Here is a 72,089-nt window from a genome sequence, read left to right as displayed (position 1 = left end):
AGGTGAGAGTAGGCCCTTGTACCCTACAGCTTGATACAGATCTGCTACGGATTAACTCCGTGGGGACACAGGTGAGCGTAGTCCCTCGTACCCTACAGCTTGATACAGATCTGCTACAGATTAACTCCATGGGAACACTGGTGAGCGTAGTCCCTCGTACCCTACAGCTTGATACAGATCTGATACGGATTAACTCCGTGGGGACACAAGTGAGCGTAGTCCCTCGTACCCTACAGCTTGATACAGGTCTGCTACGGATTATGTCCGTGGAACACAGGTGAGCGTAGTCCCTAGTACCCAGTAGCTTGATACAGATCTTCTTGCATACCGACCCCGTGGGGACACAGGTGAGAGTAGGCCCTCAGTACGCGATAGCTTGATACAGATCTGCTTGCATACCGACTACGTGGGGACACATGAGAGCGTAGTCCCTCGTACCCTACAGCTTGATACAGATCTCCTACAGATTAACTCCGTGGGGACACAAGTGAGCGTAGTCCCTAGTACCCAATAGCTTGATACAGATCTGGTTGCATACCGACTCCTTTGGGACACAGGTGAGCATAGACCCTCGTACCCTACAGCTTCATACAGATCTGCTCGCCTACCGACTCCGTGGGGACACAGGTGAGCATAGTCCCTCGTACCCTATAGCTTGATACTGATCTGCTACGGTTTAACTCAGTAGGGACACATGTGAGCGTTGTCCCTCGTACCCTACAGTTTGATTCAGATCTGCTTCCATACCGACTCCATGGGGACACAGGTGAGCATAGTCCCTCGTACCCTACAGCTTGATACAGATCTGCTATGGATTAACTCCGTGGGGACACTGGTGAGCGTAGTCCCTCGTACCCTACAGCTTGATACATATCTGCTTGCATACCGACTCCGTGGGGACACAGGTGAGCATAGTCCCTCGTACCCTACAGCTTGATACAGATCTGCTTGCATACCAACTCCGTGGGGACACAGGTGAGCATAGTCCCTCGTACCCTACAGCTTGATACAAATCTGCTTGCATACCGACTCCGTGGGGACACAGGTGAGCATAGTCCCTCGTACCCTACAGTTTGATACAGATCTGCTTGCATACCGACTCCGTGGGGACACAGGTGAGCATAGTCCCTCGTACCCTACAGCTTGATACAGATCTGCTTGCATACCGACTCCTTAGGGACACAGGTGAGCATAGTCCCTCGTACCCTACAGCTTGATACATATCTGCTTGCATACCGACTCCGTGGGGACACAGGTGAGCATAGTCCCTCGTACCCTACAGCTTGATACAGATCTGCTTGCATACCGACTCCGTGGGGACACAGGTGAGCATAGTCCCTCGTACCCTACAGCTTGATACAAATCTGCTTGCATACCGACTCCGTGGGGACACAGGTGAGCATAGTCCCTCGTACCCTACAGTTTGATACAGATCTGCTTGCATACCGACTCCGTGGGGACATAGGTGAGCATAGTCCCTCGTACCCTACAGCTTGATACAGATCTGCTTGCATACCGACTCCGTGGGGACACAGGTGAGCATAGTCCCTCGTACCCTACAGCTTGATACAGATCTGCTTGCATACCGACTCCGTGGGGACACAGGTGAGCATAGTCCCTCGTACCCTACAGCTTGATACAGATCTGGTTGCATACCGACTCCGTGGGGACACAGGTGAGCATAGTCCCTCGTACCCTACAGCTTGATACAGATCTGCTTGCATACCGACTCCGTGGGGACACAGGTGAGCATAGTCCCTCGTACCCTACAGCTTGATACAGATCTGCTTGCATACCGACTCCTTGGGGACACAGGTGAGCATAGTCCCTCGTACCCTACAGCTTGATACATATCTGCTTGCATACCGACTCCGTGGGGACACAGGTGAGCATAGTCCCTCGTACCCTACAGCTTGATACAGATCTGCTTGCATACCGACTCCGTGGGGACACAGGTGAGCATAGTCCCTCGTACCCTACAGCTTGATACAAATCTGCTTGCATACCGACTCCGTGGGGACACAGGTGAGCATAGTCCCTCGTACCCTACAGTTTGATACAGATCTGCTTGCATACCGACTCCGTGGGGACATAGGTGAGCATAGTCCCTCGTACCCTACAGCTTGATACAGATCTGCTTGCATACCGACTCCGTGGGGACACAGGTGAGCATAGTCCCTCGTACCCTACAGCTTGATACAGATCTGCTTGCATACCGACTCCGTGGGGACACAGGTGAGCATAGTCCCTCGTACCCTACAGCTTGATACAGATCTGCTTGCATACCGACTCCGTGGGGACACAGGTGAGCATAGTCCCTCGTACCCTACAGCTTGATACAGATCTGCTTGCATACCGACTCCGTGGGGACACAGGTGAGCATAGTCCCTCGTACCCTACAGCTTGATACAGATCTGCTTGCATACCGACTCCGTGGGGACACAGGTGAGCATAGTCCCTCGTACCTTACAGCTTGATACAGATCTGCTTGCATACCGACTCCGTGAGGACACATGTGAGCATAGTCCCTCGTACCCTACAGCTTGATACAGATCTGCTTGCATACCGACTCTGGGGGACACAGGTGAGCATAGTCCCTCGTACCCTACAGCTTGATACAGATCTGCTTGCATACCGACTTCGTGGGGACACAGGTGAGAGTAGGCCCTCAGTACCCTACAGCTTGATACAGATCTGCTTGCAGGCCGACTTCAAGGAGACCCAGGTTATAGAACAGGTCCATGGTACCCAACAGCTTGATACAGATCTGCTATAAGGTATGAGTACCATTTTGAAACTGTTGAGTGCCCAAATCGCAACATTAGCCGCAAGTCATGCCAAGTTTGCGCCACTAGCCTGTCAATTTGTTTGTGCCACAAACGCTAGATATTGCGCCATGTATGTGCCGTTCTCCGAGGCACTTTCTTTGTACCTTCATATATCATGACACTATTTCGCGATACAATGATGAAATATATAGCGACAAATGTTGGAATGCATTCTTAAGAAAAACATTGTAGTTCCAAACCTCAAAGCTTCACATCCACTAGAACTGCTGCTTGTATCGATTTGAACGTATTCATACACCTAGGAAGAGTATGTATTGGTATTGTTGAGACTTAAATGTTCACTGACACATGCCAAGATGTCTCTATTATTAATGTTTCGTTTTACATGTTCAATCTATCTCCGTAGCAGAAGTACCGTAAGTCCCCATGGTCCCTAGTACGATGGCCTGACTTTGGTTGCTGGCGATCTTTAGCGATCTGTAGTTTTTTATAATGAATTGTTGAATGATAGGTTATTCTTTTAATTCTTCTCCACTAGTTTTACTTCTAAACTGTGATATTCTAGTTATCATACTGTCCATCGATGACAGGTTTTTATTCGTCTATATTTAAGTATTATTAATGTTCTCGTCATGATATGGCTGAAATATTGCCGATGTGACGTTAAATGTTAACCCAGTCACTCAATCTATCTTTGTCTATGTTAATATTTAGTCTTAATGTTTGAGGTGAAATATATTAATTATGATTTAGAGAAGGACGTCGAAAAGAAGAAAAAAAAATTCAAATCAATATTTTCATGTTTGAAGCAATACTTCTGTTAAAAGTTTAGATAACAAGCGTCACGTGATAATCTTTTTGCTTAAGTATTGTTTAATGCCAGATCTATGGCTTATTTATCAGAAAGTCACTGATGTTCAAACACCAAGTTACTTGTATAATACAAATTATGCAATGTAATCGTGATCTAGAATGTTTAATAACAGGTGACGAACATAAATGATATTTCACATATTAATATGTTAATAAATATGGCATTAATACTTCGGTTTAACTATCTAATGTCTTTGAATACATGCACACGTAATTTAAATAGCTAGTTTAGTGTTAATAGTCTGTCAAGTTTAGTTTTGCTGATGTGATTAATCATTATATTGACTATTAAGGTAAACGAAATGTGCTACTGATAGCATAAATAGAAAATAAAACGGGTGCTACTTGACGTCATAGTCATCGATCAATTTCACAGTTAGTGGAGAACGCAATCTAATCTCTTAATAGAAAACAATATATAGAAATTCGGGAACACAATAACTCTCAATTTAATGTTGGAATCAGTGTGAAATATTAATGCCTACTTCTCTCCATAAGCGTCAAACATCCCTGGTGCGATCAGTGGAAGAATCCATTTCAACTGAACAGGAAACTGTGGAGGAGTGTGGAGCAGTGCACATGAAGTCCACGCTATCGTGCATTCGTCAATAGCAATGATGATGATGATGTTTTAACGATAATGGTGAGTTAACTGTTAAGAGCGACACATGGACTGTAGTTGTTCACATAACTGGCCGACCTGCAAACTTGCCGCCCCTGTTATTGTAATCGGCTGCGCGGACGATAAAGAAGATCACCCTGTGCCACGACATTGTACATGCTACAGACAGAGCAGTAGCTTGGAGAAGATTATGCAGGAAGAACTATTTACATTCCCTGCAGTGTTGGTATCAAAGATTTCAAGCTGTTGACACCTTGTTCTTCAACAATGATACCTCGAGTGTATTTGTTTTGTTTTAGCATGGCGTGGGTCTCAGTGTACATGATAGAGGAGATCAAGGACATGTCTGTTTTCAGTAAATATGCCCAAGAACAGCAATGTCCTCGCGACACCACTCTTGCTGAATTCGAGCCATACGGAAGTTTGCAGTGTCTCACTAAATGCTTGCAGTTTGCTAGTTGTAGTCATGTGAGATTTAACTCCAAGACGCTGACTTGCAGGCTCGGCAGAAAATCAAAGAATGTGCCGGGTGGTAAACCAAAGGATTCACAGAGTGACGAAGACTGGATTTGTTGGAAGAAAACAAGTTCAGTAAGTACACGTACGGTATTGTAATCTGAACCTAGAGAGACGCTTATATTGATAGATATAATTGATTGGGATGATCAATGATACCCTTCTTTACCTGTGAAGATTGGGCCTACACTAGGTGCGGATATTTGCAGTGCGGAGATGCATCCCTCAGGTGTGCCAGTTTTTCAGCATTAGTCTCATGCTTGGTTGTTCAATGTTCAGTTTTATGTCTGTTTTAGTGACATGCCAGCACTGTTACGATGGTAGACTCTGGAAAAGGGCTTTACACAATGTACACATTTGGGAATACAAAGAGTTATTATTAAGAAAATACCTTCAAATATGTTTGCTAGTGCAGTTTCAGTGAGTTGTTATGCAAGTAAATAATCTTAATTGTTGAAAGAAGCATGCATTTGGTGCACGAAGTAAACAACGGTGTGTTGAAAACACAACTTATCCACAGTGACAAACAAATATTCACAAGACTAAACAAGCTTGATAACTTCAGCTGTCCAACAGTACACTTTTACATTAATGCATAGGGCTCGGGTGTTTGTGTCATAGACATGGACATATGGTCACTGGTCACTGGTCACTGGTTAACGTGTCACAACTCACTTTATAATTGCGTTTCGCGACAGGGACAAGTTTGACCGAACTTGATCCTTATGTCTGTCTGCACCACATCCGAGCTCGTGGGTTTCACTAACGTAGGATACCCGTGAAGATCCAGGTTAGAATAGGTCCTATGCTTATCATAATATGTGCAGCGACTAACAGGATCGAGTTGCCAGGCTCGGTGCCTTGGTTTAATGCATCGTATCGTAAAGCAATTGCATAGATCGATGCTCATGATGTCAATCACTGGATTGTCTGGCTAAGATTTAATTTCAGACCGCCGTCTTACGGCTGGAATATTACTGAGTGCGACGTTAAACAACTAAACAAACACAAATGTAGGTAACGTTTCCGACCTGCACCACTTTGAGCATTACTTCCATATGCATCTGACAGTTGATACACATATAATAAAAATCTTGCTCCAAGCGGAAGGTAACCAATTCTGTCATTTTACAGGTTCCCTGTACCGAGCGTCAGCAACGTTGCAGATGTGTGCAGTCTCGAGGTGGTGAAACAAAGTGTGTTCATGACGGTACGTGCTAAATATGAATTTCTGTGCACAGAACGTTCGTCTACATATGCTTCGCGTAAATGTTTTACAAATGGTACAGCGTGCCAAGCCTTGATATGTTCTGGCTGGTTATTAAATCAGACGTTATGTCACTAATTGATATGGTACAGATAAATCGATGACTTCACATATCTAGAGCGTATTAACCCTGTATTTTTCCGTATCGTAAACAAAATATGCTAGGAAAAAAATGAATTATGTGATTCTTTAGCAAACATATTACATACTTGTTTACTCTAAAAGTCTTTCACCAAGACCGTATGCATAGCTTTCCCTTCATGTCAATATTTCAGCAGTTCAAGTTTTTTCTACCAAGATTACCGAGAGCGTCACACACCTCTTGCCTTTGCTGTTTTATTAAGGTTACAACAATCAAGGCCCCAGTAAAGTGTCCAAAAGGTTTTATGGTAGAATTGGGACGACATTTCCAAATTTTACGCATCAGTGACATGAATGATGTCTGATGCAATTCCCTATTTAGACTTGTACCATATGTTCCCGTGATTTTCAGGTGAACAACTCAAAGAGCGTCATACAATTCCTACTCAATACGTTGTTTCATCGGGGTTGCAACAGTAACCTAAATCCTCAGTAAAGCTTCCAAAATGTTTTATTGTGCACATGTGGAGAACATTTTCAAATGTGACAATTATGACTTATGCCCTATCCTCCCGTGTTTTATGGTAGGTGAACATTTTTACTAGATTTTTAATGCTCATGGAATGGGGTTTGTCACTATATATTGTTATAGGAAAAAGTACTGATTTTTTATATTTATTTACAATTACTTCCACGTCACCTTGTCAGGATTCCGGGTTAGAATTAAATGTCAGCAGTAACCTTTGCTAGTTTTGGGAGAAAACATCGCGTTTCGAGTGGTCAGACTCGGTGACTTGGTTGATTGCGTGTCATCAATTCCAATTGAGTGGATCGATGTTCATGATGTCAATTACCGGATTGACTGGTTCAGACTCGATTATTTACAGAGCGCCGTCACATAACCTTGATATTGCTGAGTGAGGCGTTAATCAATCAATCAATCAATCAATCAATTACAGTATTAATCACTTGTTTGTCTGATCAAGTCTTGATGAGTCACAGGCTCTCGTCATATATCTGGAATATGGCTCAATGCGGCGTTAAACAACAAATGTACATTCCCTTGCATGTAGTTTGCCTCAGATAAAAACACACCATTTAATCTGAAAGAAACGTACATGCTACTGAAACGTAATGTTACAATGATAAATATTGTTCTGTTCTTCGGTGTTTCGTTTACCAGCACTTATATTTTCTTTCCAGACCTACAAGGCAAACTACAAAGGAAAGGCAGAATGACGACACAACGAATTACTCAAGTACTCAACATAACACCAGAAGGTAATTTGTTGAGCTTAAACCCCAAGAAAATCAAGTGAAAATACTTAACTATTTTATACATGTAACGAGTTTGAATGTCACAAATGTCCGAAGATTATGAGTCGAAAGTTGGTGTGGTTGGTTGGTTTGTAGTTTTACGCCGCACTCAACAATACTCCAGCTATTCGTCAATGAGACATTGTTCCAACTCCTGAACGGTGGTTCAGGCCATTGTTAGTTTTCTCAACTGTCAGACGAGATGGTCCCATATGTGTTCAATCGGATTCATGTCTGGGGAATGTGCAGGCCTGGGTAAGACATGAGTGTTGACGTTATTCAGAAAGTTCGATGTAATCCTTGCAGTATGTGGCGTAGAATTAACATCCTGAAAGAGAACACCATATGGCCGTTGATGAATAAATGGCTGCACTAGTGGTTGCAGAACTTCGTCCCTATTGACCTTTTTCACACTTTCGCCATCTTGGATCGAAAACGAGGCTTGGAGAGCATAGCTCCATGCAATGTGAGTCTCATCAGCTGATAGGGAACAGACAGCATGTTGTGCATTTCTCTGATGGACATTTCAACAAACAAAAAAATGGTATCCTCTGTATCTAATACAGAAGATATTTCACATTTAATCCTGAGGTCCAACTAAAATATGCCTGTAATACACTGGAATTAGCATTTTGCTGTCAGGATCCCGGAAGTGAATCGAAAGGTGCATTTCGAGATACGTATTTCAGAAATAGATTATTTTATCATAACCTCGTCGGCATATAGGTACAATGTGTCAGTACATTCAATGACAGAAGTTTTGTATCGTAAATGAACCGCATAACATGAAACACGTCAGTGTACTTTTGCAAATTTGCTGAGTCAATGGGTGGCTTGGCGAACTCGAGATCGTCGATCATGTTTATTTCACGTTTCACAGTGGTGTTTGCTGCACAACGCACTATCGTTTTGCCATGAGTCCAGTTGACAAAAGACACTTTTTCTGCTATGATTTTCATCTTAACATATTACGATGTAAATGAAATTAGTTCACAAAAATAATTCGTGTGTCAAAATAAATATTCAGACGGGGTGATAACTCTATTCAGTGTGTACAATGACAGATGATACTTTACTTGTTCTTCAAACATCACTTACTTAACTGATTATTGCCGATTGTGATTGCAACGTGCACGACAAAAGTAATAATGTGTGAACTGTTTAAAATAAGTTAAAAGGAAACTAAAAATTGATAAATATAAATAATGCATGAAATTGAAGAAATATAAGAATTGATACAACCACCAACTTCTTGAACACCCTCACCTAATCCTGTATGATGATAGGTAATTGTATATCAAAAGGAAGCTACTGATACTTTTATCCTGAATAGTTTGAAAATGTCTTGATCAGATATGAGTACAGATAAAATAACAAAAGATAAAAAGGAATCAACTTCAATCGGTAATCAAGCCAAAAAAATATATATGTATCGGTACAATTATGTTGATGGAACAATCTGGATTTCTCATATTAAACAAAGAAAAACAAACCGAAATTTTCATGTCTTTATTTCTCACAATATAAGATTTCAAAACTTAACATGGACCGGGTGTCTTTGTCAGTCAAAAGCTCCTAATTAAATTCCAGGAGAAAATAATTTTCTTGCTTGTAAACAAATGGTACAATGTGCTTTTTAAGTGTCTGATAAATATTGGCCATGTTGTTTTGTGAGTGAATAAGGCTTTTCACTTCCTCGTCCTATTTAAATGAAATGTGACAGGAAGCACATTTGTTGATTGAATGAATATGGCTTTTCACTTCCTCGTCCTTTGACAGGACGCACATTGTAACCAGTGTGTTACTGTCAGCAGAAAGCTCCTCCAGACATCCATCACTGGATACTAGTACTTCATTGTGTTGACTCACTGGCCTGAAATGAATAACTCAATAATATTGTAATAATATTTCTACTTCAATAAAAAAATGTATAAACAATGCATATTTACCTTTTCTCAAAATATTGCTTATTTAGAAAACAACATTCTTCTGAAATAGAGAAATTTAAGGAAAATTAATCACAGTGTGTAACATTACATGCTACTTTAGAAAATCTTGAAGGCATCAATTCATCTGATATGTCTAAAACTCAAACAGTATATTCTGTGTAAACAGTAAACTGAACAGATGCATCAATGTCACACAGAAATTCACTCTTGTTTTAATGAAACACGTTTTGATATTTGTATTACCGGTATGTATTTAATCATGAAATACTTTGTTTAGCCTGACCATGCTGAAAACATACTTTCGCTAGAGTGAAATAAATAAGATTTTTATTAAAATCAGATGAAATATCACGTTTTGTCACACCTACAGTCAGTCTGCCTCATTGACACTATGATTTTCTGAATAAGGTCATGAAGATCACAAAGAAAATATAAGACTTGAATTTATTTCGTCAAATGAAATGTTTATCTCTTCTTGTGGTTTACTAAAGTTGATATCTTGACTTGACAATATTAACTTTGTCAGATCACAAGATGAGATAAATTCATGCTATCGTCTTTTTTTGACAAGGAAAACAAATTTCTTCTATGTATTTATATTTTTTATATTTCTCGTTTTGATTGAATTATAAAAATGATCAAAATTATCACACAACTTGACTTGATTGAAATAAACTAAAGTTCTAAAGATTATTAACAATAGTAAAATATTACATCATAACAATATAATTATTGCAAAATGACACAGTAAGCACAACTACATTCTTACATATAAATTGATTTGATTAATAATCAATAATACAATAAATAATTTTGTTATAAAACTTTTAAACATGTTTGTGGACAAAAACCAGATGGGTTTCACAATTAAACAAAGGGAATAAATGAGTATTGATTGCAATACGCATGGGAATTAAAAATAATTCTGTTTATACTTTAAGTTTATTGTAATGTCAATATCAATTTATGCATTTGGAATATTTGAATACAAACTGTTAAAGAGTTATCTGTTTCTGTAAATAATATAAAGATCACATGTAGATTGAACATTTACTGGCCATTAATTAGTTGGGTTTTTGTTTATTTCATGACATGATTAATTTGGTACAGTAAGTAACATATAATTTTGGTAGAAATATTGTTTACAAAATTGCAGATCAAACTGTACTTTACTTCAAATATGTAATATTTCAGTTGAAATATTACACCTCATGCTATCTAATCTGTAAACATTGACAATCAAAATAACAACTGTTCACAATCACAACAGCACAAGTAGATCTAGAGGGCTAATATTTTATTGGAATGCATTTTAGTCCATTACAATTTTATCAAATACTCAACTGATGCAAAATTCTGATTATCAACATATCAATTTAGTTGGTTTCTGACATAAACTAGTGTCCAAAAGAAACGATACCACCTGTTTGCAACGACATAAAAGAAAAACTAAACAATGCAGAAGTTTAGGATTGGTGTTATGCTTTTGAGAAATCCTTTCACAACATCTGTACAAAAATTTCATTTCAATAAAATCTGTACAACCAATATGACAAGCCTTTAAAGATGGGTGGGGTCGAAAAATGAACATTTCGTTAGAGCACTGATCACAGAAACAACGGGTAATGTCACACCACATGTCTCAAAGTCAAGTCAGTAGCGGGTATGTCCACTGTGAGCATCAATACATGCCAGAACACGCCTACGGACTGATGACGTCAAACGTCTGATGACGTTGGGAGTGATGCGTTGCCATTCCTCGAGGAGACATCGTTCCAAGTCCTGGACGTTGACTGGAGTCACACGGCGACGTCGGATTTGCCGATCGAGGTGGTCCCATAAGTGCTCGATGGGATTCATGTCCGGTGAACATGCAGGCCATGGCAAAACCTGTATGTTGGCGTTGGCAAGGAAGTTCTGTGTCAATCTTGCTGTGTGTGGCCTTGCATTGTCATGTTGGAAAAGGAGTCCACGAGGCTGTTGCTGAATAAAGGGCACCACAACAGGCCGTAGGATGTCATCAAGATAACGCTGTGCACTCAGGTTTCGACGAATTACGACAAGCATCGTTTTGACGTCACCACATATGCCACCCCAAATCATTAACCCTCCACCTCCAAACGGCCGTACCTGTTGGATACAGTTAGGCGCCAAACGTTCACCAAATCGTCGGTATACAAGCTGCCGTCCATCGTTTCTGAAGATGAGGAATCTGCTCTCATCAGAGAACATAACACGTGCCCAGTCCCGCCGTTGCCAACGTGGAACTCGCCTGGCCCAGATCAGTCTGTTGTTCCGGTGTCGAGGCGTCATGAGCGGTCCGCGGTAGGGATGACGTGGCCGGATACCATACTGCCGTAGTCTCCTGTAGACGGTCTGTTGACTGATCCTGTGTCCCAGTGCTGTAGCCGCCGTGGACGTCGCTGTTACGGTGCGGTTCCTCAGGTGTAATACCCGGATGTAACGATCTTCACGGGGCGTGGTTACTCGTGGTCTTCCACTCCTGGGCCTGTCTGACGTCTGACCTGTCTGACGTCTGACCTGTCTGACGTAACCGCTGCATCAACCTGGTGATAGTGATGCGTGCGCAGCCCAACCTTCTGGCGACGTCGACGTGTGACGCTCCTTGTTGGACCATTCCAACGGCTCTCTCTCTCTCGATGGCTGTCAAACGTGGCATATCTTGTGTTCTTTTTGTTGCTGTGATATCAACGTGTCTGATCAGCCGTTTTATACAGTTTTTCTGCACGTGCAGAACATGCTAGAGAGGGAAATGTCACTTTCACGAAATTTACGTTTTTTCCCGGAAGTGATCACGTGTTCCCGGTATTTTTTATCGACTATGCTGTGTTTGGGATGTGCAATACGAATTGGCATGTTTTCATACTTGACAATTCACTTAGTAAAAAACAAATTTGAAAATAAGTTGGTATCATTTCTTTTGGACACTAGTTTATATCTAGATATGGTCAAAAGGTCAATATTTCGACTTCAAATACAACCCGCAAAGTTAATTAAACTCACAATAAATAGTTTGGCTTAATGGTGTGTAAACAATGAATTATTCTTTACAAGATCTCAGTAGCATTTGTATTAAGTATGTTCAGCTTCCATAAACTGCACTGGGAGTTACCAGGTGGTCATGGATATTTTAAATTGAAATCACAACAGACTCAAATTTATATCGGTAAGGACACCAGATAACAGTAGAATAGTTTGTCAGTGATAAGAATAAGAATAACGTTCAATACTTACGATAAATGTACCGGGATGGTTAAATTGTCAAAGTTTGTCCCGATTGCGTGCCTTGTTGACATCTCCATGTGTTTCATGTGCTATCGAGCCTTCACCTTCTGCTCTCCAAGCCTCGCTTTCAAACCAGAAGTAGCGAAGTGTGAAAAAGGTCAATATTGCTGGGCAGTCAGGTTTCCCCGAGTAACAACCAGCCTCGTTGTCAGATCACTGCACATGCCAGCCCAGATCATAACGCTATCGCCCCGATATGCTCGAACATGTTGGACACATATTTTCGCTAAACGTTCACCTTGTCGTCTGCATATACGAGCCCTACCGTCATTTTTGTACAGACAAAATGTGCTTTCATCAGAAAACATCAGTCGACTCCAGTCACACACTTGCCAAACTCGAACTTGCTAGGCCCATATCAACCGGTTATGTCGATTTTGATGCGTTGGCATTGCTCGAGCTCGAATTCCATATTTCCTAAATCGTCGGTATACAGTCTGTAGGCTGACTCGATGTCCAAGGGCTGTCGCTGCCATTGACATCGCTGTGGTTTCTTAAATGAGTTGCCTAGATGTGGCGGTCTTAGTCATTGTCATAGTCACGGGTGGTCGACCGCTTCGTGGCCTGTCCAATGTCCGACCAGTCTGTCGTAAACGTTGCATTAAATTGCTGATGGTAACATGGAACAGCGGAGTCTTCTGGCAATATCGGCGTTGGAGGCGCGTTGTTGAGACATTCAGATCGCCCTCTCTCTCTAATTTGCTTGTTAAACGGGGCATTATGTTGTGTGCTTTTTGCAACTGTGTTCGTAACGAGTCGCGTTAGCCGTTTTATACAGACAGTTTGCATGTGCATTTCATGTTACATCACCAAATCTCATTTCTGGCAAATTCACGTTTATTTCACAAATTAAGAATAAAAATCGCTTTTATCGATCGAATACGTTTGGTTTGGCAGTTGGGACATATTTAAGTAACATATCGTGAAACATTTTTATTTTATAAGAAAACATATATGTATATTCTCTATTATTTCGTCATGGTAGAATGGGTAACAGTTAGTTTGCTTTTTGAATTATCAAACAATAATCAGAGCTACAATGTGAAGATACATAGCATATGTATGTGCTTCTGAAATACTGTTTGTTACAGGAATTCAAATTATTTTTTTATTAAATGTCTCTTTAAATTTGGAAAACTATTGTATTTCGAATTTCCATTTTTATCACGGCGTGGTGCAGGTCATAGGCGTCTACAAACGAGCACTGGTTCAGCAGACCTAGAAAACTAATCCGGGTGAATGTCACGTTCGTACCTGGCAAATCTCAGGGGTTGATACGCTGGATAGCTAATTGCAGCACCTAAGATGACAATCCTGTCCCCAAACGTGACCACCGACTTCTCTACCTCTACTACTAACACCACCCACCGCCCACCCAATCCAACCTAAACCTGACTCTGATCTTACCCCTGTTAGAAAAAAACAATTTGACAGTGTTACTGCATGTTCCTATATGTTTTGAGAACATTAAACATATTACATTACAGATTTGAAAGACAATTGGATCACAAAAGAATTTCAACGACGACCTGCCTACAACATACGCTCGTTGACTTGGAGCCCTTCATTTGCTAATGATTTCTACAGTCTGAGTCAAAATGGGAGAAAAAGCGTCATTGAACTTTTCAGGCTGAAAGGAAATTCACTGATGAAACAGGCGAAATGGGCTAACATCTTTATTGGTAAAGAAAGGGTTAATTGGGGCACTATTGACACAGGGATGTGTTGGACAAATGATGATATGTCCTGCATACATGTATTTGGAAAGCTACCGAATTTCTCCACTTTGGTGGTATATTTGCATTCTTACCGGGAAGTCAAGATTTCACATCTTCTTGAGTTGGAAAGGAAAGTGGAAATGAGAAAGTACGTATAACTGCATTCTTGCTTATTTTAGTTGTCGATACACAGATAGCACTACTGGAAATAGCACATCCTGACTCAAGTTTAACTCTATAATGTAATTGTTCACTAATTCTAATGTATGCCCTTGTAAAATATGTAGCTACATGAAACTTGTTAGGGACAAATTACATTATGTCTTGTACAAAATTGCTCATCTCTTCAAGATTAAGACTTACACAATGGGCTCAAACGAATAAAATAACGTGTGAATGAGGGAATCCTTGACCCAACCAACTCCCATTTATTGTGGGATAACAGCTCAAGTGGACGTATGGCATATATATTTTGTCCTCTGGTAAAGTCAAAGTGGAGCGCCGAGCATTGACAGCACAAGGTTCAGTATCATCTTATCTTATTTTATTCTAGTTCAAATCCACTGTCAGTCTGAGAGAAAAAAGTCACCCTGCACAAACAAATGACGATTGCATTGAATATAAATAAATATCAATAAACAATTTGAGAAAGTAGCAGCAATGACCATTACATCTGTAGGGTCCACAAATGCAGTAGACATCGCATTTAAAGTTAATGGGGAAAGTTTAAATGGACATTACAATGACATGAGTGCTTAACAAACACCTATTACCATGGCCATTACATCTAAAGTGTTTAAAGCCTTGATCTTGGCATTGGTCTACTTCAGAAACTGAAAACACAAATGAAACAAACCCATTTTGCACCAGCAAGCTGTAATCCAGCGTCTGGCTGCTCTAAATTAAAGTTGTGCAGTTGTTCCACAGGTAGGGCCACGAATAACACATCCATTATATGTCATAATTGTTTGATCAGAGATCTCAGAATAGTTGACAGGTTAGGAAACAAATCCACATAAGGCCAATGTGTTAACTGAAGACATTTGCCACTGAACATGGTGATCATTGATAGAGTTACACCTTTATGTTCAAATGTGGATTTACTGTGCAAACAAACTTGCAACTTGTTTATATAGGTAAATGTCCACTTGGTGTGCAGCAAGAAAGGAAAACCTATCATTTTCAAAATGTGTAAGATATTTTGTGCCTCTGAATTTCAAAAAGCAAATATTTCTTTTCCTTTATTTTGGTTCAATAATACAAAAACATCATGTTTTCGAGTTAAGGTAGAGAGTTTGCAACCTTAATGAATCCAAATATTTCCTTTGTGGACTTTTAAAAACGAAAAATGCAAATTACAAGTCACTACTTTTACTTGTTGTAAAGTAAGGAATTTTTTTAAATTGTTATTAGAACTGGGCTTTTTAGTGTTAATATCATTTTCTGTGAAAAAGTCGTACACAGAAAACTCAAAAGAAACCAAATTGAAGAAAATATAACAAAAATCATGGTAAGTTTCGGTTTATCATTTACATTTTGATAAAAAAAATTAAGCTATGACACAAGTCTTCTTTTGCTAAAACATTGTTTGTTCTGGCTGATTTCTGTCAGAACATACAATTACATGCTTATTTATTAGATAATAACAGATAAAACAAAAAACAAAAGGAAAATAAAAATATTTATCATATAATGGGTAGGTTTCTCGGGAGGATAAAGCCACCGGATAAAAACGATATCCGTTGGGGTCATATGCGGATGGAGATGCAAATATCAAAGGTCAAGTAGGGACTACTTTCACTGTTTATAAACAAACATGGCGTCGCCCTTGTCATTCGGCGATCGAGTCAGAATTAACCATCGGGAATCTGGATAAACTACAGAGATAATTGTTATCATTATCAAAAGGACTGTCTTATATACTGAAAATCAGTGTCTAACTGTGACGTAGCGAAGGCATTTTATAAGTTTTGGCAACTTTGGAGAAACAATTTTGCGATGGCACGAGGCCTAGCGAAGCGGGATCAGTTGCCATATCTGTGCTTGTAGACCTCTGCGGCTTGAAACCTTCTCCACAAATGAAAATAGTTGGATTTGGCCGAAATATGTTTGAATTGTTACCTTGTTTCGTTTTGTCGCTGTGTGTACATCTGACTACACTGCTTAACGTTATGACAGGACAGACCGACTGTCAACAACGTCTGACTGTGGCCGTGACGTCTCGTAGACTAGGTTTAGAGTAGCTTCCCTTTGACAAAGGGCAGTTACTCTAGCGGACAGACCGATGGATTGCCGTGAAAGGCAATTAAAAACAATTGTTGTTTTGCGAATATGTTGCTTCGCCACTGTATAAGAAACAGATTTCAGTTGGAACTTTATTGGCTACTGTCACTGTCCGACTGACACATCACTTACCCTGTGACGTAATAAATATTTATGCGCGCATTCCAGGAAAACTCGCAATGTTTAGGTAATGTTTATGAGAGAGGGAAAGCGATTTTGAAGCACAGAATTAAAGAATTACATTATATGATAAAGAGGTTATCACGCTTGTGTGTTTGGGGATGGTAAATATCCTGTATTAGGAATAAACACTATGTATTTAGCTCGCCAAGGCTCGCTAAATACAATTTTTATTCCTAATGCAGGATATTTACCATCCCCAAACACACTCACGTGATAACCTCTATTTACTATAATTTAGGCCGATAACAGTAGTGACATTACATGTAATGGTTGTTACAAGCATAACAGTGGTGACTTTTGGATGAAACATGAAATTTAATATGACTTCAACATTCCATCTTTCAACGCAACAAATGATGTTATCAAACACAAACACATCATATAAAGTGAATAGGCTTTAATTTGAATAAAAACAACCTGTCTAACATGTTGGTTTTCCAACGAAAAACATTTTCAAAACAAACACTGTTGTAGAAAAATGCTGAGACATGGGTAACTCACAGAAAAAACATAAACATTATTGACATGGCATTTTCCATCTCCCCCTTCATCCAGAGCTGAAGATATCTCTTGAACATCCTGCATCATGGATTGACCAGGATTCACTGTTGTTATAGGTGCTTCCAAACTGTCCAGAGGTAAGGGGGTCTTTTGAACATCCTGCATCACGGATTGACTGGGATTCACTGTTTTCATAGGTGCTTCCAAACTGTCCAGAGGTGAAGATGTCTTTTGAACATCCTGCATCATGGATTGACTGAGAGTCACTGTTTTCATAGGTGCTTCCAAACTGTCCAGTGGTGAAGATGTCTCTTGAACATCCTGCATCATTGATCTGTTGGAACTCACTGGTGTCATAGGTGCTTCCAAACTGTCCAGGGGTAAAGCTGTCTCTTGAACATCCTGCATCATGGATTTACCGGGATTCACTGGTGTCATAGGTGTTTCAAAACTTTTTAGAGGCGAAGATGTCTCTTGAACATCCCACATTATGGATTTGTTGGAATTCACTGGTGTCATAGGTGCTTCCAAACTGTGAAGAGGTGAAGATGTCTCTTGAACATCCTACACCATGGATTGACCAAGATTCACTGTTGTTATAGGTGCTTCCAAACTGTCCAGAGGTAAGGGGGTCTTTTGAATATCCTGCATCACGGATTGACTGGGATTCACTGTTTTCATAGGTGCTTCCAAACTGTCCAGAGGTGAAGATGTCTTTTGAACATCCTGCATCATGGATTGACTGAGATTCACTGTTTTCATAGGTGCTTTCAAACTGTCCAGAGGAAAAGATGTCTCTTGAACATCCTGCATCATAGATTTGTTGGAATTCACTGGTGTCATAGGTGCTTCCAAACTGTGAAGAGGTAAAGATGTCTCTAGAACATCCTACATCATGGATTTACCGGGATTCACTGTTGTCATAGGTGCTTCCAAACTGTCCAGAGGTAAAGATGTCTCTTGAACATCCTGCATCATGGATTGACTGGGATTCACTGTTGTCATAAGTGCTTCCAAACTGTCCAGAGGTAAAGATGTCTTTTGAAAATCCTGCACACGGATTGACTGGGATTCACTGTTGTCATAGGTGTCTCCAAACTGTCCAGAGGTGAAGATGTCTCTTGAACACTGCATCATGGACTGACCAAGATTCACTATTGTCATAGGTGCTTCTAAACTGTCCAGAGGTAAAGATGTCTTTTGAACATCCTGCATCACGGATTGACTGGGATTCACTGTTGTCATAGGTGCTTCCAAACTGTCCAGGTGTAAAGATGTCTTTTGAACATCCTGCATCATTTTTTGATGGGATTCACTGTTGTCATAGGTGTTTCCAAACTGTCTCTAATCACTGGTGTCATAGGTGCAAAACTGTTCAGAGATAAATATGCTTCTGGAGTGCCATCTCTTCTTTTGCCTGTGGCACCCTTGGGCGTTCACACCGCATTCATACCCATCTTTGATTCTTTGCACTGAAAAAGCCAAATATATGATTGAAAACATTTCACAACCCTAGTCACTACAGTTGCAAAAACATGTGTTAACTGAATGGAGAAACTGTGTTGAAAATTACATCAAAGCCATCAGAGTCTTCTGAAATATTGCAAGGAAAACATAAACAATAGTCAAAGACGTCAAACGGAATAAATTGGGTTTCAAGATACATTATCACTAATCTTACAGTACTCTGTCACTATTGAAAACATAAACCTATTTGTAACCAGTCAGTCAAAACCCTTATAACCCTCTGTCACTACTGTTACAGAACCGCTTAATTCATAATATTGGAGAAAATATGTCTACCAATATTTCAGTTCAAGTCAGTTTCGTAAATAGATATGTTTTAAAAACATATTAAAAATAAGAAACACTAACATATTCTTTCAAATTGTAAAATCCCAAGTCACTACTGTTACAATTAAGTGTCATCACTGTTACAACATATGCACTTCGAGTAAAACTATTGGTAATTCAATGAAATCGGTTTCAGTTTTTGTGAAACAGTTCTTAATGAGAAATGCACTATGAAAGTAATTATCTGCAATTGTAAAACTTAATCTCCAAAACCATTTTCTTACAACATTAAATCAGTTGTCACTACTGTTATATTTTGTGTCTCCACTGTTACAAAGCAACTAAAACGTATGAGATTAGAACAATTATGTCAATCGGTTCAAACAAATCTGTCAAGCAATGTCAAGCTTACATATATTTTTGTTTCAAAACAGCTATGAAAATAAGCTAACACTTTTATCAATGGACTTTTGACAAAATTTGTTACAATCGCTAAATCTCTAGTCACTACTGTTACAAGTAAGTGTCCCTACTGTTACAAGTATTTAAAATACTCATTACTGTTGCAATCACAGATGCAAATTTGGTAATTTTGAAAATAAATTCATGAAACGTAAATGAAACAACATATATTAGTTTCAGTGGTTATGTAAGTAAAGCAGAATCTGTATGGGATCCATTTCAGTCACAACTGTTACCATCCTTCGTCACTACTGTTCCATATACTTGCCGTATTGTCTGTTTTCTTGCCATGCATGTGTGCATGTTTTAGAACTTTCAATCAAAATCGTTGTGTTCATTATGATTATTATCTGTACAAACAGCCATGAATTATTCTAAGAATTTTCCTACAGAATACTAGTTCAACTGACGATATGTCCTCACTGAAAAAATTTCTGTCCCAAATGTTACATTATAACACACATGACACTGTTACAGTAGTAGTAGTGGTTTATTTCAGTAAATCAGGCCACAGGCCCATTTTACAATATATATATTCAAGCATTCAAACATGTTGCGCCACAAGTGCATGTAGTAATATCAATACTAATCCGCACAAGGGTATCTGAGACCATATACATATGGTGGTAGAATTAGTAGTTTATATAATGGACAACTGCTTGCTCCTCATTTTAAGAGCAAAGAATGTAAACTTGGCAAGATTATTGATTGTGAAAGCATAACTGGTGGGAAATAAAACCTTACATTTATGCTCTGATGGAAATGTATAATAATAACTTGGCAGAAAGTTTCTTCTAAGATCGTCATAAAACGGACAAACTAAACAAACATGGTATTCTGTTTATACACTTGGAATGATACAAAATGGACAAAGTCTTTCACACTTTGGAATACCTAACTTTCTACCCTGTGATACCATAAGATCACTGCTCGACGTGCGAAACTGTGAGAGGATAATCCTAAATGCAGCAATTTTCACAACACTTAAATAATTTTCATATTCATTTGATAGCTTAATTGTTTTATACAAATATAATGAAGATAATTTGTCAAAAGATTCAAAGAGACACTGGTTATCAATATCAATACATCTTGTTCTAAAAGCGGATATAAATGAATGGATACAAGAAACTGATTGTCCATTCCAAATTTCACCATATCCAAAGGAAAATAACAGATTTTTAACTTTCAGTGCCCAGCAATCTAGACCCTTTTCTGCCCGGTCATACTGGTACACATACGTGTGATATAATATACTGTTTTCGTTCTGAGTTAATAAACGCAGCCAGTACTTAATAATTTTCAGATGTTGGTTTACTTTTAACGAGTATCTCCCAAGTTCAGCTCTTGCTACAATATTAGGAACAGTTCTTCTCAGTTTCAAAATAAGCTTGCAGAATTTATCATGAACATTTACAATATCTTTAGAGGGATGAAATCCACTTATCTCTGAGCCATATAATACTATGGGCAGTACTTTCACATCAAAAATACGAAGTAACATTTTCAGGGGAAGTTTGTGAAAATTGTACATATGTGATTGTAACAATAATATTACCTTCCAAGCTTGTTGGGATAATATCTTTTGAGTTTTATACCAGGAACCCGAGCTAGAAAAATGTACTCCAAGATATTTATAACTGGGGACTATCTCAAGAGGGCTGCCATTAAGAAAAAACTTTTCATAGCTTTTAAGCCTACCTGCCTTACGAAAAATAATGATTTTACTCTTGGTAGAATTAACTCTTAATTGCCACTTATTGCAATAATCCACCAACTTATCTAAACGTTTTTGTAACCCGAGAACAGTGCTATCAAATAGGATAATGTCATCTGCAAATAAGAGTATGAAAAGATCCAGCAAGTATATATTAACACAGTTTTGCTTATCCACACTCAAAAACTGTACTATATCATTTACAAAAAATAAAAATAGGAAAGGTGACAACTGGCAACCTTGTCGTACACCAAAAGGACAGTCAAAGAAGGGAGTACATCTATTGTTTACCAAAACACATGACTTCACATTTTGATACATATTATTCAAAAGTCTAAACATTTTCCCCTTTACATTACCAATCCACAATTTATAAAATAAAGATGGTCTATGAACAGAGTCGAAGGCTGCTTTCAAATCTATGAAAGCACAATAAAGTCTACCTTTATATAATGATAAGTATGTCTGTATGATAGTATCAATTACAAAAACATTATCTACCGTTTGAAAACCTTTTCTAAACCCTGACTGTTCAGGAATAATAAAATTTTGATTTTCAGCCCATTTAGAAAGTCTAGTGCACAGAATTTTAGAAAAGATTTTACCTGAGACTTTGAGTAAAGTGATTGGTCTGAAGTTTCCTGGATTATTACACGGCCCTTTTTTATGGATAGGAATAATGACACCAACTGTCCACTGAGTAGGATAAACACCAGTTGACAAAATCATATTATACAGTTCTTTCAGCATATCTAGACACTGCATGGGAGCATTCTTAAAAAATTCTATTGGGAAGCCACTGTACCCCGGGGCTTTTCCACAGTGCATACTGGAGATTGCATCCTGTATATCAGACATAGTAATGTCATAGTCAGGTTCATTATCAATATCAGTAGTTGCATCAATGAGATTGTCAGTTATACCTGAAATGAAATCATTTACATGAACATAAAAATCAAGTAAGTTAGGATCATGGTTTGTTCCACTAAACAGTTCTTTAAAATGTTCAATCCACACAAGTGGTGTAATGTTTATTAATTGTGATTTTGTTTTTGGTCTCAATAACCACCAAAAAAGTTTCACATTATTAGATTGGAGTGATTGTTCCAGTTAGTTTACAAACACATGTGTCGAGACAGCTGACTTGCGCGAGCAGAGTTCCTTGTAGTGTTTACGTGCAGAAATGTAGGTCAGCCGGTCGCATGCCTCGTTGCTTGCATGAAATGCCCGCAGCAATTGACGAGCTGTCAATCTTGCCAGCAAACATTCCTCATCGAACCAGTCACAATGTTTTTGTCCAGTTCTAGCTCCGGTTTTCTAAATTTAACACAGCAATTTTCAAGAGTGTTCTGAAAACAGTTAAAAACATTATCTACATCATTGTTAATGATTTGATTGTTGAAATTCTTCTTAGTAGAATCCTTGAGATTATTCCATGAATTTACGTATTCACTGTAAAAACGATCAGACCAAACATACCTCTGACGCTCAGTGAGATTTTCACGGTAACAGTCGGGCATACTGTTTAAAGCTAATGAGTAGGTTATAGGTAAATGAGTACATTCAACTTCATCTGACACATCAAACTTTGTAATAAGCTGAAAAAGGTTTGGGTTGCACAACACATAATCGACAACACTCTGGCCTTCATTGGCAAAACAAGTTATTTTACCAACACTGCTATCTGAGCAAAATCGACCATTACAAATCCGGAGTCCTGTCGAATGACAGAAGTTTCACAATGAGAGTCCACGTTTATTGACAACACTGTCTTGAGATCTGCGTGGTAGGTTATCGTCTTGAATATAATCCATTTCATAATCGATGGGCAGGTAGGTAATATCATCGTTTTCAATAAAATCTGGGCGTGTACCATCACCGGTGCGAGCATTGAAATCTCCATGAATAACTATCTCACAGTTTGGAAAGTCTGATTTTAAGCTTAAAATATCGCTTTCCAAAATATCAAATAAATCCACCTCGGAGTGTAGACTAGACCCCTCCGGAGAGAAATACACAGTGCAGATAAATAAAAGCGTTTGTCCTCCGTTATACTTTATCCACAGAGTGTTGCTGGATGTTGATTTAAGTCTTTAACAAGAGTGAGTATACCTCCCGAGTTTCGTATTGCCCCTTCGGTGTTTTTGTCTCAATTGGCTAAACTGTTGATATCCAGGAAAGCTGAAGACATCATCATAGTTCGCCCATGTCTCCACAAGAGATATGATATGAAATCTGTTAATAAAGTCCATTATACAATTATTAGTCATTTTCTTTTCAATCCTTCAACATTCCAAATAACTATGTCAATAGCACCAGGGCTTTGTTTACAGCCTTGGCCACACCCCTAGCTCTCAGTGTTTGTGTAGTTAGAACGAGGTTTCCATGGTAAGGTTTTCACTGCATAGAGTTCATTTTCATTTGGATTCAATTTATACAGTTTATTGTCAATTTGAATTTTGTCAAAATGTAAGGTTGCATATTTACCATCTTCCCGTGCTTTGTCCTGGAATGGTTTTAACTTCCGTCTGATTTGTCGAATCCTCTCCGTGAAATCCTGTGAGATGTTTACATCCTGGTTCCGCAGTTTAGAAGTTGATCTCAGAATACGTGCCTTGGTTTGATAGTCTTTGAATGACACCAGTACCGGGCGATTACCGCGGGACTTTGTAGACATGCGTCGAGCACTGTATATATCAACTGATTCCTCGATTCCAAGAACATCATGGATTACTTCACGCACTTTTTCTTCAGTGGTACCCGTGGCCTCGTTACGTTCGTCAAGAATATTGTGAAAGATCAGATTATTCATCCTTACTTTATTTTCCATGAAATCAATCTTCTCATTCAGTTGTTCCGTAGTCTTTCTAAGTTCCACATTTTCTTCTGAAAGTCGAGATACATCTTCTTCTAAGGCTGTCATTTTTTCTGTTAAGTCCTTAAAGTTTTTATTTATATCTTTTCGTAAGTCTTGTATTTCTCTGCACATATCTGACTGTAAATTTCTGATCAAATCTGCAATATTTTCGTCTACCTTTTTCACGTTGTCCAGTGTGCTTTGACGTGTACACGGAGTTTTCGGTGGGCCCGGGTTTTTCTCTACATCGCTGCTGACTAAGATTAGAAGTAACGAAGTAAAGGGACAGAGTTTCAATCCTGTCCTCGCGCCTCCAAGCATGTATCGCACGTGCGTTAACATGGCGTGCCGTCGTCTGGTTCGCTTCAACATGAACGACACATAAGTTGTCACAAAACAACCTATCCTAGCCCTGTCAACGTTCAAATCACACGTCATTGCTTACTTCTTTCGTTTGGAGGCTTCATGAAAAACTTTCCACCACTTGAGAGTCACAAATAAGCTTCTAATTTCACAGATTTGCGGAGCTCTCCGAGCATGCGACTTGTCTAGATACCCGCTAGGTGGTTTAAAAAATTTGTTATACTTAATCTAAGATCATCTTTATGGATATATGCAAAAATGTCTGACAAAAACTAATTTTGGTTTAAAATTGAATATGATGAAGTTGGGCAATATGGCTTGTGGCAAGCAAAAATGGGCAAAATTGTACCCTTCAAAGTAATTTTTTGGAGCTTAACTATAATTTATAGCTATTTTGTAAATCGTAGTATGTGCAGACTATATAAGAGTGTGTGAGTGAGTGAGTGAGTATGGTTTTACGCCGCTTTTAGCAATATTTCAGCAATATCACGGCGGGGGACACCAGAAATGGGCTTCACACATTGTACCCATGTCGGGAATCGAACCCGGGTCTTCGGCGTGACGAGCGAACGCTTTAACCACTAGGCTACCCGACCGCCCCGACTATATAAGATACAAATTAAGATTGAAACACATTTTTAGAATAACTAATTAATAATTAATGAGATACATATAACAAAAAATCTTACAAAGTTTGGAAATGACTAATTAGATATATAAATATATTTCGTTTTTTTACAGAAATATTCGCTCGATTTCTACATGTATTTTTGCCTGCATTGGGGACGTCGGAATGGCTATATTTGTCCGTTCTACCAGCAGTTCAGTAACATATAAGTTCCTCATTCAAGATGTTGGAGGTGAAGTGACAATGGATGAGATGAAGGCTGTACAAGGACTGGAGAAACCTGATAACATGAAATGGAATAGTGATGGTACATATCTCTTTGCCATGTCTCCTCAAAAGATGTATTTCATACGGTATTACAATGATGAGGAACAAGTGATCACTGAAGTACAACACAAATGGGAGGGATGGTTTGCCCCTGTGTGGGCGAACACATGCATTCTGGTCTATGACAATAATTTCATGCGTGATGCGGCGCGCACATGGTTCCTTAGATTGTAATTGAAATGGTGGAATGACTGTAGCGGGCACATTTTCACGATACATATTATGATATCAACAAATAAATAAAATAACACATCAAGTGAGTGAGTATGGTTTTACGCCGTTTCAGCAATATTCCAGCAATATCACGGCAGAAATGGGCTTCACACATTGTACCCATGTTGGGAATCGAACCCTGGTCTTCGGCGTGACGAGCGAACGCTTTAACCACTAGGCTACCCGACCGCCCCAATAACACATCAAAGCAAGGGATTCAGTGTCTCACTTATCAAATATTTTAGGACCCTTCAAGTGACATATTTTGATTATAGAGACTACCACTCAGTGACGTGAACTACTGCATAATATGCTACAGCACTTTGTCATTTCTAAACTTGTGTGGGTCGTTTGTTTATTCATATACTCATGTATTACATTCACTATACAGTATATCGCGTACATGGTACATTATATCAAGTGCGTTATACAATATGTCATTTGGGGTGTGCGCCTGTCGATCTCGACGCAAGGAAGTGGCACACATGTACCACCTCTCTCTCCCCTGAGGGGGATGGTGTAAATCCTGCCGGGGAACCATGTAGGTAGCAGAAATACCGTAAGTCCCCATGGTCCCAAGTATGGTGGCCTAACTTTGGTTGCTGGTGATCTATAGTTCATTTTTATATTATATCGTGACATTTAGTGATATCTTTTTATGATTACATGCTAGTTTTAACGATTTATCTGTGATATTATAGTTATTTTACTGTCCATTGATGGCAGGTTTTGATCAGTTGATAATATATAATAACTTCTCGTCACGATATGGCAGAAATATTGCCGATGTGACGTTAAATCTGAACTCACTCACTCTCCCCCTCAGGCAAACACATCATGGGTGTTACGAGGTCACATATCAAGCATATGTGACGATCACGGTGAGATTCACGGTCTTCAGCAACTCATTCTTGAGTGACTGAGTGAGTTAAGATTTAACGGCAGTATTTCAGCCATATCGTGACGAGAAGTACATTAATATTACATATGCTTAGACAAAATAAAAAGCTGTCAACGATGGACAGTACAATAACTAGATTATGACAGATGCGATTTAAAACGAGTTGATAATATTTAAAAGCAAAAAGTATTAGTTAACAACACAATATAAAATGGGCTAGAGATCGTCAATCACTGAAGGGTGATCACAATACTAGGACCATGGTACCTTTGCTTCCTGCATGGACCCCGGCAGGATTTATATCACTCTACAGTCGCTGGCGATAGTTTAAGAGTTAAGCCTCTGGTTGAAATGACGAATGTACTACGTTTAAAAACCTGGCATGCATAAAAATACTTCGAATGATGTGGAACTTACATACCCTCTTAAGGGGACAATTATTTTACGCTGCTTCACCCCACCAACATCCCTCGAGAGTACCGCCACTAACAATCTAAGTTAGTAATTAGCACTGCTAATTTTTAAAACAATACAGTAAATTCATCAAAACATAGAATTAGATGAGAATTAACTTTACTAAAAGATCCTTGACTGTTTTTACCCTGAAATATTTATCCCTTGTGATGGAAAAATCATTACAGCCAAGCAGCACATGCTTGACCGTGATTCTTTCATCACAAGGGATACAAAACGGAGGATCCTCACCTTTTAACAAACACTCAAGTGTATATCTCGAATGACCAATACGACATCGTCGCATAATGACCTCTTCAAGTCAGGACTGACAGCCCAAGTAGGTGGAACCGATATTTGGTTTAATTTCATGTAATTTATTGATACCTACTTGGGTGTCGAACCTCTTTTGCATAGTATCACGGACGAAGATCTGATTACAGGTTTATATTCAGTGTATGGCCATGGGATAAGAAGTACTGTCACAGATTTGTTGAGTGCTGCTTTTGCAGCAGCATCGTCCATTGTGTTACCAATTATATCAATATGGCTTGGTAACCAAGAAAAGATGATCTCATATTGGACAGTAGCAAGTTTGTTATGTAATTCAATAATTTCGTGTAAAAGTGGATGTTCATATGAAATATTCTTCATGGCTTGATATATTTGAGAATTGTTAATATTGCCTGTGATTCTGCTGTAAAAATTGAACTTTCATTCGGTAATCTGGATGATATGGTTCTGGATCCAATGACTGTAGGGCAAGCAACTGCGTCACCATCCTTGGGACCATCGGTTAAGAGGGACTTGTAAGTATTGTATGATCTTCTTAATTGATTATATTCTTGCTGATACCACAACAATCATCCATGAATAGAGATCAATCAATGGAATCGTTTAAAACCTTAGACAGGATATTTATTTTTAACTAAACAGCGTGACAGACAAAATACTGCCTTGTTGGACACTCTGATCCTGAGTATAATGGTCAGACAGGGTAGATCGCACACGAACTTGAAATTGTCTGTCTGATTAAAAACGGGATACAAATTGAGGCAAACAGCCTCACAATCCGAAATCATGTAAATCTGTTTAAATACCGTATTTCCACGTTATGTCGTATACACATCATATTGTTTGTTAATGAAGGCATTTTTTACAAATAATTCTAAACGAACTAGATGATCAATGGTACTCCTGTTTTCACGGAAAACACATCTTATATTTGTTATTAAATTATTGGTTTCTACGTACCATATAAATCATTATTGATCATGCGCTCCACGGTTTTGCAAACGCAACTGGTCAAGGAAATAGGTCGATAATTTGAGGGATCAGTATGATCTCATCCAGGGTTCGGTATTGGAACAGCTATGGCATCACGCCACGAAGAATTTGCCGGATGTCCTTATCTCATCAAAGATCAGAAGGAGGGTTTCCAAACATGGTTCTGGCAGGTGTTTCAGGAGGTGATGGTGGATGTTATCACCACCTGAAGCAGTATCATGAGCTGGCCCAAGGGCAGTTTGCAGTTCATGTATGGAAAAATATTCATTGTAATCTTCTCCATTATCTGAAAATTAAGAGTTTTCTTTTCTTGCTGTTTTTGAAATATTGGGACATAGTTCGATGAGTAAAATGTGCAGGGAGTGTTTTTTACCATGTTTATTTAAAATATCTTTAGTATCTGTTAACAGTTCATCCCCATTTGTAAGATGGTGGATGCTGGATTTGGAGCCTTTTCCTTTTATTTTCTGAATCATGTTCCAAACCTTGGACATTGGAGTTCGTGCATTTAATTTTGAGACATAGTTTTGCCACGATAGGCGTTTATTTTGTTTAAACGTGCGCCTTGCTTTAGCATTTAAAATCTTTAATTTATTCAAATTATGCACCATAGGATTGCGACGGATATATCGTTCTGCTTTTTTCCTTGCCTTTCTAGCTTGTTTGCAGTTATCGTTAAACTACGGCTTTTGGATGTGTGAATTTGCAGAGGTCTTTGGAATACATTCATCAGCAATTTTGTGAAGTTCCTCCGAAAAAGATTGCATAGGATCAGGAATATTTTCAGTCGCAAGTATTTCAAATAAGTGCCAGTTGGCCTTAGTAAAGTTCCATCTTGTGGAAGGAGGGATATCACAGGGGGTAATAGGTTTTAATGTAGTCGGAAAATGATCACTTCCACAAAGGTCATCATGGACCGACCATTCAATTCATTAAGTAAGTCTGGGTCTGTTAGTGATAGATCTAAAGAGGAGTATGTTCCTGTACCAGGATGTAGATTAGTGTTAGAACCATCATTGTAGATACACAAATCGTTGTTGGAAATGAACTCTTCAATGATCTTACCCTTAGAGCTTGTGTGAACACTCCCCCAAAGAGGATTATTCCTCTAAATTTGACAAGGAGATATGTACACATATGTCTGTTGTGACATAATCGTAGTCTGGACCAGACACTCCAGTGATTGACACCATGAGCATCGATCGACGCAATTGGCATACAATGACATGCATCAACCAAATCAGCGAGCCTGACCACCCGATCCCGTTAGTCACCTCTTACGACAAGCATCGTCACCTCTTACGGCAAGCATGGGTTGTTGAAGACCTATTCGGTAAATTTAATCACACATCCTATCAGAACAATGTAATGGAGAAATGTAACTACAAAAGAAAACAAAATATTTGACACTTCTCTATGAATGACTTGTTGAGGACCATGGTAGAGCTATAAATCATATTTTCGTACAGATTAAATCAATAACATTTTTCATCAATCCTTTAGTTTATCACAGACACTGGCAAAAATAATAAAGGCGACAAAAACCTTTCCATAGTCAAGTGATGTTGTGGCTTGAGGAGAGACATGGGTTGTAGCTGGCTACAAATTGTGTACATCAGCTGAATGTGGCCGCACACGCTTGCATATTTAAAATTATCCTCACAATATATTTACATCATTAATTCATTTACATAGTGTGATAACACACCAGCTAAATGTGAAAGGAGAGCTATCTCACCTGGGGATGGTAATCACGGTTAAGCTGGGTTCCAGCCTAAATTGCTGTCGCTAAAGATTATACATAAAGGTCAGGTGTGAGAGATATCATTATCTTTCTCATCTGTGTCGACGTTAGTGCTGGTCATCGTGGGCCCCCACTGTACCTTATTTAACTGGACCTGGATATCTCTCATATATAGATTAGCAAGATGATGAAAAGTGTGTAGTCAAGACCCTAACCTCTTAAATGTTTGCTTGGTATTCTGAGTGTCCATATGACAACGAATAAATGACTGAATGAATTTCTTTATTTCCTCCAGAGTTGATGCCAAGATTTTACAATAGCAAATACATTACTTACCATACGTCAATTAGATTACTTGACCATATACAATGAACTCATGTTACACAGTGCTATGAATCGTTGTCAAGCATATTTATGAGAAATGATTATGGAGAAGACCAAACACTTCTTTGTAGCTGTCATGTTAAAAAGTCATGTTCACAATGCCTACAACCATTTCCTTGCTTAAAATATGATTATAACGTTATATGTGTGTTCTTTTTTTATATTTTTACTTTTGCTTTTTGTTTGTTGTTTAACGCCGCGCTCAGCAATATTCCAGCTATATGACGGCGGTCTGTAAATAATCGAGTCTGGACCAGACAATACAGTGATTGACATCATGAACATCGATCCACGCTTCTCGTAAGAGGTGACTAGCGGGATCGGGTGGTCAGGCTCTCTGGCTTGGTCGATGCATGTCATCGATCCAAGTTGCGAGGATCGATGCTAATGATATCAATCACTGGATTGTGTGGGCCAGACTCGATTATTTACAGACCGCCGTCATATAGCTGGAATATTGCTGAGTGCGGCGTTAAACAACAAACCAAACCAAAACATCTGGAGTGTTTCATCAGCATCATGCCTTGTCTGGACATGGAATCTAGAGAGGTTATCGCACGGTGCCATCATATCTACGACTTTGCATACGTGGCGATACCGTGACCTCCGATATCTCCACTCGTCTGATGGCTCGACAATCTTCAGTTCCGCCACGTTAACGGAAGTCATGAAAACAGAGAAAACTTATGTAAGAGTCTGTATTAAAAACCGGTTCGTACAAGCAACTGCCGGCAAACTGCGGGAATCCGTCGCACAGGAGTGTGCATGATACCACTAATGATTGTCGCAGGGACTACATCTGGCGGAACAACATTTTACGCTGATGATGATTAAAAAACATGGACAAAACTAAATTATTTACAGACCGCCGTCATATAGCTGGAATATTGCTGAGTGCGGTGTTAAACAACAAACCAACCAACCATGCTTCTAAGTTGTATCATAAGCGTCTCACCGTTTCCATCTATATGTTGTTGCTATTATTGATTTACATAAGAATGAACACAGATGTGACTGAGTATGACTGAACAGCGGCTTTTTAGGCTGCAGACGAGCCGGAAGGGAATTTATGAATGTCAACTTCTTCATTATGAGGAGCACAACGTTTCGTAGTATATGCTTACTCCTTCATCAGGTTAATGAATACAATGAGGCAGATAGCATATCTATGTACAACAAAGGTAATAAGGTAACAAAAGGTGGAACCGTAACAAGGTAAGCCACCAGATAATTGGCGCCGATAGGTGATAAGCTATTAGAAATGGAAACCAACACTTGAGGATGTGTTCCGAAATAGCGGATTTCAGGTCTAGTTTGTTGACAGATGTTCCTCATAATAAAGAAGTTAACATCCATAAATTCTCTTCCTTATGAATGTTACCAGATCACAAAACAAAATATACAAGGTCCCTGTTAACCTAATCTTTTAAAAGCCTTACAGAAATCTACATTATAAGCAATATACACGACACTTGCATTTAGATAAGTACTTGTGTACGATGCTTTGTGAAGTAAACATATAGTCTATGGTAGAATACCCTTTACGGAAATCACCTTGGCACTCAGGATACGTATTCATAAGCTCAACAAAATCTTTTTAACAAAATCACGGCTGTGAATATCTTCCCACAAACATCCATTAGGCATATTCCAAGAAAATTATTATTAACATGTTTTTAACCCTTTTTGTGTAGTGGATGATTTATGCTTCTTAACCACTGATCTGCGAAATTAACTGACTTAAACATATTGTTGACTAATACAAGTAAATAAGATGAAAGAGCATCACTGTTATAGTCGAACATTTCTTGCTGCCAACATTTCATGACCAGAACCTTTTCTAATTTTAATATCACTTATAGATTTTCAATCTCTTCCATACTGAAGTGTTTACAAGCATCATCCTTATAAACATCACAGCTGTCTGATATATCATCTTGAGAACAAATATAGTCATTTAAGAAAGTAACCAAATTGTCATCAAGGACATCATCTTGAATGTTTAAAACAGATCTAAAGTATTCAACCCATGACGCACGATCAATGGAGGGCGCAGTATATATAAAGTTGTTATTAAAAGTCTTTACAAAAGTCCAAAATGCCTTTGCATTATAATATTACAGAGTAATAAAATATCATTCGTGATATCTTTACGATGACGACACATCCCTCTGAATTTATTTCGGAACTTATGAAACTGTCTCAAATGTCCAAAGTCACATGTGAGTCTAGTTATTTATATTTGTCACTTTTCAACTTACTGCAGTCTTTATTAAACTGTGCAACACTCTTGGAGAACGTATTGTTATTTATACTCGGTATCATACCACAGCTCTATACTGTCAATAAGAGTATGGGCCACAAGTGATGTACTATTTGATGAGACGTTATCACACTCCTCCAGATCAAGCATATTTAACTCACTTTCTAAAACCTGTTTAAATGTCTCTGCTTTTGCTGGACGTCCGTTTCCTGACAGAAAGAATGTCATAAGACTCAGACACAGTTACATCTTTCTCATAGCGTTTTTGTTGACATGCGATCGGGAAATGATTCTACCCTGGTTTCAACGCTGAAATTGAAAATGGAATTAAATAAATCAGTTGAACACACCATGTAGTCAACAAAACTAGCGCCTCTGTTTACAAAACATGTAAAATCACCATCAGAGTCACCCCGAGATCTACCGCTTAATATGTGGATTCCGTGGTGAAATGGCATAGTCCATGAGATGACCAGTTCGAGCATTAACGTTCCCACTAATAATGATATCTGCATCCCAATACTGTGATTAAAATTCGGTTTATTTTATTTTATCAAGATTTATTCAAGATTTTATCAGATTTATCAAGATGCTGTATACCTTTAATATCACGGTTCTCACTCGCAACAGAAGAGTGTTCCGGATGTTGTACACAAAGCGGAGAACGATAGCCCTGTCCAATCCAATGAATTGTGAGTTAAACACAACAAATATACAGTCACTGTATGACACATATAAAAGAACAAATGTATCAAAAAAGCTGTGAGGAGACATTTGTGTTTATGAGTAAAACACATTCCAGTATATTCACAGTACCACAACTCCGTCTTGGCTGGAATGTCCGCCACCTTACATACTTAGAATTATCGTCACAACATCAGTAATTCATTTGAGTACCATTTATGACATACGAGCTGAATGTGTGAGGTGAGAGAGCTATCAAGCCTGGGGTGGTAATCATTGTTCATCAGGGTTCCGATCAAAATGGCTGTCACTAAAGATACTACATAGTGAGTGAGTTATTATTTAACGTCACATGGGCAATATTTCAGCCATATCGTGACGAGAAATTACATTTATGATACATTTATGATACATATATTTAAACTGAATAAAAAGCTGTCAACGAAGGACAGTAGAATAACTAGAATATCACAGACTTGATTTAAAACTAGTTGAGAATATTAAAAGGCAGTAAGCATTAATGAACATCACAATTTAAAAATGGGCTAGAAATCGTCAGCAACTGAAGGGAGATCACCATACTGGGGACCATGGGGACTTACAGTACTTTTGCTTCCTGCATGGACCCTGGCAGGATTTATATCATCCCTTCAGTCACTGGCGACAGAGTACCAGTTAAGCCTTAGATTAAAATAACGAAGATACTACGTTTAAAAGCCTAGTGTGCAGAAAAATACTTCGAATGATTTGGGACTTACATACCCTCTTAGGGGGACAATAATTTTACGCTACTTCAACCCCCCTCAAGGGTACAGCCACTAACAATCTAAGTTATGAATTTCGCACTACCAATTTGTAAAACAATACATTGAACACATCAAAATTTATGAAAAAGCTCTATTTCCTTTAAAAAACATAATATTAAACGAGAATTAACATCATTAAAAAGGTCCTTAATTGTTTTTACATTGAAATATTTATCCCTTGCGATGGAAAAATCAACACAGTCAAGCAGGACATGCTTGACCGTGATTCTTTCATCACAAGGGATACAAAACGGAGGATCCTCACCTTGTAATAAATATTCGTGCGTATATCTGCTGTGGCCAATACGACATCGTCGCATAATGACCTCTTCAAATCTGGACTGACAGCCCAAGTAGGTGTAACCGATATTTGGTTTAATTTCATGTAATTTATTGATACCTACTTGGGCGTCCCACTTCTGTTGCATAAGATCTCGGATGTAAGATCGAATCAAGGGTTTAAAATCAGTGTATGGGATCAGAAGTGGTGTCACAGATTTGTTGAGGGCTGCTTTTGCAGCAGCATCGGCCATTGTGTTACCTTTGATACCAACATGGCTTGGTAACCAACAAAAGACGATGTCATATTGGCCAGTAGCAAGATCATTAAATAACTCAAGAATTTGGATTAAAAGTGGATGTTTTGAAGACATATTTTTAATTGCCTGAAGACATGAAAGAGAATCTGAAAACAGTATGAATTGTTTATGTTTAGATTGATTACTGATATATTTAAGTGCTGTAAAAATGGCGTTTGCTTCTGCAGTGAATATGGAACTGTTATCAGGTAAACGGGAAGAGATTGTTCTGGATCCAATGACAGTGGCACTAGCAACTGTGCCACCATCCTTGGATCCATCGGTAAATATAGATTTATAAGTGTCATAATTGTTTCTAAGTTGGTGGTATTCTTGTTGGTATATTAATTGGTTAGTATCTGATTTCTTAAGTTTGGTTAATGTCAGGTCTACCTCTGGCTTTACCATTTGCCAAGGAGGAGAGGAGAAAAGTTGAGTAGGAGCTATATCTTGGAGTTTAATATTTGAAGCTGATATTGCAGATTTTATTCTAATTCCGAGTGGTGGATGGAGTGCCGATTTCTTATTCTAAAGATCTTCGTAGAGAGGATGGAATATACATTCAAAAGCTGGATTTGACGGATTAGAATATAATTTAGTGATGTATTGTAGAGATAATTTTAGTCGGCGTTGTTTAAGAGAAGGCTCATCTGCTTCTATATAGAGACTGTGAATGGGAGACGTTCTGAAGGCTCCAAGACAAAGCCTCAGACCCTGATGATGTATCGTATCTAGTTTTTGTAAATTACTTTTACAGGCTCCACCATAGATGATGGAGCCATAATCAAGTTTGGAACGAATTAGTGACCTGTACAAGTGTAAGAGGGTTGTTTGATCCCCTCCCCACTTTGAATTAGAAACAACTTTTAATAGATCGAGTGCCTTCAGGCATTTAGCTTTGAGGTATTTAATATGCGGGAGAAAAGTTAAGTGATGATCAAAAATAAGTCCCAAGAACTTGGCTTCCTTAACAACTTTGATAGGAGTGCCATTCAGAAATAGTTCAGGGTCCTTATGCGGTTTATATTTTCGGCAGAAATGTATGCAATTAGTTTTTGATTTGGAAAATTTAAACCCGTTTTCTAGACACCACTTGTTAATTTTATTAAGACATAATTGTAATTGCCTTTCAATTGTGTGCATATTTTTACCACGACAAGATAGATTAAAATCATCCACAAAAAGTGATCCATCAACTGAATCATTTAAAACTTTTGACAAACTGTTAATTTTTATACTGAATAAAGTGACAGACAAAATACTGCCTTGTGGGACACCCTGATCCTGATTATAATGATCAGACAGGGTTGTACCCACTCGGACTTGAAATTGCCTGTCTGTTAAAAACTGGGATATAAAATGAGGCAGACGGCCTCTTAATCCAAAATCATGAAGATCTTTTAAAATACCATGTTTCCATGTTGTATCGTAAGCTTTTTCTAAATCGAAAAAGATCGATACAGCATGTTGTCTATTTACAATGGAATTTTTAATGAACGATTCCAAACGCACTAAATGATCGATAGTACTTCTGTTCTTCCGGAAACCACATTGTATATTGGTAAGTAGATTATTTGTTTCCAAGTACCACACTAATCGATTATTTACCATGCGTTCCATAGTTTTACAAACACAGCTAGTTAGTGAGATAGGTCGGTAATTTGATGGATCAGAATGATCCCGCCCAGGTTTGGGTATTGGTATAACAATGGCATTATGCCATGAAGTTGGAAACGTCCCAGATGTCCAAATGTCATCGAATATAGTCAACAAAGTTTCAAGGCATGATTCTGGCAAGTGTTTAAGTAGCTGATAATGAATATTATCAGCGCCTGCTGCTGTATCATGAGCTTGCCCTAAGGCAGTATGTAGCTCATGTAGTGAAAATACCTCATTGTAATCTTCACCATTATCAGATGTAAAATTTACTTTTTTCTTTTCCTGTTGAAGCTGATATTTTTGAAATTCGGGAACGTAATTTGATGAAGACGAATGTTGAGATAAAGTTTTCCCAAGTCTATTGGCAATAGCAGATTTATCCGTTAGCAAAGTGTCACCATCCTTTAAATGGTTTACTGTAGAATTTGATCCCTTGCCTTTGATCTTTTTGATCATGTTCCATACCTTGGACATAGGGGTACGAGTGTTTATTTTGGAGACATAGTTCCTCCATGATTGACGTTTATTTTGCTTAAATAGACGTCTTGCCTTAGCATTTGAAATTTTGACAGTGTTTAAATTATGGACAGTAGGATGTTTACGGAAGTATTTCTCCGCCTTCTTACGACATTTCCTAGCTTGTTTGCACGTGTCATCAAACCATGGTTTACGAACACGTGGGTTGGTAGAGGACTTTGGTATTGATTCATCAGCAATTTCATTCAGTTGATCTGAGAACAACTGAATGGGGTCAATAACATTCTGAAAAGACGTAGGTTGTAATTTATCTTTGCATAAAGATTGAAATAAAAGCCAATCAGCCTTCACAAAATTCCATCGAGGTGAAGGTGGATCATCAGCGGGATTAATGGGCTTAAGCACCGTGGGGAAATGGTCACTCCCACATAGGTCGTCATGGACGGACCATGAGAATTCATTTAACAAAACTGAATCCGTCAAAGACAGATCTAAAGATGAATAGGTACCAGTAGCAGGGTGCAAGTAAGTGTCGGAGTCATCATTAAAAATGCAAAGATCGTTATCGGAAACAAAATCCTCGATTACTTTTCCCTTTTGATTAATGGTTGAACTTCCCCATAGAGGATTATGCCCATTTAGATCACCCATGATGACACAGGGCTTTGGGAGTTGGTCGTATAGTTTTTGTAGATCATTTCGCTGAAGATTTGAAGAAGGAGGAATGTATAAGGAGCAAAGTGTGAAGGCAATATGCAGTGTTAGTCTAACTGCAACTGCTTGCAGAGTCGAGTCAAGCGGAACAGGACTGTGAACAACGCCCCGCCGCACTAAAATAGAAGCACCTCCAGTAGCTTTATCTCCTGGAGGAGAGAAGGAATGATATGAACTATATTGCTTTAAATCAAACTTATCTGTATTTTTAAGGTACGTCTCTTGTAAACAAATTGCTGATGGATTTAAATCACTTGTTAATAACTGTAGTTCATGAAAATTATGCCTAAGTCCTCTGCAATTCCATTGCATTATATTAGACAATTGAGTCATGGTGGCTCAATTGGTGATCGCTCGCGTGAATGGGAGGAGGAACTGCTCCCCCGCCTGTCCTGTGAGGACAGAGTAACCTCCATGTCCAGAGGCCCAAAGGAGTTCTGTAAAGGAACCTCTGAAGGTGAAGGGACAATAGGTGGCTGTTTTCTACTCAATTTCTTTTTCTCTTTTTTTTTCAGATTTGCAGGTTGTTTCCCAGACGTTTGGGATTGTGTCTCAGACTGAATCTCAGTCTGAGATCCTGAACTTGATTGACTGATGGCAGGAATAGGTGTGGAAATAGTGGAATTTGGAATTGTAGCAACAGGTTGTTCTGACTTGACCCATGTCAGGTCAGTCTGACACGAAATAGATGATGTTGTTACGGGGCGTGAGACTGCAGCGGAGTAAGAAATAGTTGAAGTAGTTGTGGTCTGATCTTTCAATAGTTTCTTTGCATCCAGGTAGGGTATGTTCCTTTCACATTTCAGTTTCATTATTTTAGATTCAATTTGCCATACAGGGCAAGATTTAGATGAAGCAACATGTGGGCCAGAACAGTTAGCACATTTCAAATCATCTTCGCAGTCAGTGCTCTCATGGTTGACACCGCAACGATGACAAACAACCGAGTTTCGACAGGATTTGGAGCCATGACCAAAACGCTGACACTTGTAGCATCGGAGCGGATTGGGGACATACACATCCACTCCGATGTGGAAGTAACCTGCTTTAATTGACTGGGGAAGGGTTGTACGAGCAAACGTCATTAGATACGTGTTTGTATTGGTGATGACACCGTCCTTCTTGAAAGTAAAACGTTTAACTGCAGTAACAGCCTGGTCTCCCAACTCCGTAGCGATTTCTTCTTCAGACATGTCGGACAGACAACGAGCCCTGTCACGAACAATGCCTCGACAAGAATTTAATGTTCTGTGCACAGACACAGCAACGTCAAGATTGGCAAATGTAGAGATAGATAAAAGATTGAGAGATTGCTGTCTCCGTGCACACTCCACAAGAAGCGAACCACTACGGAGACGGGTGACGTTCTTGACTTCACCGCAAATCCCGGACACAGCCTTAGAAACAGCAAAAGGATTCAATTTGATAGGTAAGTTATCAGTAGCCTCAATCACCAGGAATTTTGCCCAGGAATCAATAGTTTGCGAAAGATTTCCAGTTGAAATTTCAATTTCCTCCAGACGTCTCTTTTTTTCATTACGAGATGAACCAGATTGTGGGAGAGCCATGATGAAAAGAAAATGATTCAGCACCCCTGTTCCCCACCCCCCATCGAGTGTCAACAAGGACGGTGTTATATTGCAACGGATATCCAGGATGCAAACACCAGGGATACAGGGATGGTATACTCCAGAGAATATGACGTGAATAGCTATATTTATCTACCAGATGTAGTGCCAGGAAGGTTCAGTCCATGACAAGAAACTGGAGACATACAGAATATAGAGGTCAACATCACCAGATTGGCCCATGAGCCACCGCCTTCTGGCGTAAGACTCTAGGCAATTTATTCCATCAAAAATTGGTAATTCATACAAAGTATGCTTGGCCAAGTCCAAAATATACATTATAATACAACACAGGAGTGCATATACAATATTACGCACAGGGCCTGGCATGACCAGCCGATTGATAAGACCGGGCCCATCTTACCACCCGTCTAGGCGAAGTAAGGGTCGAAGTAGTGTGTTGGGCAAAGGAACACAGTTCCAGGAACCAGTGCCCTCAACTACCAGACTCCCGTCCTCCGCCGACACAGGGACGCAACCCACGGCAAACAGGTTGCCCATTTTAGTCGCCTCATACGACCAGCAATGGGAGGCTGTGGAAATATTCTGCCCCGGTTCCACACGGGGGAAGAGCTATTAGCATTACCCAGCACTCACCACGAGGAGGTTGCTCTTCACGAGTGCCAAAGATACTACATAAAGTGAGTGAGTGAGTTAAGATTTAACGTCACATCGGCAGTATTTCAGCGAAACAAGGAAATACTTAACTTCCAGAATAAACAGGTACTTGACCAACACAAGTTCTTCACACCTAACAATAAAATTGTACTTAACCTAAGCTGATAACCCAGAATAAAATAGTTTTTCACAGTTATTTGTGAAACGTTGGAAGGCGCTATGATCACTAGGCCGTGACGAGCTTGGTTTTACGACCGGGTGACACGCATGCACTTAGAATTTAGTCAGAATTTAGAATGACTAGTAAAGTAGAAGTGAAGAGAAGTTGTTCCAGTAAACATTTTATTTGCAGGTATGTCATGTTCCATGGGTTGATCAGCTGATACAGCTTTACACATGTCATTCACTTACTGAACATACTACTATCTGACGAATATTTTACTTACAACTTCACCTTAATATCAACGTCAATAGTTTAAGCAAATGTGGGTTTAAAACATGTTTTGCCCTCATTGAGTTTCCAGGTTTGTCAGCAAATGGGTTTCACGAGTCCTAAACCTAAAAAGCCCGCATCTGCTTTCTGCATCTGCATCGGGCTTTCCTTGCTCGATACGGCGTCATATGACTGAAATACTGTTCTAAGCAGCGTTAAGCCCAGTTCATTCGCTGACTCTATGTCAGATGATGATAAAAACAAATTACAAAGTGAAAGTGAGTTAATGAGCCCTCAGTGTCTGTCTTTAGGTCCGAGCTGGCGTCTGTGCATTCAACACTTGCCAAGGGAGCAGGTGCTTGGAGACTCGTGTTGGAAAGGCTGCCTGTGTCAAAGGTACTTACCGACATATATTGTTAAAAGTTAATTGGAAACATGTAAAAATACTAAAACTGAACATTGCGTTATGTCTGCATGTTGTCCTTCAGGTGGAGAGAATCAAGCCCAAAACCAGACCATTGACAACACCAAGCTCATTGATGCCTGCACAATTGGAGACCTGCCTCAAGCCAAGTACATTTTGTCGCAAGATACTGTGGACATCAATACAAGAGTGAAGAATGGTACACCGGCGATGATAGCTGCAGGGAAAGGACACAGAGAGATACTTGAATTACTTGTGAAGAAAGGTGCTGATCTGTCTCTATTGGATGATGATGACAACAGTATCTTACATGTGGCCTGTAAAGAGGGAAACGTGGAGATAGTGAAGTATATCCACTCACAGAACATCATTGACATTGAAAGTATGGGGGATTTCGAGAAAACGCCGGTGATGTTTGCAGCAGAGTCTGGAAAGATGGAAGTGTTTTCTTTTCTTAAGGAAGTAGGAGCTAATATATCAAAAGTGGATAGGGGCGGTAAAAATATCCTTCAACTTTCCTGTCGAGGAAGAAACGTACATATAGTGAAGTATGTTTTCAAACGAATCATTTTGGACATAAATAGAAAGGAGCACAAAGAAATGACATGACGCCAGTGTTGCTGGCAGCACGTTGTGGAAACAGAGACATGATTGACTTACTAATAAAGAGAGTGAGTGAGTGAGTGAGTTAAAGCTTAACGTCACATCGGCAATATCTCAGCCATATCGTGACGAAACAAAATTGACATTAACAATATATATTAAGTAGTACACAATTCTGCCGACGAAGGGCAGTATAAAAACTAGCATATCACAGATTATCGTAAAACTAGTTTGAATATGTTAAAAGAGATAACTAACGTAATCATTTGACAACACATTATAAAAACGGGCTATAGATCGCCACCAACTGAAGGTTGATCACCGCGCTGGGGACCATGGGGACTTACAGTACTTTTGCTACCTGCATGGACCCCAGTCGGATTTACATCATCCCTCCAGTTGTTAGCGACGACTGACATAATTTAGCCAAACATTAAAAGAACATATATGCTACGATTAAAAAGTGGAAGATATAAATATACTTTGAAAGACGTGGTCTTACATACCCTCTCAGGGGGGCAATAATTTTACACTACTTTAACCCCCTTTGAGGATATAGCCACTAACAATCTCAGTTATTGATTTAATCAACCGATCATAAAAGGTATTTATTTACAAAGCATAACATTCAAAATTTATGAATTAAATCAATTTCTTTTAAAAAAGCAAGAATTAAATGAGAACTTATCTGATAAAAAAGATCCTTGAGTGATGGAACTTTGAAATAGTTATCCCTTGCGATGGAAAAATCAATGCAGTCAAGCAGGACATGCTTGACTGTGATTCTTTCATCACAAGGGATGCAAAACGGAGGATCCTCACCTTTTATTAAATATTCATGAGTATATCTGCTGTGGCCAATACGACATCGTCGCAGAATGACCTCTTCAAATCTGGACTGACAGCCCAAGAAGGTATATCCGATAATTGGTTTAATTTCATGTAACTTATTTATACCTACTTGGGTGTCCCACTTCTTCTGCATTAGATCACGAATGTAAGCTCTAATAACAGGTTTATAATCAGTGTATGGGACAAGAAGTGGTGTCACAGATTTGTTGAGTGCTGCTTTAGCAGCAGCATCGGCCGTTGTGTTACCAGAGATACCAACATGGCTTGGTAACCAACAAAAGACGATGTCATATTGGCCAGTAGCAAGATCATTAAATAACTCAAGAATTTCAATTAAAAATGGATGTTTGCAAGACATATTTTTAATAGCCTGAAGGCACGAAAGTGAATCGGAAAAAATAATGAATTCTTTACATTTTGATTGATTGTTAATATATTTTAGTGCTGTTAAAATTGCGTGTGCTTCAGCAGTGAAGATTGAACTATGATCTGGTAATCTTGATGATATTGTTCTGGATCCAACGACAGTGGCACTAGCAACTGCGCCACCATCCTTGGATCCATCGGTAAATATAGATTTATAATTGTCATAAGTGTTTCGTAATTGATTGTATTCTTGTTTATAAATTAGTGGATTTGTTTCAGATTTCTTCAGACTAGTTAATGTAAGGTCTACCTCTGGCCTTACCATTTGCCAAGGAGGCGATGAAAAAAGTTGTGTGGGAGCTATATGCTGAAAGTTAATGTTCGCAGCAGAAACGACTGATTTAATTCTTATTCCTAGTGGAGGAACAAGAGATGTTTTCTTATTGTAAATATCTTCATAAAGTGGATGAAATACGCAATTAAAAGCTGGATTCGACCGATTGGAATATAATTTAATGATGTATTGTAAAGAAAGTTTCAAACGGCGTTGTTTTAGAGACGGCTCATCTGCTTCAACAGACAGACTTGGAATAGGAGAAGTGCGGAAGGCTCCAAGGCAAAGCCTCAGTCCTTGATGATGTATAGTATCAAGTTTTTTTAAATTACTTTTACAGGCTCCACCATAGACGATGGAGCCGTAATCAAGTTTTGAACGGATCAGGGACCGGTACAAGTGTAAGAGTGTTGTCTGATCCCCTCCCCACTTTGAATTAGAAACGACTTTCAATAAATCAAGTGCCTTCAGGCATTTAGCTTTAAGGTATTTAATGTGTGGTAAAAAAGTTAAATGGCTATCGAAAATAAGTCCTAAGAACTTGGCCTCCTTCACAACTTTGATAGGGGTGCCATTTAGAAAAAGCTCAGGATCTTTATGCGGTTTATATTTCCTGCAAAAATGTATGCAGTTAGTTTTTGATTTGGAAAACTTAAACCCGTTCTCTAGACACCACTTGTGAATTTTATTGAGACATAATTGTAATTGCCTTTCTAATGTGTGCATATTTTTACCACGACAAGACATATTAAAATCATCCACAAAAAGGGATCCATCAACTGAATCATTTAAAACTTTTGACAAACTGTTAATTTTTATACTGAATAAAGTGACAGACAAAATACTGCCTTGTGGGACACCCTGATCCTGATTATAATGATCAGACAGGGTTGTACCCACTCGGACTTGAAATTGCCTGTCTGTTAAAAACTGAGATATAAAATGAGGTAAACGACCTCTCAAGCCAAAATCATGTAAATCCTTCAGAATGCCATGCTTCCAGGTAGTATCGTATGCCTTCTCAAGATCAAAGAAAATGGATACCACGTGTTGTTTATTAACAATAGCATTTTTAACAAAGGATTCTAACCGTACTAAATGATCAATAGTACTTCTATTTTTCCGGAAACCACACTGAATATTTGTGAGAAGGTTATTGGTTTCCAGATACCAAACTAATCTATTATTCACCATTCGCTCCATGGTTTTGCAAACACAACTGGTTAACGATATAGGGCGATAATTTGAGGGATCTGTATGATCCCGGCCAGGTTTTGGGATGGGGACTACAATGGCATTATGCCACGAAGGAGGAAAATGCCCTGAAGTCCATATTTGGTCAAAGATATTTAAAAGTGTCTCAAGACATGATTCAGGTAAATGCTTCAATAACTGATAATGGATATTATCAGCACCCGCTGCAGTATCATGAGCTTGCTCAAGAGCGGTATGTAGCTCATGCAATGAAAATACTTCATTGTAATCTTCACCATTAGTAGAATCAAAATTAACTTTTTTCTTTTCCTGTTGTTTCTGATATTTCTGAAACTCAGGGACATAATTTGTTGATGAAGAATTTTTGGCAAGAGTTTCGCCAAGTTTATTTGCAATATCTAATTTATCAGTTATTAATCTGTCACCTTCTTTTAGATGATGTACAGAAGATTTTGAACCTTTGCCTTTTATTCTTTGAACCATGTTCCACACCTTGGAAATGGGTGTACGGGAATTAAGTTTTGAGACATAGTTCCTCCAAGATTGACGCTTATTTTGTTTATAAGCACGTCGTGCCTTGGCATTAGTAATTTTAACAGTATTCAAGTTGTGAACTGTTGGATGTCGGCGAAAATATTTTTCCGCTTTCTTCCTACACTTTCTTGCTTGTTTGCAATCATAGTTAAACCATGGTTTACGAAGATGAGGAGTTGCAGAGGACTTAGGAATTGTTTTGTCAGCAATATCATTGAGTTGATTCGAAAATAACTGGATGGGATCAAGTACATGTATGAAGTTGTCAGGTTGTAATATATCAACACATAAATTTTCATACAAGGACCAGTTGGCCTTGCTAAAATTCCATCGTGATGAAGTCAGGTCATCATCCGATGTTACAGTTTTTAAGACAGTAGGGAAGTGATCACTTCCACACAGGTCGTCATGCACAGACCATTCAAATTCATTGTAAATGTTTGAATCTGTGAGGGACAGATCAAGGGCAGAATAGGTTCCAGTAGCAGGATGTAAGTAGGTGTTTGAATCATCATTAAATAGACATAAACCATTATCAGAAACAAAATCTTCAATAACTCTCCCCGTGTTGTTTGTACTTGCACTTCCCCACAGAGGGTTATGCCCGTTTAAATCGCCCATGATGATGCAGGGCCTAGGGAGCTGATCATATAGATTCTGTAGATCAGACTGTCGAAGAGCAGATGAAGGTGGGATATACAAAGAGCACAAAGTAAATGCAATGTGCAAAGTAATACGGATAGCTACAGCTTGAAGATTAGTATTTAAATGTACAGGACTGTGAATGACGTTCTGTCGGACTAAAATAGTAGAGCCTCCGGTCGCTTTATCACCTGGAGGAGAAAATGAATGATGACAGTTGTACTGCCTGAGATCAAACGTATCAGTGTGCTTAAGGTATGTCTCTTGGAGACATAATGCTGACGGGTTATAATCTTGAACTAACAATTGTAAGTCATTAAAATTCTTTCTTAGTCCTCTGCAATTCCATTGAAGTATATTTGGCGAATGAATCATGGTGGTTCAATAGGGGATCTCTCACGCGAAAGTGAGGAGGAAGAACTCCTACCAGAATTCTCAGACGATGGTGTTACTTCCATGTCCAGAGCACTATAGGAGTTTTGAAGAGGTACCTCTGAAGGAGAGGGATTCCTTGGTAATTGTTTTTTACCCAACTTTTTTCTTTCCCGATTTGACCGCTTGACATTTGCAGTTGTTGTTGGTTCAGGTGGAGTCTGACTCGCTGCCTGAGAAGTTGAAGGTGGTGCTGTTGTTTGTGCATCAGATTTGTCATGCTCGATGGCAGGAGCAGTCGCCAGGGGTCGATCAGATTTGACCCATGTCAACTCTGTCTGACACGAGACAGATGAAGATTGGACTGGCTTTGAGACAGCAGCAGAGTAATTTAGTGTCGACTGAGGTGGTGATTGAGACTTGAACAGTTGTCTTGCTTCTCCAAAAGTAATGTTTTTTTCACACTTTATCTTTAGTATTTTTGATTCATTTTGCCAAATAGGGCAGAATTTGGAGGAAGCCATATGTTTGCCATCACAGTTCGCACATTTGAGGGCTTGTTGGCAATCAGTACTCTCATGGTTGTCGCCACAGCGTTGACAAACCACAGAACGATTACAGGACTTAGAGCCATGGCCAAAATGTTGACATCTAAAGCATCGGAGTGGATTGGGGACATACACCTCCACTCCGATGTTGACGTATCCAGCTTTAATTGATTGTGGGATAGAAGATCTGGCAAACGTAAACAAGTACGTATTTGTTGGTTCAAAAGTTGAATCGTCCTTCTTGCGGGAGAAACGTTTAACAGCAGATACTCCCTGAGTTTGAAGCTCTTCAGCAATTTCTTGTTCAGACATGTCCGACAAAGAACGAGTCCTGTCACGGACAATGCCTCGGCAGGAGTTGAGTGTCCTGTGTTCAGAAACAACAACCTCAATATTGGCAAATTGACTGATTGATAACAGATTGATTGATTGTTGTTTCCTTACACATTCAACAAGAAGGGAGCCAGAGCGAAGTTGTGTCACGTTTTTAACCTCTCCACAATATCCTTGAATGGCTTTAGAAATGGCAAAGGGGTTCAGTTTGATGGGTTCATGATCTTTAGCTTCGATCACAAGGAAACGAGCCCAAGAATCAATATTTGCAGCTGTCTCATCAGATGAGCCTAATTCTATATGTCTACGCTTTGAACCAGGATGATTAGAAGCCATGGTGAAAGAAAAGTATTCAGCAACCCTGCTCCCCACCCACCATGGAGTGTCAACAAGGACAGTGTTACATTGCACCGGATATCCAGAATGCAAACACCAGGGATACAGGGTTGTTATACTCCAGAAAATAAGACACGAATAGCTATATTTATCTACCAATTCAATGTCAGACTGGTTCTGCCCTAGACAAGAAATTGGAGACATACATTACTCGGAGGTCAACATCACCAGATTGGCCCATGAGCCACCGCCTTCTGGCATAAGACTCTAGGCAATTAATTCCATCACAAATTGTGAGTACATACAAGTTTAACATGACCAAGACCAAAATATACATGAAAATACAACACAGGTGTGCAGATACAATTTTACGCACAGGGCCTGGCATGACCAGCCGATTGATAAGACCGGGCCCATCTTACCACCCGTCTAGGCGAAGTAAGGGTCGAAGTAGTGTGTTGGGCAAAGGAACACAGTTCCAGGAACCAGTGCCCTCAACTACCAGACTCCCGTCCTCCGCCGACACAGGGACGCAACCCACGGCAAACGGGCTGCCCACTTTGGTCGCCTCTTACGACCAGCAATGGGGTGCTGTGGAAATATTCTACCCCGGTTCCACACGGGGGAAGAGCTATTAGCGCTACCCAGCACTCACCACGAGGAGGTTGCTCTTCACGAGTGCCTGCAAGGTAGGGGGTTGTAGACGGCAAGGATTAGTTTATCAAGCAAGGTAGGATAATGTAGACGGCAAGGATTAGTTCATCAAGCAAGGTAGGGGATTGTAGACTGCAAGGATTCGTTCATCATGCAAGGTAGGGGATTGTAGACCACAAGGATTAGTTCATCATGCAAGCTATGGGATTGTAGGCTGCAAGGATTAGTTCATCATGCAAGGTAGGGGATTGTAGACGGCAAGGATTAGTTCATCAAGCAAGTATTAGTTCATCAAGCAAGGAAGGGAGTTGTAGAAGACAAGGATTAGTTCATCAAGCAAGTACTAGTTCATCATGCAAGGTAGGGGGTTGTAGAAGGCACTGATTAGTTCATCAAGCAAGGTGTGATATTGTAGACGGCAAGGATTAGTTCATCAAGCAAGTATTAGTTCATCAAGCAAGGTAGGGTACTGTAGACGGCAAGGGTTAGATCATCATGCAAGGTATAGGATTGTAGACGGCAAGGATTGGTTCATCAAGCAAGGTAAGGGATTGTAGAAGGCAAGAATTAGTTCATCAAGCAAGGTAGGGGATTGTAGACGGCAAGGATAAGTTCATCAAGCAAGGTATGGGATTGTAGACGACGAGGATTAGTTCATCAAGCAAGGTAGGGGATTGTAGACGGCAAGAATTAGTATATCAAGCAAGGTAGGGGATTGTAGACGGCAAGGATAAGTTCATCAAGCAAGTACTAGTTCATCATGCAAGGTAGGGGGTTGTAGACGACAAGGATAAGTTAATCAAGCAAGGTAGGGGATTGTAGACGGCGAGGATTATTTCATCAAGCAAGTACTAGTTCATCATGCAAGGTAGGGGGTTGTAGACGGCACACTGATTAGTTCATCAAGAAAGGTGTAGGATTGTAGACGGCAAGGATTAGTTCATCAAGCAAGGTAGGGGATTGTAGATGGCAAGGACTAGATCATCATGCAAGGTATGGGATTGTAGACGGCAAGGATTAGTTCATCAAGCAAGGTAGGGGATTGTAGACGACAAGGATTAGTTCATCAAGCAAGGTAGGGGATTGTAGACGGCAAGGAATGGTTCATAAAACAAGGTTGGGGGTTGTAGACGGCAAGGATTAGTTCATCAAGCAAGGTAGGGGGTTGTAGACTGCAAGGATTAATTTATCAAGCAAGGTAAGGGGTTGTAGACGGCAAGGATTAGTTTATCAAGCAAGGTAGGGGATTGTAGACGGCAAGGATTAGTTCATCAAGCAAGGTAGGGGATTGTAGACGGCAAGGATTAGTTTATCAAGCAAGGTAGGGTACTGTTGACGGCAAGGATTAGTTCATTAAGCAAGGTAGGGGATTGTAGACGGCAAGGATTAGTTCATCAAGCAACTTTGTTGGCTGTAGATGGCAATGACTAGATAATTGAGCAAGGATGGAGACTGTGGACGACAAGGACTGGTTCATAAAGCAGCCTTGTGGGCTGTAGACGGCTGGGATAAGTTCATGAAGCAAGGCTGGATAATGTTGACGATTAGGAGTAGTTCATAAAGCGAGGCTGGGGACAGTACACGGCGAGCATTTGTAGGTAGGGGATTGTAGACTGCAAAGATTACATTATTAAGCAAGGTAGGGGATGGCAAGATGATTAGTTCATCATGCAAGGTAGGGGGTTGTAGACGGCAAGGATTAGTTTATCAAGCAAGGTAGGATAATGTAGACGGCAAGGATTAGTTCATCAAGCAAGGTAGGGGATTGTAGACTGCAAGGATTCGTTCATCATGCAAGGTAGGGGATTGTAGACCACAAGGATTAGTTCATCATGCAAGCTATGGGATTGTAGGCTGCAAGGATTAGTTCATCATGCAAGGTAGGGGATTGTAGACGGCAAGGATTAGTTCATCAAGCAAGTATTAGTTCATCAAGCAAGGAAGGGGGTTGTAGAAGACAAGGATTAGTTCATCAAGCAAGTACTAGTTCATCATGCAAGGTAGGGGGTTGTAGAAGGCACTGATTAGTTCATCAAGCAAGGTGTGATATTGTAGACGGCAAGGATTAGTTCATCAAGCAAGTATTAGTTCATCAAGCAAGGTAGGGTTCTGTAGACGGCAAGGGTTAGATCATCATGCAAGGTATAGGATTGTAGACGGCAAGGATTGGTTCATCAAGCAAGGTAAGGGATTGTAGACGGCAAGAATTAGTTCGTCAAGCAAGGTAGGGGATTGTAGACGGCAAGGATAAGTTCATCAAGCAAGGTATGGGATTGTAGACGACAAGGATTAGTTCATCAAGCAAGGTAGGGGATTGTAGACGGCAAGAATTAGTATATCAAGCAAGGTAGGGGATTGTAGACGGCAAGGATAAGTTCATCAAGCAAGTACTAGTTCATCATGCAAGGTAGGGGGTTGTAGACGACAAGGATAAGTTAATCAAGCAAGGTAGGGGATTGTAGACGGCGAGGATTATTTCATCAAGCAAGTACTAGTTCATCATGCAAGGTAGGGGGTTGTAGACGGCACACTGATTAGTTCATCAAGAAAGGTGTAGGATTGTAGACGGCAAGGATTAGTTCATCAAGCAAGGTAGGGGATTGTAGACGGCAAGGAATGGTTCATAAAACAAGGTTGGGGGTTGTAGACGGCAAGGATTAATTTATCAAGCAAGGTAAGGGGTTGTAGACGGCAAGGATTAGTTCATCAAGCAAGGTAGGGGATTGTAGACGGCAAGGATTAGTTTATCAAGCAAGGTAGGGTACTGTTGACGGCAAGGATTAGTTCATTAAGCAAGGTAGGGGATTGTAGACGGCAAGGATTAGTTCATCAAGCAACTTTGTTGGCTGTAGATGGCAATGACTAGATAATTGAGCAAGGATGGAGACTGTGGACGACAAGGACTGGTTCATAAAGCAGCCTTGTGGGCTGTAGACGGCTGGGATAAGTTCATGAAGCAAGGCTGGATAATGTTGACGATTAGGAGTAGTTCATAAAGCGAGGCTGGGGACAGTACACGGCGAGCATTTGTAGGTAGGGGATTGTAGACTGCAAAGATTACATTATTAAGCAAGGTAGGGGATGGCAAGATGATTAGTTCATCATGCAAGGTAGGGGGTTGTAGACGGCAAGGATTAGTTTATCAAGCAAGGTAGGATAATGTAGACGGCAAGGATTAGTTCATCAAGCAAGGTAGGGGATTGTAGACTGCAAGGATTCGTTCATCATGCAAGGTATAGGATTGTAGACCACAAGGGTTAGTTCATCATGCAAGGTATGGGATTGTAGGCTGCAAGGATTAGTTCATCATGCAAGGTAGGGGATTGCAGACGGCAAGGATTAGTTCATCAAGCAAGTACTAGTTCATCATGCAAGGTAGGGGGTTGTAGAAGGCACTGATTAGTTCATCAAGCAAGGTGTGATATTGTAGACGGCAAGGATAAGTTCATCAAGCAAGGTAGGGTACTGTAGACGGCAAGGGTTAGATCATCATGCAAGGTATAGGATTGTAGACGGCAAGGATTGGTTCATCAAGCAAGGTAGGGGATTGTAGATGGCAAGGATTAGTTCATCAAGCAAGGTAAGGGATTGTAGACGGCAAGGATTAGTTCATCAAGCAAGGTATGGGATTGTAGACGACAAGGATTAGTTCATCAAGCAAGGTAGGGGATTGTAGACGGCAAGAATTAGTTCATCAAGCAAGGTAGGGGATTGTAGACGGCAAGGATAAGTTCATCAAGCAAGGTAGGGGTTTTGTAGACGACAAGGATTAGTTCATCAAGCAAGGTAGGGGATTGTAAATAAAAAATATGATACATGTCATTTAATTGATTTTATATCCAATGAAACATAAAGCACGGCGTAATGTCCATGCGGGGAATATAAACAATTGGATATATAAACAATAAAAATGGCTTGATCGTATTTTTCGGCGTACTGTCCATGTGGGGAACAACCCATGCTTGTCGTAAGAGGTGATTAACGGGATCGGGTTGTCCGGCTCGCTGACATGGTTGATGCATGTTGTCGATCCCAATTACGTGGATCGATGCTCATGATATCAATCACAGGATTGTCTGGTCCAGCCTCGATTATTTACAGACCGCCGTCATATAGCTGGAATATTGCTGAGTGCGTTAAACAAAAAACAAACCAACCAGCCAACCACAGCATTAGATTCGACTGTGGTGTGCAGCAATGCTATGTGGATGACGACGCCAGTCCTTCTGACGAACGAACCATAATGTGTTGAGTCTGTTTCCGGTTTCCATGTGCACAAGAAAGGACGCCTGCCGAAAGATGGCATATAATTTGAAGATTTGTTGCCCCAACTTCAGGAACCATTGGAACTGCACAAAGTTGAAAGAAATCAAACGCCTCTGGCAACTTTTGCTGACGGTATCGACGAGAGAGTATTGTTCCTGATATTGGTTTGAAATGTTTGTCAAACCGCAAACAGACTCCACTAAATCACATGATTTCATGAATTCATGTTCATGAATTTGAAATTTGCAAACAATGAAATTAACTGGTTAAGTCAGTGTGTGGTGTTGGCATTGGTAGAGCGCAAACACTGAAAGAAAGGAAACAGAATTCGAAAAAAGACATTCTGTCCCACCCAGCTGTCATCCAGTCTAGCTGTAATACATGAAGGTATGTGATTTATACCACTGATAAGGTCTCACATTATGTTGAAAGCTCTGATCGAAAACATGACAATCCGCGACGGTTGTACGGAAACACGATAATACTTTTCGGAGTATTTTGTTGTTATCTTTGATTATATTTTTACGTGGAAGATGATTTTTTTCCGAGGATTACTGTTTTTAAAAAACGCGATCTGTATGACAAAACAATCATTTGGTGAACTCGGTGTAAGTAACGTATCAACTAATTCCACAAATAAGGCCAGAACGCTAACTTACAGAAACCATGCATTTGTACTTTCAACTTTTAGGTAAAGTAACATATCTATCGTCCGATGTCAGAACCGTTTGTCAAAAATGAAAACAAATGTCACTCAAAACGTGTGGGCGGGCATGACCCTGCTGCAACGTGACGTTACGTCCATGCATTTGCACAAAGGGTAGAGCATGATTTGGAACGATGTGGTCCCGGGAGCAAACGCCATCCAACTGCCATTAACAATGACGACTTGTCATCCTATGCCATGTGAGGTGAGGTGAGGTGAAATTGGGTTTAACGTCGCGTCCAAGATTATTGCACTTATATAGCGACGTGCATGCACGTGTATGTGTGTGTGTGGCTGCTTGTACTAGTCCGGACTGATGCCGATTTATAGTGCTAGCTCACTGAGATACCATGCCGCAGTTTAACATGAATACCCCACTCAGACACAGTATACTGACTCCGAGCCGACCAGTCCTTGTTTTAGCCCCTTAATGCCGAGCGCCAGACAGGGTAACAACAAGTACAATCTTTTAACGTCTTTTTGTATGACGCGGCCCGGGATCGAACCCTGGACCTTCCGCTCTCCGGGCGGACGCTCTACCACAAGACCACGGAGGCGGTCTCCTATGCCATGAGTTGTGATGCCACCAAATACCCTTACCTTCCACCCAAAATCTGAAGACGTTAATGCAGGTCCATCGGAGCCGTCCAGCTGAATCCTGAGACTCTTCTGAACCTCAGATGCAAAGGTACCATTACCGGCTGGTTCTGGTCAATCGGTGGCACCTGTCACAAACACATGCAAGGGCAAGTCGATTGTTCACATGGACAAAATGGAGTGTATATGCTGTAATGTAGCTAACATGGATAGCATTATCATTAAACAGCCCGCATGTTATCAAACGGGATCGGGTGGTCGGACTCGCTGATTGGGTTGTTGCATGTCATCGTATCCCAGTTGCGTATCCCGGAAGATCGATGTCCATGATGTCAATCACTGGACTGCTGGTGCATTTTGTACAATAAGAATAGGAAATCCATGTAATAAGTGTTTGGTTTTTTTTCACAAATCATGGTACATAGGTATCCATGCATTGGGCAAAACATTTTACACACGATGCAACATAAAAAGTAATTTTTATGAACGTACATTGTTTAAATCTAAAGGATGATTCATTCAAACATACTTCGAATATACCGTCCAATATTTATTTGGATATGAAACGTCCATATTGACTTTGACCAGTTTGAATGTCCTCTGGACAGCAACAGTTGGAAGGATGCGTTCATTGGCAGAGGCGGACATAAAATATTCTTCAATTAGTTTGGATTTTGTCTGTTTGTTTGTTTGTTGTTTAACGCCGCACTCAGCAATGTTCCAGCTATATGACGGCGGTCTGTAAATAATCGAGTCTGGACCAGACAATCCAGTGATTGACGTCATGAGCATCGATCCGCGCAGTCGGGATCGATGACATGTATCAACCAAGTCAGCGAGCCTGACCACCCGATCCCGTTAGTCGCCTTTTACGACAAGCATAGTCGCCTTTTACGGCAAGCATGGGTTGCTCAAGACCTTTTCTACCCTGGATCTTCACGGGTCCAATTAGTTTGGAAATGACACAACCTGTCAAACACCTTCCAACAGCTGGTGGCACCAATACACCTTAAAACTTTAATTACTTATGTAATTTATGTAAAAATATCCAGTGAGTGGGTGAGGGGTTTAACGCCGCTTTTAGCAGTATTCCAGTTATATCGCGGCGTGTAAGCTAAAGGTGGGAGGAAAGCCCGAAGTGATGCAGGTCTTGGACGTTTACCACTTCGGTGAAACCCACGAGCATGGGTATGGTGCTGACAACAGTGGAAACATAATCGGGGCGAACCGGGATTCGAACCCACAATCATAGGTTCCTGGCGTGCCAAAGGGACGAAACTCTGCACAACGAATTGCGGCGCCACGACTGCGCCACGACTGTGCCACCTGCGCGCGCGCTCTCGCGCTCGCTCTCTCTCATGCGCGCTACCGCCTTATATTTCCTCACAACCCACACATTTCACGTGCAGTCACAGCCATACGTTGGTGCGTTCAGGCGATGCGATCGTTATGCATCGGGTGCGTTTTGGAGAACAGATTCTTTATTTAACACTAACACGAGTGCACGTGAAGCGCGATCTATAGGCCCCGGGGTTCGGTCTTGACTGCCGTCGAGTTCGGACGTCTTTTGCTTCTCAGCAACTTGTCTAGTGTTATACAGCGCACTTGACTGTTTATGATACTTCCTCTTTTGTTCTTTGGCTTTTGATTTCTCTTGTGTTGGAGTGCATTCAAACTTTTAATTTCTATTTGGTGTTTGCTGATTGTTACAGTCAGTTGTTGGGGATTGTCCTCGACAATGGCTGACAACAGAATGGAATGTGAGGAAGGATTTAAAGTCGTTGCTTCAGGGAGGAAGCGAATCGGCCGTATTCCAGATGGTACTTCTAAAAAAGCCTGTGTTGCCAAGCAACCAAATACTGTTCCTCCTACTCCAAGGTCTGATCTTACTTTTGTCTTTGATGAGCCACCTCGGGTCAAATCAACCACTGTTATCTTCAAAGCCGATGTAGGTGAATATGCTGATGGTTCACCGACCCTCTGTCAACTTATGACACAGCGTGCTTTGGCTAGAGCCTTGGCTAAGATCACTACAGAAATAGTCAGTGTTAAGCGGATGGCCAGGGGAGATGTTAGTGTCAATGCAAAAACCGTTGAGGCTGCCAAAACACTTTTGCAAGTCACAGAACTTGATGAACATTTTGTCACCCCTCATGAGCCTGAATCCTTAATGAGAACACGTGGAGTCATCTATGGTATTGATCTGGATATTGAGATGAATGACATTGAGGACGAGTTGAAACCTGTGTTACCTCTAATGTGCTCTGCTGTGCGTCTGACTCGTGGGCCTGATAAAGTTCCCACCAAATCTGTTCTTCTTACATTTACTGGCCAGTCTTTACCGGATCATGTTGTCATTTTCTTCCAGAGATTTCCAATCCGGATATATGTTCCTCCTGCTCTTCGATGCTTCAAGTGTCAGTCCTTTGGGCATGTCTCTGCTAAGTGTAGAAGCACTCATCATGTGTGCGCTAAATGTGGAGGGAAGCACAAATACGAGGAGTGCAATGAAAGTTCCCTTAAATGTAAGAACTGTGGTGGTGCACACTCTGCGGCATATAAAGGTTGTATTAAATACCAGGAAGCTGTCCAGATTCAGAAAGTCCGAGTGGAGGGTAAGTTGTCTTATTCTCAGGCTGTTCGACAGGTGCGTGGAGATTTTGATGTCGCTCAGGTTCCAGCAGTCCCTAAGCCACCTCCTGCAGCTAAACCACTGTCTCAGGTTGTTACAATTTCTGATGTTGTGTCTTCTCCTGTCATGGTGACTGCTAGTACTCAGACTGAGACTCTTGAAGTTGAATGTCAGACTGATCCTGTTGTTGACATCATGCCTGAATCATCTTGCAAACCTCTATTTAACAATGTCTCTCCTGTTGACTTTCTCAACTTTGTTATTTGTATAGTTGCTAATCTTGGCACTAATCGTGCATTCAAGTCTGATGGTCTTCAGACGATAGCGTCAGCTGCCCAGTCCCTCTTGGGGTTAAGATTGTCCCCTGATGATCTGACGAGCATGGTTAAGGGTCAACAATGGAAGTCTTAATCCATCCTTCTTATGGATCTCTTGATGCTAGATCACTCAGTGCTAACGGTCGAGGATTTAAAGTTTGTATTAAGTTTTGACCCAGATGTTTTGTCTTCAGGAGACATTCTTAACTCCTAACCAGCGATTATGTTGGGAAGGTTATGTCTGCCTACGTAAAGATCGTCAGTTTGGTTTTACAGGTGGTAGTGCTAAACTCACTCACTCACTGTCGTTTCGTGAAATAAGGTTCAACCATCCCATTTACAAGGGAATGAAGTCATTCTTCATTTGAAGGATAAAAAATCAGTCTCCATTTTTAATGTCTCTAATAACGCTATTGCTATCTCTGATGACCATGGGTCTCTGTTGAATATGTCAGCCAATCTTAAAGTAGTGTGTGGTGCTTTTAAAGCGTGTGGCAGTTTCACTAGTCTATGAACTATCTAGGTACTTAGCAAACCTTTATTATGGGCAAGGTGTACATGGGCCTAGTTGCCCGAACACCTATAAAACTTTCTAACAATCAATCAATCAATTTCCCATAGACTTCTATCGTAACGTTATATTTTGTTTGAATAATTAAGCATTCAACAGCTATTACCTGTACGTGTGTGCACAGTTTGGCCTTAGAGTTGCAATAACGACAAAAAAATGACTAGCTTAGCCAGCTCCTTTTCCGAGTACAGGAAGCTGAACACACTACCTCAAGTTTCTCACCAAATGTCACCTACTTGAAAATAGCTGTGGTCACATTCAGCATGTCATCATGTTGAAAAAGACAGTACTAAATATAGAAAAACATGGTCAGTTTTAATTACTAGATGGACGTACATTTTATGGACATAAAAATCTTCGCTCCACAGTCCTATATTGCCGATACCCGACTGCCGAGGTCTTACTTCCTCAATCATGGCAGCCTCGCTGTTAGAGGTGAGGTGAAATGGGGTTTAACGTGGCGTCCAAGATTATTGCACTTATAGGTTACACACAACCAAATGTTTTCCCATAGACTTCTATAGTAACGTTATGATTTTTTTTTAAATAACTAAGCATTCAACAGCTATTACCTGTACGTGTGTGCACAGTTTGGCCTTAGAGCAGCAATAAAAAAAATAAAAATGACTAGCTTAGCCAGCTCCTTTTCCGAGTACCGGAAGCTAAACACACCACCCCCAGTTTCGCACCAAATGTCACCTACTTGAAAATAGCTGTGGTCACATTCAGCATAAGTCATCATGTTGAAAAAGACAGTACTAAATATAGAAAAACATGGTCAGTTTTAATAACTGGATGGATGTACATTTGAAAGACATAAAAATCTTACAGAATATCCTCCAATCACAGCCTGCAGATATCTCTCGATCTGCACTGAAGGCTCCCTACGAAAACCGCACTCTCCAAACTGGTGCTGATTTGGTGTAGTAGAACCTGTATAGCGACGTGCATGCACGTGTATGTGTGTGTGTGTCTGCTTGTACTAGTCCGAACTGATGCCGATTTATAGTGCTAGCACACTGAGATACCATGCCGCAGTTTAACATGAATACCCCACTCAGACATAGTATACTGACTCCAAGCCGACCAGCCCCTTAATTCCGAGCGTGAGACAGGGTAACAACAAGTACCATTTTTTAACGTCTTTTGGTATGACGCGGCTGGGGTTTGAACCCCGGACCTTCCGCTCTCCGGGCGGACGCTCTACCATTCGACCGCGGAGCAGGTCCCTCGTTGTCAGAGGCTTCTAAAAGGCTAATCAGGTACGGTAACTTGGTTGATTGTTATTGCACCCCGATGGTGTGGATGGTTACTCATAATATCAATCACTGGATTAACATTCGGCGTTGAAAAGACACAAAAATATATTTGATATAAACTGCCGGAAAATAGGAAGCGTACACTTGATAATCAAACTTGCTGGAAAAGAAGTGAAAACAGTCGCTGAACACTTTGCAAACTTAAGGTACAAAATACAACTATGATACCTGTATCAAATACATCACCATCGAATAACCATTTCGTATCTGTTTCATATTTAGCCACCAAAGACAATGGGTGTACAGTAAACTACGTTTATAACGAACATGATTATAACGAACACGCTTATACGCACATTTCCAGCACGAAAATAAAGAAAAAAACGCGCATACGTTGTATTTGAAGCGCTACTCACCTTCGAGATGTACAAACTGCTTCCTGTAAACGCTTTCATGAAAAGCGCGCTTTGCAATTGTTATAGCTACTGTACTGTTTTCATTTTATAAGTATAAGCACACATGCAGATACTTATAATATTTCGTGATACAGTAAACTACGTTTATAACGAACACGCTTATAACGAACTGACCGATATAACGAACTTACTTTTTTGTCCTCGACTATTTACTGTAGTTATGCTGTATTTATGCTTATAACGAACTACGGTTATAACGAACTAAAATTAGTGGTCCCTTCGAGTTCGTTATAACCGTAGTTTACTGTTTTCTGTGACCGGGTAGTTAGGTTATTTCATCTGAAATCTCGTTAATGACGGACTGTGTCTTCGAATTTATATGTATAACTTCACGTAGGTCTCTACCTGCGGGCGGTCGGATAGCCTAGTGGTTAAAGCGCTAGCTCGTCACGCCGAAGACCCGGGTTCGATTCCCGACATGGGTACAATGTGTGAAGCCCATTTCTGGTGTCCTCCGCCGTGATATTGCTGGAATATTGCTAAAAGCGGCGTAAAACCATACTCACTCACTGATCACTATGATGATGTTTGTTGGTTTGTCGACACCGGCACTATATCCGTTAGCGGCATTCATCGTAGAGGGAAATGCCTTTAGACTCTCTTCACATCTTTCTGACCTTCAAGGTGACACGCTGTGGTATGAGTGAAACACTAGTACTGTTGACAGTGGCGTTAAACCAAACTCCCTCTATCATTGTTAAATACAAAAAAACGATCGATTAGAAAAGTAACAACAGAAGGTGTATTATTTAACAGTACAAATACAGTAAACGAACTGAAGGAATCACTTAATTTAGTTCGTAATAACCGTTGTTCGTTATAAGCACATATACAGCATAATTACAGCAAATGGACGGGGCCAAAAACAGTTCGTTATATCCGTCAGTTCGTAATAAGCGTGTTTGTTACCAACGTAGTTTACCGTATACTGAAATATATAAAAATAATATAAACTACCGGGCAAATGAAAGCATACATTTGAAAATATGATTTGAGGAAATGAAGTTTTTAAGCGATAGGAGGTTGAAAACACTGAGTGAGTGAGTGAGAGCACCCGGTTCTTCGGCGTGACGAGCGAACGCTTTAACCACTAGGCTACCCGACCGCCCCTGCAATCTAAAGGTCAAAAACACAAATCCATCACCATCGAATAATCACCTTGTCGGGTTTTTTTAGCCATCATGAAACATGGGTGTATACATTTTTTTGGTACTGGATATTGACCTTGTTGACTTTTTACTCAGTCTTCAATTGTCACAATTTGACTCGCGGTACATTTCCCCTCGGTTGATATGGTAAGGGTTTTACACAACACAGCTTACACATGACATTGAGAATATGTACATGTATATTCGTCCAAATCAAACGTGTGTGTGTGTGTGTGTGTGTGTGCGTGTGTGCGTGTGTGCGTGTGTGCGTGTGTGCGTGTGCGCGTGTGCGCGCGCGCGTGCGTGCGTGCGTGCGTGCGTGCGTGCGTGCGTGCGCGCGAGCGAGCGAGCGTGCGTGCGAGCGTGTGTGGCTGCTTGTACCAGTCCGGACTGATGCCGATTTTATAGCGCTTGTAATCGGAATACCAGGCCTTTCGACATCACGCAAACAACGATGAGCGGAGTTTCCAGCTCAGGTGAGGTGAAATTGGGTTTAACGTAGCGTCCGAGATTATTGCACTTATATAGCGACGTGCTTGTACGTGTGTGTGGCTGCTTGTACTAGTCCAGAATGATGCCGATTTATAGTGCCACCACACTGAGATACCATGCCGCAGTTTAACATGAATGCCCCACTCAGACACAGTATACTGACTCCGAGCCGACCAGTCCTTGTTTTAGCCCCTTAATGCCGAGCGCCAGACAGGGTAACAACGAGTACAATCTTTTAACGTCTTTTGGTATGACGCGGCCAGGGAACGAACCCCGGACCTTCCGCTCTCCGGGCGGACGCACTACCACTGGACTTGGTGGGCGGTGAGCGGACTTCCAGCTCAACCTCCGAGCGTTTCCTTCGAGCGGAACATCCTGCTCGCGGTCATCCGTACAAGCAGAGGGAATTTCAGGGCGGACGCTCAACCACTAAGCCATAGAGGCTGTCCCTAGCATTCTTTAAAAGGGAGGGGTCCAAATATCAAAATCCTCACCCTCACACTCTCTCTCTCTCTCACACACACACACACTCTCTCTCTCTCTCTCTCTCTCTCACTCTCACTCACACTCACACATACAACCACGAAATACCTTCTATGTTTTATTCCAGTACAAAGATTTCAACATGTTTGTGTTAATGTTTGCATTCAGCTGTTAATATCCTGACGTCCGATGTCCTGCTTGACTGTTGATTTCTCCATCACAAGAGATCAATATTTCAAAGTTGTATCCATAAAGGATTTTTTTAATCTAAAGCCCCATTCACATGGACAAATTTACTCATGTAAGCAAATTTACTCATGGGGTATATTTACTCATGTAAGCAAAAGTATATTGACATTGCGTTCACATGAAGTTTATGCAGGCAGAAGTAAACATCATTTTATAAATAAATTGTGGACTTTCATCATTTGAGGCCATGCCGCTGTGGAAGATAGTCGAAAGAGGCGAAAGGGAGACTTTCCATACTTTCTTAGTATGGGATTAGTCTTAGGATTATGCCAGGAAAGAGAACTGTGGAAGAGAGAACGCTCTCAACACTGGTGGAACAATGTCGTCAAACGATCATTTGATGATAAACTGTGGATAGATAACTTTCGCATGACACGCGAAACATTTTATGTTCTTTGCAAGGAACTACAGCCGTATTTTCCTGCACAGGAAATGTATGTGAGGGAACCATTGGAGCTCGATCACAAGGATTTAATATGCTTACGTAAGCAAATACAGATTCTGTTCACATGACCAGAAATACTCCAGGGGCATTTATACTTTTGAGTAAATATACTTTTACTAGACCTCATCAGGTGTAGCACATATACTTTTACTCATGTGTCTTTACTCCTGGAGTATATTTACTCACGTAAGCAAATGCGTTCACATGCCACCATAAGTAAATTTACTTATGTAAGTATATATACTCACGTAAGTAAAAGTGTCCATGTGAATGGGGCTTAAGTTCATAAGTGTTTTGAAAAAAATAGAATTAATTGATAAATTTTGTTGTACATAGTTACTTTTTACGAAATGGTAGTGTATAATTATTAACCTAGATTGTTTGTGGCTGTGCCCCCGAAGGGGGTTGAAGTAGCGTATAATTTTTGTCCTCATGAGAGGGTATCATAAGACCAAATCATTCACAGTTTGTTATTCCTACCGTAATTTTTAATCGTAGAATATTTGTAAATTTTTATTCGTGGCTAAAACTGATTACAATCGCCAGCGGCTGAAGCGATGGTGTAAATCCTGTAGGTAGCAGAAGTCCCCACGGTCCCTAGTGTGGTGGCCTAACTTTGGTTGCTGGTGATCTATATCCCATGTTTATATTGTATTGTTGAATCATAGGTTATTCTTTTAATTGTTCTCAACAAGGAATGTCCGAGTAACTCTCCATTCGTTAAAATAATGGAGCAGAGGTCCCGCAGCCGAGGGTTAGGAGGATATTCCCCTACTTTAAAACTCATCCCTTCTTTTACACTTTGACAAAATATTCTGTTGTGGAAAATATTCGAAAAATAAACCAGAACTCTTTGTAGACTGTATTTATACTGCGTGAGTCGCCCTTGCGTGATGCACGAGGAATACGTTCTCTGCCGCTGTTGCACGTGCACCAAGCTCCGTCGCGAGCTGACATTTACAATGCGTGGTACACGGCTCTTCATAATTTCGTTGGGTCCTAAACTGGTATTTATCAATCGCTTGCACATCGTCAATACATGATGACGGGAATAATAGGAAATATAGAGCCCTGAACAAGGATATATATATTACCTGATTTGTTTTTTCTGGTCAAAGGTTTATCTTATTGCTAAAAATATAAACATTGTTGTAGGTAACCTGCTCTAACAGAATATATACTAGCTTTTAAGCATTATGCAAAATTATGAAAATAAAAATTATGAAATAATAGTCATTTACTGTCCGTCAATGACAGGTTTTTATTCTTCTAAATCTAAGTATTATTAATGTTCTCGTCACGATATGGCTGAAATATTGCCGATGTGACGTTAAATTGTAACTCACTCCTGACGTCCGATGTATATTCCGGGAAGCGGTTGTAAAATCCCTTGACTACCTGAGGCGGTGACGCACAGAAGCAGTTGGAAAGTTTTTTCCGTATTCATTGATACTATCTTTGTCAAATGTGAAACGTCAACAGAATGACATCTTGCTGTTTCAAGGGAATTGGCTCTCGTGTCAAACATGAACACATGCCAACAAGCGTCACTAGGTCTGTGTGTGGGGGGTGTCAAACATGAACACATGCCAACAAGTGTCACTAGGTCTGTGTATGTGGGGTGTCAAACATGAACACATGCCAACAAGCGTCACTAGGTCTGTGTATGCGGGGTGTCAAACATGAACACGTGCGTGCGTGCGTGCGTGTGTGTGGCTGCTTGTACCAGTCCGGAGTGATGCCGGTTTTATAGCGCTTGTAATCGGAATACCAGGCCTTTCGACATCACGCAAACAACGATGAGCGGAGTTTCCAGCTCAGGTGAGGTGAAATTGAGTTTAACGTAGCGTCCGAGATTATTGCCCTTATGTAGCGACGTGCTTGTACGTGTGTGTGGCTGCTTGTACTAGTCCAGAATGATGCCGATTTATAGTGCCACCACACTGAGATACCATGCCGCAGTTTAACATGAATGCCCCACTCAGACACAGTATACTGACTCCGAGCCGACCAGTCCTTGTTTTAGCCCCTTAATGCCGAGCGCCAGACAGGGTAATACGAGTACCATCTTTTGGTATGACGCGGCCAGGGAACGAACCCCGGACTTTCCGCTCTCCGGGCGGACGCTCTACCACTAGACCAAGGAGGCGGTCCAGACATACATGAGGTGAGCGGACTTCCAGCTCAACCTCCGAGCGTTTCCTTCGAGCGGAACATCCTGCCTGCGTTCATCCGTACAAGCAGACGGAATTCCTAACTATCTGATTTCTACATGAAGGTGTACATTTTATATAGTTACACAAAATTAGCAAGTAGATATAAATATCACAGTGGCATTTCTTTTAACGAGTGCGGGTTTTGAGAACAGCGGATACGGATCATTGCCAGACAGTGAGTGAGTGAGTGAGTGAGTTGGGTTTAACGCCGCTTGGAACAGTATTCGAGTTATATCACGGCGTGTCAACGTAAAGTGGGAGGAAAGCCCGAAGTGACACAGGTCTCCGATGTTTTCCACTTTAGCGAAACCCACAAGCACGCGTATGTTGCCGACAAAGGGTTGGGACACAATTGACTGATTGACAAGGGAGCACAGCCATATGATATATTGACGATTATTCTACCCTAAATTACAGCATATTATACAAACAAATAAACCATAGGGAATATGTCTCCCAAAGAAGTGTAAATGACTCACGGTGAGAAGAAGAATAACTATATTTTGAGACATATTACGCCTTCCTTCGCCGAAACATTTATATTAAGGGACCGATCATGTATTATAGGGATGGATGGGTCAGAAGGAATTAGGGCAGAGTCACCAAAAATATGAGTCTCTAGGGGAGGGTCATAAAAAAAAACAATACACATATTTGGGGAGGTCATAAAAAACTGGACATTTTATAATAAAATACAAAGTGATTTTGCTTTTAGAGTCGTTTTACTTTTCTAGTGATACCTTTACCAAATTAGTCCGTCAATTCTCTAAATACTCTGTGTATGCGGGGTGTCAAACATGAACACGTGCCAACAAGCGTCACTAAGTCTGTGTATGCGGGGTGTCAAACATGAACACATGCCAACAAGCGTCACTAGGTCTGTGTATGTGGGGTGTCAAACATGAACACATGCCAACAAGCGTCACTAAGTCTGTGTATGTCGGGTGTCAAACATGAACACATGCCAACAATTGTCACTAGGTCTGTGTTTGTAGTGTGTCAAACATGAGCATATGCCAACAAGTGTCACTAAGTCTGTGTATGTAGGGTGTCAAACATGAACATATACCAACAAGTGTCACTAGGTCGGTGTATGTCGGGTGTCAAACATGAGCATATGCCAACAAGCGTCACTAGGTCTGTGTATGTAGTGTGTCAAACATGAGTATATACCAACAAGTGTCACTAGGTCTGTGTATGTGGTGTGTCAAACATGAACATATACCAACAAGCGTCACTAGGTCTGTGTATGTAGTGTGTCAAACATGAGCATATACCAACAAGTGTCACCAGGTCTGTGTATGTGGGGTGTCAAACATGAACATATACCAACAAGCTTCACTAGGTCTGTGTATGTAGTGTGTCAAACATGAGCATATGCCAACAAGTGTCACTAGGTCTGTGTATGTAGGGTGTCAAACATGAACATATGCCAACAAGTGTCACTAGGTCTGTGTATGTAGTGTGTCAAACATGAGCATATACCAACAAGTGTCACTAGGTCTGTGTATGTCGGGTGTCAAACATGAACATATACCAACAAGTGTCACTAGGTCTGTGTATGTAGTGTGTCAAACATGAACATATACCAACAAGTGTCACTAGGTCTGTGTATGTGGAGTGTCAAACATGAACATATACCAACAAGTGTCACTAGGTCTGTGTATGTCGGGTGTCAAACATGAACATATACCAACAAGTGTCACTAGGTCTGTGTATGTGGGGTGTCAAACATGAACATATACCAACAAGCTTCACTAGGACTGTGTATGTAGTGTGTCAAACATGAGCATATGCCAACAAGTGTCACTAGGTCTGTGTATGTCGGGTGTCAAACATGAACATATACCAACAAGTGTCACTAGGTCTGTGTATGTGGGGTGTCAAACATGAACATATACCAACAAGCATCACCAGGTCTGTGTATGTTGGGTGTCAAACATGAACATATACCAACAAGTGTCACTAGGTCTGTGTATGTGAGGTGTCAAACATCAACATATACCAACAAGCGTCACTAGGTCTGTGTATGTGGGGTGTCAAACATGAACATATACCAACAAGCTTCACCAGGTCTGTGTATGTTTGGTGTCAAACATGAACATATACCAACAAGTGTCACTAGGTCTGTGTATGTGAGGTGTCAAACATCAACATATACCAACAAGCGTCACTAGGTCTGTGTATGTGGGGTGTCAAACATGAACATATACCAACAAGCCTCACTAGGTCTGTGTATGTAGTGTGTCAAACATGAGCATATACCAACAAGCATCATTAGGTCTGTGGGCACTCGTGAAGAGCAACCTCCTCGTGGTGAGTGCTGGGTAACGCTAATAGCTCTTCCCCCGTGTGGAACCGGGGTAGAATATTTCCACAGCACCCCATTGCTGGTCGTAAGAGGCGACCAAAGTGGGCAACCTGTTTGCCGTGGGTTGCGCCCCTGTGTCGGTGGAGGACGGGATTCTGGTGGTTGAGGGCATTGGAGCCAGGAACAAGTGTTCCTTTTGCCCAACACACCACTTTGACCCTTACTTCACCTAGACGGGTGGTAGAATGGGCCCGATTCTATCAATCGGCTGGTCACGCCATGCCCTGTGCATGGAATGCTTGATTATTTACAAATGTCATCTCAGACCATTTTTGAACAGGATATCTGTTGACCTTGATTATGTACATTTAAAATTTTGCCTAGAGTCCTATGCCAGAAGGCGGTGGCTCATGGGCCAATCTGGTGATATAGACCTCTGAATTCTGTGTTTTTATAGGAAAATGCCATGGGCCGAACCAGCCTGACATTTCTCCTTTTATTAACAACAGATATCCATGTCTCTATTTCTGGAGTATAACATCCCTGTAACCCTGATGTTGCAGGCTGGCTTCCACTGCAACATCGTCCTCGTTGACACTCGATGGCGGGTAGGGAGCAGGGGTGCTGAATATTCTTATTATACCATGGCTACCAATACATCTACTGGTTCATCTAAAGCAAACAAAAGAAGGCACCTTTCTTCATCATCTGATGAAGAATTATCTCAAATATTTCCTGAATCTTGGCCAAGATTCTTAGTGATTTCAACTGTTGATGAAAGTCCTTTAAAACTCAACCCGTTTGCGATCTCAAAGGGCATACAAAGTGCCTGTGGTGAGGTTAAAAATGTAACACGTCTCCGTGGTGGATCCATCCTAGTAGAATGTGCACGGAGACAACAATCTGTCAATCTGCTTGATCTTCAGCAGTTTGTAAACACACAGGTTGTTGTCTCAGCGCACAAGACGCTGAACTCAAGTAGGGGCATCGTTCGTGATCGAGCTCGCTGTCTGTCAGACATGACAGAAGGAGAGATAGCAGACGAACTTAAAAATCAAGGTGTCACCGCAGTTAAGCGGTTTACGAGAAAAACTCAAGATGGAACCATTGTCAATACCCAAACCTACCTTTTTACTTTTTCTGTGACAACTCTTCCAAAGTTCATAAAAGCTGGTTACTTTAACATCGGAGTGGAGGTTTATGTTCCAAATCCACTCCGATGTTACAAGTGTCAAAAATTCGGTCACGGGGCCAAAACTTGCACTAACAAGGCCAGGTGTTTCCGTTGCAGTGAAACTCACGAGAGTTCAGAATGCACAAATGAGATCAGGTGTGCCAACTGCAACGGGGAGCACCTATCCTCATCAAAATCCTGTCCTGCTTTTGATCGGGAAACAAAAATTTTAAGAATCAAACATACTAACAACATATCCTACACTGAAGCTAAAAAGTTACTACTTCCATCTCAAACACCTTCTACTAAAAGTTATTCAGCTGCTGTCTCTTCCCCAGTGCAACTTCCCAAGGTAACTACGGTATCCACACACTGCCAGACTTCTATCTCCTGGTTAAAAGATGATATCATTACACTTGAGGACTCCATTCATATATCTAAGGAACTCCCACAGATATCATCATCTGCCACCCAAACTGAGACCATTCACACCCCACCTACTGAACCAAATGTAGCTGTAGCTGAAACACGTCAGGGCAATGCCCATTTATCAAATAAAGCGAAAAAGCAAATGAGGAGAAAGGCCAAAACACTCCAACACTTGGAGGTGCCTTCTCCTGTGACAACCACTGTAGAGGTTCATAATCCGTTTGAGCCTCTGGAGATGGACGTCACTCCCTCACAACCAGTCCATGAGAGTGGACGTACCTCCCGCTCAAGATCCCCAGTTGAGCCGCCATGAGCTGCTCAAGTCACATCATTCAATGGAATTGCAGAGGACTTCGACATAATTATAATGATCTACAACTTTTACTACAAGATTTTAGACCATCAGCTCTTTGTCTTCAAGAAACCTACTTGAAAAACACCGATCACACCGACATCAGACAGTATAGTTCTTATCATTTCTTTTCCCCCCAAGGGGCTAAGGCCACTGGAGGTTCTTCAGTGTTGGTGAGGCAGGGTATCATCCACAGTACTGTTCCTCTTGATACTCCTCTCCAAGCCATTGCTGTCCGAATAACTTTACACATTGTTTTTACTTTGTGTTCTCTATATATCCCTCCATCTTCGTCTATTCAGCAAACTGATCTCCAAGCACTATATGACCAACTGCCTAAACCTTGTATCATAATGGGTGATTTGAATGGACATAATCCATTATGGGGTAGTGATCATACCAGCACTAAAGGGAAGAGTATAGAAGATTTTATTTCCAACAATGCTTTATGTCTTTATAATGATGACTCCAGGACATATTTACATCCTGGTACAGGTACATACTCTTCCCTCGATTTGTCGATTACAGACTCTGATCTGTTGAATGAATTTGAGTGGTCAGTCCATGATGACCTCTGTGGAAGTGACCACTTTCCAACCATTCTGAAAACGGTTAACCCTTCTGATATTCAGCCATCATCACGATGGAACTTTACTAAAGCAAACTGGCCTTTGTTTGAATTACTGTCCTCCAACAAATTAACGCCTAATTTGTTTATCAACGCTCCTGATCCTATTCAACTCTTCTCTGATGAGCTTCTCAAAATTGCTGATGAATGTATTCCGAAGTCCTCTGCAAATCCACACATCCGTAAACCATGGTTTAACAATGACTGCAAGCAAGCTAGGAAGGCACGGAAAAAGGCTGAACATTATTTCCGTCGCCATCCAATGGTCCGTAATTTGAATAAATTTAAAATGTTAATGCTAAAGCACGACGTACTTTTAAGCAAAATAAACGCCAATCGTGGCAAACTTATGTTTCAAAAATCAATTCACGTACTCCAGTGTCTAAAGTTTGGAACATGATTCAGAAAATTAAAGGTAAGGGTTCCAAATCCAGCATCCGCCATCTCCAAAATGGGGATGTACTACTCACTGATAAATCTGATATTGCAAACAAACTTGGTGAAACTTTGGCTAAACATTCTTCCTCAACTAACTATGATCCTACATTCCAAAAATATCAAAAACAGCAAGAAATGAAAACTATTAATTTCAATTCAGATAACGGGGAAGATTATAATGAACTTTTCTCTATTAATGAACTCCATACGGCACTTGAACAAGCCCATGATACGGCTGCCGGAGCTGATAACATTCATTATCAACTCCTGAAACACTTACCAGAATCATCTTTAGTAACATTATTGACTATTTTTGATCAAATTTGGACGTCTGGGACATTTCCTCCTTCATGGCGCGATGCTGTAGTTATTCCAATACCCAAACCTGGGCGAGATCATACAGACCCTTCAAATTATCGACCGATATCACTAACAAGCTGCGTCTGCAAAACCATGGAACGCATGATTAATAATCGATTAGTTTGGTACTTAGAAACCAACAATCTCATTACTAACATACAATGTGGTTTCCGGAAAAACAGAAGTACCATCGATCATTTGGTTCGATTAGAATCATTTGTTAAAAATGCAATAATAAATAAACAACATGCAGTGTCTATCTTTTTCGATCTCGAAAAAGCATACGACACTGCATGGAAACATGGTATTTTAAAAGATTTACACGATTTTGAATTACGTGGCCGTTTGCCACAATTCATATCTGAGTTTTTAACCGACAGGCAATTTCAAGTCCGCGTGGGTTCTACCCTGTCTGACCATTATCATCAGGATCAGGGTGTCCCACAAGGCAGTATTTTGTCTGTCACTTTATTTAGTATTAAAATTAATAGCCTTTCAAAGGTTTTAAGCGATTCCATTGATGGATCACTGTTTGTTGATGATTTTAATATTTCATGCTGTGGTAAAAATATGAATACTGTCGAAAGGCAACTGCAATTATGTCTAAATAAAATTCATAAATGGGCATTAGAAAATGGTTTTAAATTTTCAAAATCTAAAACAAACTGCATTCACTTTTGCAGAAAATACAAACCTCACAAAGACCCTGAACTAGTTTTAGCTGGCAATCCTATTAAAGTTGTAAAGGAGGCCAAGTTTTTGGGCATCATTTTCGATCACCATTTGACCTTCTTACCGCATATAAAGTATTTGAAAAATAAATGTCTGAAAGCACTTGACTTGCTGAAAGTTGTTTCAAATTCCAAGTGGGGAGGGGATCAGAAAACCCTCCTCCAACTTTACAGAGCCCTTATCCGATCTAAACTGGATTATGGCTCCATCATTTATGGTGGAGCCTGTAAAAGTAATTTAAAATTATTGGATACAATTCATCATCAAGGTCTGAGGCTTTGCCTTGGTGCCTTCAGGACTTCACCAATATATAGTCTGTATGTGGAGGCTGATGAGCCATCCCTAAAACACCGTCGCATAAAATTGTCTTTACAATATATCTCTAAATTATATTCTAATAACTCGAATCCAGCATATGACTGTGTTTTTAATCCACTTTACGAAAATCTCTATAACAAAAAATCATCTCTTCTTCCACCACTTGGAATAAGATTACAATACCATATTTCTGCTGCTAAAATAAATCTTGACACTATAGCCCCTACTCAGCTTTTGTCTTCTCCGCCATGGCAGCTAGTGAAACCAGAGGTGGACCTAACCTTAACTAAACAAAAGAAATCTGAAACAAACCAGCTGGTTTATCAACAACAATATAATGAATTAAGAAACTCATATGATACTTACAAATCAATCTTTACAGATGGATCCAAGGATGGTGACACCGTTGCCAGTGCCACTGTCATTGGTTCCAAGACTATCTCATCCAGATTACCTGATAACTGTTCTATTTTCACAGCAGAAGCCAATGCCATTCTAGTAGCTCTCAAATATATTAGTAAACAGTCCAAATATCAGAGGTTTATTATATTTTCTGATTCTCTTTCGTGCCTGCAGGCTATTCATAGCATGTCACATCAACATCCATTTTTAATCGAAATTATTGAATTGTATAATTCTCTAGCTACTGGCCAATACGACATCGTTTTTTGTTGGTTACCCAGCCATGTCGGAATTGTTGGTAACACTATGGCCGATGCTGCTGCAAAAGCAGCTCTCAACGAATCTGTGACACCACTTCTTGTTCCATACACTGATTACAGGCCCGTGATTGGATCATATATACGAGATCTGATGCAAAAGAAGTGGGACACCCAAGTAGGTATCAATAAATTACATGAAATCAAACCAAATATTGGTTACACCTACTTGGGCTGTCAGTCCAGATTTGAGGAGGTCATAATGCGCCGATGTCGTATTGGCCACAGTAGATATACACATGAGTATATATTAAAAGGTGAGGATCCTCCGTTTTGTGTCCCTTGTGATGAAAGAATCACGGTCAAGCATGTCCTGCTTGACTGCATTGATTTTTCCATCACAAGGGATAAATATGTCAAAGTGTCATCTATGAAGGATCTTTTTAATCAAGTACATGCTCATTTAATTATCGGTTTTTTAAAGGAAATAGAATTAATTAATAAATTTTGATGTACAAAGATATATATTTTATAAATTGGTAGTATATGATACTTAACGGAGATTGTTAGTGGCTATATCTTCGAAGGGGGTTGAAGTAGCGTAAAATTATTGTCCCCCTAAGAGGATATGTAAGCCCACATAAATCAAAGTAATTTTATATCTGCCAGTGTTTTAATCGTAGCATATTTGTTGGTTTTAAATCTCCGGCTAAACCCTGTCAACGGTCACCAGTGACTAAAGGGATGGTTTAAATCCTGCTGGGGTCAATGCAGGTAGCAAAGGTACTGTAAGTCCCCATGGTCCTCAGTATGGTGTCCTCACTTTAGTTGCTGGTGATATATAGCCCAATTTTATCTATTGTAATGTTATGAATTGTTATATTTTATGGTTCTGTACTAGTTTTAAACATATAATCTGTGATAATCTAGTTGTTTTACTGTCCTTCGTCGACGGAATTTTATACAGTTTACATATATGTTATGAAAGTCACATTTTCTCTCGTCACGATATGGCTGCAATATTGCCGATGTGACGTTAAATCTTACTCACTCATTAGGTCTGTGTATGTAGGGTGTCAAACATGAGCATATACCAACAAGTGTCACTAGGTCTGTGTATGTGAGGTGTCAAACATGAACATATACCAACAAGTGTCACTAGGTCTGTGTATGTAGTGTGTCAAACATGAGCATATACCAACAAGCATCACTAGGTCTGTGTA

At 40.2% G+C, this 72,089-nt stretch overlaps 2 protein-coding genes across 2 annotated transcripts; both read left to right on the top strand.

Moving 5' to 3' along the window:
- Positions 1-25,391: 25,391 nt before the first annotated feature.
- LOC124123923 (putative ankyrin repeat protein RBE_0220) lies at positions 25,392-46,059 on the top strand. The gene is made up of 3 exons (XM_048390147.1): positions 25,392-25,533; positions 40,884-41,281; positions 45,952-46,059. The coding sequence occupies exons 1-3, from the start codon at positions 25,392-25,394 to the stop codon at positions 46,057-46,059; spliced, it is 648 nt and encodes a 215-aa protein (XP_048246104.1).
- An 8,856-nt stretch (positions 46,060-54,915) lies between these two features.
- On the top strand, positions 54,916-56,220 carry LOC125377265. The gene has a single exon (XM_048390146.1). It carries the CDS (start codon positions 54,916-54,918, stop codon positions 56,218-56,220), a length of 1,305 nt encoding a protein of 434 aa, XP_048246103.1.
- The last annotated feature ends 15,869 nt before the right edge of the window (positions 56,221-72,089 follow it).

Source organism: Haliotis rufescens, unplaced genomic scaffold, assembly GCF_023055435.1.
Source record: "Haliotis rufescens isolate VD_foot unplaced genomic scaffold, xgHalRufe1.0.p SCAF_84, whole genome shotgun sequence".
Classification (NCBI taxonomy): domain Eukaryota; kingdom Metazoa; phylum Mollusca; class Gastropoda; order Lepetellida; family Haliotidae; genus Haliotis; species Haliotis rufescens.
This window is presented reverse-complemented; position numbering and strand designations above follow the sequence as displayed.

Coding starts and splice junctions, on each gene's coding strand:
- LOC124123923 (XM_048390147.1), top strand. CDS start 25,392: ATGGCTATATTTGTCCGTTCTACCAGCAGTTCAGTAACATATAAGTTC. Junction 25,534..40,883: donor CATGAAATGGAATAGTGATG/GTACATATCTCT, acceptor GTTGTCCTTCAG/GTGGAGAGAATCAAGCCCAA. Junction 41,282..45,951: donor TGTTTTCTTTTCTTAAGGAA/GTAGGAGCTAAT, acceptor TTGTTGGTTCAG/GTGGAGTCTGACTCGCTGCC.
- LOC125377265 (XM_048390146.1), top strand. CDS start 54,916: ATGGCTGACAACAGAATGGAATGTGAGGAAGGATTTAAAGTCGTTGCT.